This window comes from Salvelinus fontinalis, chromosome 24 (genome assembly GCF_029448725.1).
Source record: "Salvelinus fontinalis isolate EN_2023a chromosome 24, ASM2944872v1, whole genome shotgun sequence".
Taxonomy (NCBI): Eukaryota; Metazoa; Chordata; class Actinopteri; order Salmoniformes; family Salmonidae; genus Salvelinus; species Salvelinus fontinalis.
In genome coordinates this window covers 4329089-4400068 of record NC_074688.1, presented here as the reverse complement: position 1 = coordinate 4400068, position 70980 = coordinate 4329089, and the positions used below count along the sequence as shown (strand labels likewise).

The following is a 70980-nucleotide window of genomic DNA, read 5'->3' as shown; positions in this document are numbered from 1 at the left end:
CATTCGCAGAGTACGACCCTGCCTCACGCAGGAAGCGGCGCAGGTCCTAATCCAGGCACTTGTCATCTCCCGTCTGGATTACTGCAACTCGCTGTTGGCTGGGCTCCCTGCCTGTGCCATTAAACCCCTACAACTCATCCAGAACGCCGCAGCCCGTCTGGTGTTCAACTTTCCCAAGTTCTCTCACGTCACCCCGCTCCTCCGCTCTCTCCACTGGCTTCCAGTTGAAGCTCGCATCCGCTACAAGACCATGGTGCTTGCCTACGGAGCTGTGAGGGGAACGGCACCTCCGTACCTTCAGACTCTGATCAGGCCCTACACCCAAACAAGGGCACTGCGTTCATCCACCTCTGGCCTGCTCGCCTCCCTACCTCTGAGGAAGTACAGTTCCCGCTCAGCCCAGTCAAAACTGTTCGCTGCTCTGGCACCCCAATGGTGGAACAAACTCCCTCACAACGCCAGGTCAGCGGAGTCAATCACCACCTTCCGGAGACACCTGAAACCCCACCTCTTTAAGGAATACCTAGGATAGGATAAAGTAATTCTTCTAACCCCCCCCCCCCCCTTAAAAGAGTTAGATGCACTATTGTGAAGTGGTTGTTCCACTGGATATCATAAGGTGAATGCACCAATTTGTAAGTCGCTCTGGATAAGAGCATCTGCTAAATGACTTAAATGTAAAATGTAAATGTACTAAGTGCTATATAAATACATTTGATTTGATTTGATCTGTGTTCTGGAATGGGGCAATTAAAATCCTATATAATCAATGTTCTATAACGTTCAGAAAATATCATGTCAGTCCGATGTGATTTTCTGATGCTGACCAACTGATCTGTACCACTGTGTGTTGTTAGGTCGATTAGGCGGGTCCACAGTGGACGATTGCCAGCCTTGCCCCCCTGGTTATTACTGCGATCAGATAGGCTTGGTCGAGCCCAGCAGTCAGTGTGCTGCTGGCTACTACTGTCCTGGGGGACAGAGCACTGATAGACCGTCGCAACATGTGTGTGGAGTTGGTCATTTCTGCAAGGAGGTTAGTGCAAATGTCCTCGGGGCTTGTGCAGTGATAAGCATGGCTAATTTACTATATCCATACTGTACTAGCGCACCACCTAGAATGCATGTCAAATACATTGCTTCTTGGAAAATCTTATTCCACAGATAACAGTGGCAACTTAAATCGTACTAATATCATACTGTGTATTATGTGTCATATTACAAATATGTGTGTTGCTGGTCTTTCAGGGTAGCGTGAGAGAGAGAGCCTGTTCCCCAGGCAGCTACCAGCCTAGTGAGGGTCAGCACCGATGTGAGGTGTGTCCTTCTGGCTTCTACTGTCTTGAAGAAGGTAAGCAGGTATATCTATTCATTTTTTTTTTCAATACATTTTTTATTGATGTCTTGATAAAATAACAAGATAGACCCATCACATCATAGATAATCACACACACACACAAATAAGTGACAAAGAAACATTTATGAAATTATCAAATAAAATGAATGAGCAATTTACTGTTAAACCCATACAGCTAAAACCTCTTTATTCTCCCAAATCGCTGTTTTACATGAAGATAAACCTCCCATAAACAAAATACATATGTAAGCAATCAAAACTTTATATTCATAGCAGGTGATCCGTCAGCAGTTTGTATATTGAAAATATCTTTATTCAAAGGACTTTGTATTTATTTCTCTTTTTGCTAACAAATACATCAAAAAAATGATGTGCTTTGGTTACGATTGCCAATGGGATTAAGTTTCCTGGCCATGGAACCAAAATATCGATGTTTTGTTCCCCGATCCACTTAGTTTTCACTTTTGCCTTATGGCAAGGTGCTCCATCATGCTGGAAAAGGTATTGTTCATCACCAAACCAAACTGTTCCTGGATGGTTGGGAGAAGTTGCTCTCGGAGGATGTGTTGGTACCATTCTTTATTCGTGACTGTGTTCTAAGGCAAAATTGTGAGTGAGCCCACTCCCTTGGCTGAGAAGCAACACCACACATGAATGGTCTCAGGATGCTTTACTGTTGGCATGACACAGTACTGATGGTAGCGCTCACCTTGTCTTTTCCAGACAAGCTTTTTTCCGGATGCCCCAAACAATCGGAAAGGGGATTCATCAGAGAAAATTACTTTACCCCAGTCCTCAGCAGTCCAATACCTTTACCTTTTGCAGAATATCAGTCTGTCCCTGATGTTTTTCCTGGAGAGAAGTGGCTTCTTTGCTGCCCTTCTTGACACCAGGCCATCCTCCAAAAGTTTTTGCCTCACTGTGCGTGCAGATGCACTCACACCTGCAAGGTGCCATTCCTGAGCAAGCTCTGTACTGGTGGTGCCCCGATCCCGCAGCTGAATCAACTTTAGGAGACGGTCCTGGTGCTTGGTGGACTTTCTTGGGCGCCCTGAAGCCTTCTTCACAACAATTGAACCGCTCTCCTTGAAGTTCTTGATGATCCGATAAATGGTTGATTTAGGTGCAATCTTACTGGCAGCAATATCCTTGCCTGTGAAGCCCTTTTTGTGCAAAGCAATGATGACGGCACGTGTTTCCTTGCAGGTAACCATGGTTGACAGAGGAAGAACAATGATTCCAAGCACCACCCTCCTTTTGAAGCTTCCAGTCTGTTTTTCGAACTCAATCAGAATGACAGAGTGATCTCCAGCCTTGTCCTCGTCAACACTCACACCTGTGTTAACGAGATAATCACTGACATGATGTCAGCTGGTCCTTTTGTGGCAGGGTTGAAATGCAGTGGAAATGTTTTTTGGGATTCAGTGGCATGGCAAATAGGGACTTTGCAATTAATTGCAATTTTTCTGATCACTCTTCATAACATTCTGGAGTATATGCAAATTGCCATCATACAAACTGAGGCAGCAGACTTTGTGAAAATTAATATTTGTGTCATTCTCATTCTCCCAGCTATACATTTTATGACCCCAATGAGTTTCCCTCTGTCTCCCCTGTGGAATGTCCATTATCCTCTTTGTTAAGCCAGAATCCCACCTCGTCCATCTTCTGTTCTGGGCCTGACCATGCTGTCTGATACTAGGCAATTTCTTCTTCTCTGATTAGGTCATGGTTTCTAAATTAGCATACACACAGTTGCATGACCTAAACTCCATTAATACTCACAGTAATCATTCACTACACAGGATACAAAACAAACTACAGTTGAACATGATACATGTTACAATTAAATATCCATCAAGACTATAAATGTAGGTCCATCATCATTTCTATTTCTACACAGTTTCGATTTGGTTTTAGTCATTTTAATGACGATTGAGATACTTTTCCCTCCGGTTTTATTCCATTCACTTGTCATTTCCTGTTTGGACTCTCTGCAACTCTCTGCTGGCTGGGCTCATCGCTTGTGCCATCAAACCCCTGAAACTCTTCCAGAATGCCTCAGCCCGCCTCGTGTTTCACTTTCCCATGTTCTCCCACATCAGCCTGCAATCTGGCTCCTAGTTGAAACTCACATCTCTTTCAAGACCATGTCAGGACAGCTGAGTCCCAGCCCATTTTCCTGAAACATCTGAAAACCTTTTTTATTGCACTTGTCTGTTCTCACTAGCTTTGCTGACTTTGCTGATAGTTGCTTTATTGAGGATAAATGTTGACTTAATATGACTGTGATATGTGGTTGTCTCTAGCTACCTTAAGGTGAATGCACTAACTATAAGTCTCTCTGCACAAGAGAGTGCTAAATGACTGAAATGTAAAATAAGTCATTAATCATTTTTTTATATGGGTAATATACACTGCGTGTACAAAACATTATGAACACCTGCTCTTTCCATGACATGGACTGATCAGGTGAACCCAGGTGAAAGCTATGATCCCTTATTGATGTCACTTGTTAAATCAACTTCAGTCAGTGTAGATGAAGGGGAGGAGACAGGTTAAAAATATATTTTTAAGCCTTGAGACAATTGATACATAGATTGTGTACAGTGCCTTGCAAAAGTATTCATCCCCCTTGGCATTTTTCCTTTTTTGCATTACAACCTGTAATTTAAATAGATTTTTATTTGGATTTCTTGTAATGGACATACACAAAATAGTCCAAATTGGTGAAGTGAAATGAAAACAATTACTTGTTTCAAAAAACAATTTTTTTTACGGAAAAGTGGTGGGTGCATATGTATTCACCCCCTTTGCTATGAAGCCCCTAAATAAGATCTGGTGCAACCAATTACCTTCGGAAGTCACATAATTAGTTAAATAAAGTCCACCTGTGTGCAATCTAAGTGTCACATGATTTGTCACATGATCTCAGTATATATACACGTGTTCTGAAAGGCCCCAGAGTCTGCAACCCCCCCAAGCAAGGAGCACCACCAAGCAAGCAGCACCATTAAGACCAAGGAGCTCTCCAAACAGGTCAGGGACAAAGTTGTGGAGAAGTACAGATCAAGGTTGAGTTATAAAAAAATATCAGAAACTTTGAACATCCAACGGAGCACCATTAAATCCATTATTAAAAATGGAAATAATATGGCACCACAACAAACCTGCCAAGAGAGGACCACCCACCAAAACTCACGGACCAGGGAAGGAGGGCATTAATTAGAGAGGCAACAAAGAGACCAAAGATAACCCTGAAGGAGCTGCAAAGCTCCACGGTGGAGATTGGAGTATCTGTCCATAGGACCACTTTAAGCCGTACACTCCACAGAGCTTGGCTTTACGGAAGAGTGGCCAGAAAAAAGCCATTGCTTAAATAAAAAAAATTGCCAACACGTTTGGTATTTGCCAAAAGGCATGTGGGAGACTCCCAAAACATATGGAAGAAGCTACTCTAATCAGATGAGACTAAATGGAGACTTTTGGCCATCAAGGAAAACGCTATGTCTGGCGCAAACCCAACACCTCATCACCCCGAGAATACCATCGCCACAGTGAAGCATGGTGGTGGCAGCATCATGCTGTGGGGATGTTTTTCATCGGCAGGGAAACTGATCAGAATTGAAGGAATGATGGATGGCGCTAAATACAGGGAAATTCTTGAGGGAAACCTGTTTCAGTCTTCCAGAGATTTGAGACTGGGACGGAGGTTCACCTTCCAGCAGGACAATGACCCTAAGCATACTGCTAAAGCAACACTCGAGTGGTTTAAGGGAAACATTTAAATGTCTTGAAATGGCCTTGTGAATCAAATGAGAATCTGTGGTATGACTTAAAGATTGCTGTACACCAGCGGAATCCATCCAACTTGAAGGAGCTGGAGCAGTTTTGCCTTGAAGAATGGGCAAAAATCCCAGTGGCTAGATGTGCCAAGCTTATAGAGACATACCCCAAGAGACTTGCAGTGGCAATTGCTGCAAAAGGTGGCTCTACAAAGTATTGACTTTGAGCGGGGTGAATAGTTATGCACGCTCAACTTTTCAGTATTTTTGGTCTTATTTCTTGTTTGTTTCGCAATTAAACATATTTTGCATCTTCAAAGTGGTAGGCATGTTGTGTAAATCAAATGATACAATCCCCCCCAAATCCATTTTAATTCCAGGTTGTAAGGCAACAATATAGGAACAATGCCAAGGGGGTGAATACTTTCGCAAGCCACTGTATGTATGCCACTTTAAACGGTGAATAGGCAAGACAAAATATTTAAGTGCCTTTTTAATAGGGTGTGGTAGTAGGTGTCAGGTGATTATACCCTGATGAAGACAGCTTGTGTGTCGAAACGTTGAACATTACATTTTTGCATCTGAGCTCCTACAGTGTGCGGCTCTCCTTTATTTTTCAAGTGTTCCACTCCGCTAGCCAGCACCTCGCTTAAATAGGTGTACGTTTCTTTCGACTTTAGATTAGTAGGTGCCAGGTGCACTGGTTTGAGTCAAGAACTGCTGCTGGGTTTCCACTTAGCAGTTTCCGAGAATGGTCCACCACCCAAAGGACATCCAACCAACTTGATATAACTCTGTGAGGCATTGGAGTCAACATGGGCCAGAATCCCTGTGGAATACTTTCGACACTGTTTAGAGTCCATGTCCTGACGTGTTGAGGTTGTTCTGAGGGCAAAACAGCCTCAGGGGTGTTCTGGGGGGGGGGGGGGGGTTCAAAGTGTCAGGTCTAGTTTTCCATTTACTTTGAAAATCTACTTTCTAAGAAGAACATTTACTCTGTACGTGGTGAATAAACTTCGAATAAATGTTGAACTTGCTCTTTGAAAAAAGAGCTTTATGAAATCAATTTGATTAATTGATTGATTTCATCCACCCTGAATCCAGGAAGGACACACTTGGTTCCATGCGGAAGAGGATTCTATTGTCCACGTGGAACAGCCAATCAGCATCCTTGTCCATCCGGGACCTATGGAAACGTATCAGGATTGGCTGACGTATCGGAATGCTCTTTGTGTGAACCGGGGATGTACTGTGAAGGAACAGGTATATATTAGCCTCATCCCATATTGCGTCCCTAGCCTGCATCCCAAATGGCACCCTATTCCCAATGTAGTGCACTACTTTTGACCAGGGCCCATAGGGAATAGGGTTCCATTAGTGCAGGGTATAGCAGGCTATCATTTGGCACCCAAACTGTATGTGCTCCAGCCAACTCTTCTATCGTCCGTTGTCATGACATACAATATCATAGGAGTTAGGCTAGAGCACATGCAGGGATGATGCTAGATACAGTATATAACACTAACAGTTCGTTTGAGTTCATAACCATGTTATTTTACATTGTTTTTCTGAATATCTTTCTTTGAAGGGAGAATTTCCCCCAGTGGTCCGTGCATTGCAGGGTTTGTGTGTTTTGGGGCCGCCTCTCAACCCTCCCCCTCAGACAACATCACAGGAGCTCCATGTCCTCCTGGATTCTACTGTCCTGTTGGGAGCTCCGTACCATCGCCCTGCCCTAAAGGCACATTCAGGTACCCACTGTGGGTGATATCTATACAAAATAAAGGCAGCTATTAAGATATTGTCAGAGTATGTTATATATTTACATTTTGTGTTACATCTTGATAGATTTCATATTTTCAATATCCTTTCCAATATTATTGTCACCAAAACATGTTTTATAATATACATATAGTGTATAACAGTTCTAAATATTCCCGTAACAATGTGTACCCACCTGCCAATGTAGTTAGTTCCATGATGGTAGATCTGTAGCCTTGTTAGTTAATGTTCAGGGCGTATATTTTCTCGCAGTGAGCAAAGTGGATTAACGGAGCCCTCCCAGTGTCGTAGATGTGTTCCAGGGTTCTACTGTGCAGAGCCAGGCCTTAAAGCAGTCACTGGAGCCTGTCTGCCAGGTGAGAGATTAACACTTACTTAGCATTAAGTATTAGTATTGTAGCGAATTGGGAGGGAAGCCCCGCCTGGGACTCAAACCTTGTAATTGTGACGCCAAGAGGTCCGAACCTATTGATGAGTTCACTAGGTGTTGGATTAAGGTCGCTACATTACCCCCTTCAGAAGAGCGTGTTCCCACACTTCTCCATACCAAGTCACTCACGGGTACATGCCTCTCTGATGGCCTCATGGGCACCATCCCACTTCTGACACCAAAGTAGCGTTTTTGAAGGGTTGCACCGGCCGGGACACAAACCTGGGTCCAGCAACTGTCACGCCAACACCTTAACCATCACGCCAAGATGTCCGAACCCATTGACGAGATCGCTAGGTGATGGGTTATGGTCGCTACAGTATTGTTTTTCCATTTTCAATCTATTATTCCACTTGAAGGACTTTATTGTGTTGCTGACTGTATCCAATGCTTGATATTGCAACCGTTATTTTATTATGTTATTTTATTGTGTTACTTTTATTATTTTTTACTTTAGTCTACTTGGTAAATATTTTCTTAACTCTTCTTGAACTGCACTGTTGGTTAAGGGCTTGTAAGTAAGCATTTCACGGTAAGGTCTACACTTGTTGTATTTGGCGCCTGTGACAGATAAAGTTTGATATGACATGTTCAGTGTGAAAGGCACCTACATAAGGTCGGACCTCATAACACATTCAACTGCTTATGCAGTGCTTATGAATTGAATATGTATGTATGAATGCATTATGCATGTGAAATCAAATCAAAGTTTATTTGTCACGTGTGCCAAATACAACAGGTGTAGTAGACCTTACAGTGAAATGCTTACTTACAAGCCCTAACCAACAGTGCAATTTTTAAGGAAAATATAGGTATTAGGTAAACAATAGATGTGTAAAGAAATAAAATAAAAAAAGAGTAAAATGAGAGTGAAAATAACAGTAGCGAGGCTTTATTCAGATGGTACCGGTCAGAGTCAAAGTGCGGGGGCAACGGTTAGTCGGGCTAATTGAGGTAATATGCGCATGTAGGTATAGTTAAAGTGACTATGCATAGATGATAAACAGAGAGTAGCAGCAGTGTAAAAGTGGGGGTTGGCGGTGGGGGACACACATACACACAATGCAAATAGTCCGATTAGCCATTTGATTACCTCTTCAGGATTCTTATGGCTTGGGGGTAAAGGCTGTTGAGAAGCCTTTTGGCGCTCCAGTACGCTTGCCATGCCGTAGCAGAGTGAACAGTCTCTAACTGGGCTAGCTGGGGTCTTTGACAATTTTTAGGGCCTTCCTCTGATACCACCTGGTGTAGAGGTCCTGGATGGCAGGCAGCTTAGCCCCAGTATTGTACTGGACGATATGCACTACCCTCTGTAGGGCCTTGCGGTCGGAGGCCGAGCAGTTGCCATACCAGGCAGTGATTCAGCCAGTCAGGATGCTCTCAATGTTGCAGCTGTAGAACCTTTTGAGGATCTGAGGACCCAGGCCAAATCTTTTCAATCTCCTGAGGGGGAATAGGTTTTCTCATGCCCTCTTCACGACTGTCTTGGTGTGTTTGGACCATTCTAGTTTGTTGGTGATGTGGACACCAAGGAACTTGAAGCTCTCAACCTGCTCCTCTACAGCCCCATCGATGAGAATAGGGGCGTGCTCGGTCCTCCTTTGCCTGTAGTCCACAATCATCTCCTTTGTCTTGATTACGTTGAGGGATAGATTGTTTTTCTGGCACCACTCGGCCAGGTCTCTGACCTCCTCCCTATAGGCTGTCTCATCGTTGTTGGTGATCAAGCCTACCACTGTTGTGTCGTCTGCAAACTTAATGATGGTGTTGGAGTCGTGCCTGGCCATGCAGTAGTGGGTGAAAAAGGAGTACAGGAGGGGACTGAGCACGCACCCCTGAGGGCCTCCTGTGTTGAGGATCAGCGTGGCAGGTGTGTTGCTTCCTACCCTCACCATCTGGGGGGCGGCCTGTCAGGAAGTCCAGGATCCAGTGGAAGAGGGAGGTGTTGAGTCCCAGGATCCTTAGCTTAGTGATGAGCTTTGAGGGCACTATGGTGTTGAACGCTGAGCTGTTGTCAATGAGTAGCATTCTCACGTAGGTGTTTCTTTTGTCCAGCTGGGAAAGGGCAGTGTCGAGTGCAATAGAGATTGCATCATCTGTGGATCTGTTTGAGCGGTATGCAAATTGGAGTGCGTCTAGGGTTTCTGGGATAATGGTGTTAATGTGAGCCATTACCAGCCTTCAAAGCACTTCATGGCTACGGACGTGAGTGCTACGAGTCTGTAGTCATTTAGGCAGGTTACCGTAGTGCTCTTGGGAACAGGGACTATAGTGGTCTGCATGTGTTATGAAGTTTTCAATGGAAGTGTTACCGTATATTTGTAGGTTTCTACTGTTTGGAAGGGTCCCAGAGTGCTGCCCCGATGTCAGGTGTATTTGGAGGTGTTTGCAACCCAGGCCACTACTGTGAGAGTGGGACCAGTGTGCCTGCATCCTGCCCTGCTGGCACCCATCACAATAACACCGGAGGGAAGAAGAGAGATGACTGCAAGCCATGTCCTGATGGTAACGTAATGATCTTCAGAGAGATGTGAGCTGATGACATTTTTGAAATTGTACGGATGCCCCATCACTCTACTGCTACGATTAGTTTGTCGTGGCTGTTTAAGGAATCTGTGTCTCCTGGCTCATAGACTACTTTCAGGATAAGGAACCATCTGACATGCAGATGTAAAATACTGAACTTATCCTTTTCGATCGGCAAATAATGACAGTCGGATGTAAATGTATATAATGTAATGTATAATATAATGAAATGTCCATACATTGTATCTCATCTGTTCACAAAAACCAAACTGCACACAGTATTTGATGTTGTTGGTGACATTGTAGGTTGGTTCCAGGACTTGGAGGGCCAGAGGGAGTGTAAGCCCTGTCCCCCTGGCACTCACTGCCTGACCACCAACACAACTGGCAGCACCAGTGGCCCCGTCACCCCTCTGCCCTGCCCAGCTGGCTATGTCTGCCCCAGAGAGAGCTCCTTCAGCCAACCCTACCCCTGCCCCATAGGCACCTACAGCCCTACTCTGGGTCTCACATCCCCTGGTGAGAAATAATATACTATAGTTAGGGACAGGAGTTTTTCCAGACCAAACAAGGTAGATGTTTATGTATGGCCAGGAGTTTTACTTCACAGCCAACAACTTACCAGGAAAGACTCTTAGCCCTAGCTTTAGCCTATAACAAGCGCCCAAAGGGCCCAGAGGTTTTCTTGGTCAGGTAATGCAGCAGCCAGGACAAAACTCCTGGCCGTACATGTATTATCTACCTTATTTGAAATGGTAATCAGCCATAACCCTTTGTTTTAATGATGTCTTGAATGAATCCTTTTTTTTTTACAAATAAAATTGCATTTTGTTGTGTCAGAGCCAATGCACACATTTGTTCCACTGCGGTTACAGGGGAGTGCTTGGTTTGTCCGGCGGGCCAGTTCTGTGGATCAGAGGGTCTGGTTGAGCCCACTGGACCCTGTGCTCCTGGGTTCCTCTGTGTTACCAGGGCCACAGTGCCCAACCCCACCGACAACAGGACAGGGTCACCCTGCCCCCCCGGAGCATACTGCCAACTAGGATTCAGAGCAGGTACAGTACGGCGGAACTCTCTTATTGTCTCTACACTCTGAAGGCCCATACTCAGACTTGAGGTAAGTAGACTTAACATGGACTTACAGTAAGTCAACAAAAAAAGTCCATGGTAAGTCTACTTATCTCAAGTCTGAGTAGAACCCATAGGGCATTTGTCTGAAGATGTTTGTTGTTGTTGTTACGATGAGAACAAATGGTTACATTTACATTACATTTAAGTCATTTAGCAGACGCTCTTATCCAGAGCGACTTACAAGTACATACATTCATACTTTTTTGTACTGGCCCCCCGTGGGAATCGAACCCACAACCCTGGCGTTGCAAGCGCCATGCTCTACCAACTACCTGCTATGTGTAAATTTTTTATATGTACACTACCGTTCAAAAGTTTGGGGTCACTTAGAAATGTCCTTGTTTTTAAAATAACATCAAATTGATCAGAAATACAGTGTAGACATTGTTAATGTTGTAAATGACTGTTGTAGCTGGAAACGGCAGATTTCTTTAATGGAAAACGCAAAACACCAGTCTCAACGTCAACAGTGAAGAGGCGACTCCAGGATGCTGGCCTTCTAGGCAGAGTTGCAAAAAAAAAAGCCATATCTCAGACTGGCCAATAAAAGATTAAGATGGGCAAAGAACACAGACACTGGCCAGAGATATGGCTTTTTCTTTGCATCGCTGCCTAGAAGGCCAGCATCCCGGAGTCGCCTCTTCCCTGTTGACGTTGAGACTGGTGTTTTGCGGGTACTGTTTAATGAAGCTGCTAGTTGAGGACTTGTGAGGCGTCTGTTTCTCAAACTAGACACTCTAATGTACTTGTCCTCTTGCTCAGTTCTGCACCGGGGCCTCCCACTCCTCTTTCTATTCTGGTTAGAGCCAATTTGCGCTGTTCTGTGAATAGAGTAGTACACAGCATTGTACGATATCTTCAGTTTCTTGGAAATTCTCGCATTGAATAGCCTTCATTTCTCAGAACAAGAATAGACTGACGAGTTTCAGAAGAAGGTTCTTTGTTTCTTGCCATTTTGAGCCTGTAATCGAACCCACAAATGCTGATTCTCCAGATACTCAACTAGTCTAAAGAAGGCCAGTTTTATTGCTTCTTTAATCAGGACAACAGTTTTCAGCTGTGCTAACATAATTGCAAAAGGATTTTCTAAGAATCAATTAGCCTTTAATAAACTTGGATTAGCTAACATAACGTGCCATTGGAATACAGGAGTGATGGTTGCTGATAATGGGCCTCTGTACGCCTATGTAGATATTCCATTAGAACAACATGAACAATGTCTACACTGTATTTTTGATCAATTTGATGTTATTTTAATGGACAAAAAATGTGCTTTTCTTTCAAAAACAAGGACATTTCGAAGTGACCCCAAACTTTTGAACGGTAGTAAATTTATACATTAGTTGGCGAGCAGAGGTGGTTCAAATTTTCCCACGATTTAAAATTAAGTCCATTTGTTTGAATGAATACCAATGAATCAAATAAGTAACTCATAGGTGATCATTGTGTAATTACCATTCTACCAAGTAAAAAAACGAGTTATGTCTGTACTGCTTAAACAATGTTCGGACTCATGTTAATGGTGGGAAACCCTTGTAGGTGCTTGTTCCCCTGGGTTCTTCTGTGACTGGGGCTCCAGTAGTCCTGAGGAGGCCCTCTGTCCAGCAGGTTACTTCTGTCCAGGAGGAACTAGGACCCCCCTGGCCTGTCCTGTAGGGACACACAGCTCAGTGACAGGCAACAGTCACCAGAACAACTGTACAACATGTCCTGATGGCTACTACTGTCAGGGTGGGTGAGGTTGTTGGATTTTAACTTCAAACAGGATTGTCAGTGTAATTTTCAAACCTTACGATCAGTCATTAGTTTAACATTTCATTATATCTGATTTTTTTCATGTCAGCGAAATTATTTTGATAATAAATATATTCCATAATTCCTATAAATTGTGGTATTTCCACCAGGTTTGGGGTCATGTAATTCCAGTTGAATTCCTATATCTTGTTGGACATAGCATTTTGGTTCAAGTTGACCCCAACTCTGTGGTAGAGTTCACCAACCCTTCCACTTCATACATTAGCAGGATTGTGTGTCATGTTTCTCATGTCATGTGTGGAGCAGGAGAAGGGGTCGTCTATCCAGTGGTCTGTCCTCTTGGTCACTACTGTCCTCCTGGGTTGGCCGTGGGTGTGAAGTTCCCCTGTCCCCCTGGCACAGTGCAGAGCAAGCCTGGAGCCTCCAGCCCGGACCACTGTCTACCATGCCCTGCAGGTGAGACTTACACAGATATATACATTACCACCGACTAGGGTTTCAACATTCCGGTTTTCGCGTTTCAAATGACATCATCTTTTCCCTATCTAGTGCACTTCTTTTGACCAGAGCCAACGTAGTGCGCTATATGTGGGAATAGGGTGTCATTTGAGACGTACTCTCGTATGTCCACAGGGATGTTCTGTGCCCTCCCTGGGCTCTCCCAGGCGACGGGGCCTTGCCAGGCAGGATACCACTGTCCCCCGGGTGCCATCACACCCAATGCTACTGAATACGAGGTACCTTTGTAGTAATATTGAATGAGGAGGCACAAACAACAGTGGTCATGTTTTGATGTGTTTACTCTTTCTGTGCGTGCCATACCCAAGTACCCTACAAGGGACATTTTACCAACCTGTGATGGGGAGTTGATCAAAATCAAACGGTATACAAGGAATTCATGTTTTTCTTCGTTGTGTTGTTTTCCAGCAGAATTCTACCAGTAGTAATCTGTGCCCCCGTGGCCACTACTGTCCAGCTGGCACTGGCTACCCTCTTCCGTGCCCACCGGGCTCGCTCTCCAGCTCCCTGGGACTGAGGGGCGTAGAGGAGTGCCAGCCTTGCCCCCCTGGGCACTTCTGTGACAGGCCTGCGCTGACCGCGGACGCCGCCCTGTGTAGCGCTGGGTAATAGAAACACATGCTGCTCGTCTCCTAATGAGGAGCCCTCAGCTAATGCCTGAGCAGAATGCAACTTAAACTGATACAATTGATCTAGTTGATCTGGCAGTTTATCTCTCTCTCTCAACTGACCTGGAAACAGCGGAAAGGAAACAACTCAGAAAATGCAGTTGTTATGCTCACTGAATTTATGTTCCTCTTGTGCTCATTGCTGTTAGAGAGATGAACAAAACAGACTCCAAATCAGCCAATCGAGAGTTACAGATTGAGATACGCTTTTCCTGCCCATCTATTTTGTATATATCTACACTATACATTTTGTGGTTGACTCTTTCTCTCCTTATCTAGGTATGTGTGTCTAGGGGGTAGCTCCAGTGCCCGCCCCTCTGATGGTCTCCATGGTTACCTGTGCCCCACAGGGCATCGCTGTCCTGTTGGCACAGCTTCAGAGGTACCCTGTGAGCCTGGCACCTACAGTCCTGCCCCTGGTGCCGCCCACTGCCTCACCTGCCCTAATGGCACCATGTGTCCCTCCTCTGCCACCCAAGAACCTTCTCTCTGCCCTGCTGGTGATTATAAAAAAATCTAATCATAATATTAAAGAATGTAATATAACTATTACTTCTCAAAAGAAATGTAGAAATGGCATCTTAATGTGAAGTAATGCATTTCAATACATTTGAATAGAATTAAAATCATGTACAACACGCTTCAGTTATTCACTAGTATGCGGTAAGTGAATGCACTTATTCACAGCAGGCACTTTCCGCTTCTCTCCTTTTCCCACCCAGGTCATTTCTGTCCTGCTCGGTGTGTGTTACCCCTGCCTTGTCCTGTTGGGACCATCAGTGAACAGACAGGAGCCCCCTCCCCCTCTGCATGCAGGCCCTGCCCCTCTGGGTTCTACTGCAGCTTGCCCGGCTCCTCACTACCACAAGGTCTAGTAGTCAGAGAATAGAAAAGCAAAGAATAGATCTGTAGTAACAGTACTACACTCTTAGAAAAAATAGATGCTCTCTAGAACCTAAAGGTGTTCTTCGGCTTTCTCCATAGGAGAACCCTTTGAATAACTATTTTTGGTTCCAGGTAGAACCCTTTCCACATAGTGTTCTACATGGAACCCAAAAGGGTTCTGGCTGTAACCTAAAAGGATTCTACCTGGAACCAAAAAGGGTTCTCTATGGGGACAGCTGAACCCTTTTGGAACCCTTTTTTGTAAAATGTGTATATACTGCGCAGGGTTCAACTGTCCATTCACAAAAGGTGAACCATACAGATACAGTTGACAATTAATAATGTTGGTAATGTTTTTTTGTTGTTGAATAATTGGGGTCACTACATGACCAAAAGTATGTGGACACCTGCTCGTCAAACATCCAATATCACAAGCTTTAATATGGAGTTGGTCCCCCTTTGCTGCTATGTGACATGTTTACTGTTGCCTTGTTTTATATTAAATATGAATTTCTTGCACTGATGACCATTGACTAGATGTTATGCAAGGAACCAAGCAGGAGAAGCAGATTGGATAGAGTATAAAAGCAAACAGACAGGTGTGATTCTGTGTTTGGTTGTTGTTACCAGGCCAGTGCCAGGAGGGCTACTTCTGCCAGCGTGGAGCACCTAGTCCAGCTCCCCAGAGCTCAGCCATCTTTCCCAGGAACGGGCCCTGTCCTGTGGGCCACTATTGCCTTTCTGGGACCCTCTCCCCGCTGCCGTGTCCTGCAGGCAGCATCCGAAACCACACCGGTACTTAGAGATACATCAACGTGATAAGGATTCTTGCTGGGATTCAAGCCAACACAGATTAACCACCTGTGTACTGCGATTGACTTTTAAAGGGGATTTATGCGTGAGCTGACATCCATGGTGACGCAATCTCGGAGAACATCTGGGAATTCCCTTTAAAGGTCAATCACAGTGTGCATGGTGTTCATTTGCGTTGATTTGAATCCTGGCCTTACTTAGTGCTGTTTTTTTGTTTTTAATTTGTACAGTCGACTCCTGATAACTGCATATTGGTTTTGTGTAAACTACAAAGGCCCCTTACAAATCAGATACACACTTGTTTTTACTGATATCGGCATGTTGCGCTTTACTGCTAAATGGCATGCATTTGTCAGGAGTCAACAGTGATCTGAATCCTCGCTGGCTCCTGGCGGCACATTGGCTTGATTCAAAGATGTGATCCGAATAATGCTAAACTAATGTAAGAGTGTGAATGTCTTTCGTTACTGTTATCCAACAGGTGGGTTATCCATAGACAGCTGCTCCCCTTGTCCCCCTGGACACTACTGTTCCATTGAGGGCCTGGCCTCCCCAAGTGGCCTGTGTGCTGCTGGCTTCTACTGCCCATTTGACTTCTCCTCCACCACGCCCTATGCTTTCCTCTGCCCTAAGGTGAGCCCTGTCCTGCTTGCCTCACTCCTGTCCAATTGGACTACAGTAGAACCTCAAAGATTTGAACCTCAAAATGTACGGACCGACTGGTCAAAGGAATGGTCAATAACAAACCGGGACATGTATTAATGTTTTCTATTGTGGTTTGATGTGATTTTTGACATTGCAGTGTTCTGAATGACCAACATTCCCGACGTGTTCGTATCTCTGAAGTCCTGTAGTAACGAATAATAATGGTAATCGAGTAGTTATTTATTACTTTTCAAAGGGATCAAATCACTATTATTATTATTAGTATAATAATTTTGTACTTTTTTTTGACAGTTCTAGAAACAGGGGTAGATGGATGAGGAGGAGACAGTAAGAGTGATGTGTGCAGGGATCAAACCCCAGTCTCTGGGATCGATTGCGCTATCACTCAACCACATCCTCTGCACCAAATCACTTCGACAAACTCAGCTCATCCATGTACAACACCCAGCAGAGAGAGTGCCAAATCGCTCCCTAATTCTCCATTTGGCTTAACCTTTCGATGTTTATAAATCTGTAAGGAACAATATGATGATTCGCTGATTAAAACCCAATCAAAATACACTGAGTGGGAACTTCCCCCTTTTGCCCTTAGAACATGGACTCTACAAGGTGTCGAATGTTGACTCCAATGCTTCCCACAGTTGTGTCAAGTTGGCTGGATGCCTTTTGGGTGGTGGACCATTCTTGACACACACAGGAAACTGATGAGCGCGAAAAACCCAGCAGCATTGCAGTTCTTCACACACTCAAACCGGTGCGCCTGGCACCTACTACCATGCCCCGTTCAAAGGAATTTAAATCTTTTGTCTTGCCCATTCACCCTCTGAATGGCACACATTCACCATCCATGTCTCAATTATCACAAGACTTAAAAATCCTTCTTTAACCTGTCACCTCCCCTTCATCTACACTAATGTCACTGGATTGAACAAGTGTCATCAATAAGGAATCATAGCTTTCACCTGGTCAGTCTGTCATGGAAAGAGCAGGTGTCCCTAATGTTTTATACACTCAGTATATGTTGAATTATGCCGTTTTTGGGGTGACTTTCAATTTCAATAATTCACAAGAGGAGCAGCATGACAATGTGATTTGAAGGTATGACTACGCGAAACTATACCTTTCCAGACCCGTCAGATCTGCAAACACTAAAGGGTTAGGGCCAAGAGTCTGGCTCTGAGACTACTGAAATGTCTCCCTACCCAGGGTCACTACTGTCCAGAGGGCTCTCCCCTGGCCCTGCCCTGTCCCACAGGAGAGTACCAGCCCAACCCAGGCTCTGACTCCTGCATCCCCTGCCGCCCAGGCTTCTACTGTGAGGAGGCCATTGTTGGAGAGCCCTGGCCCTGCCCCCCCCACTCCTTCTGCCCTGCAGGTACACATACATTGGTTAAATGTTGGGCCAGGTGTTTTTCCTGACTATATGACCATACCAGGAAACACTATGGGACCTAGATATGAACCCAAGGACTCTTAATTGACTTTGTCAAGGGTTCATTATTACGAAGGTTCAGTTTTTCCTGGTCAGGTCACAGGATCAGGACAGATTCTAAGCATTAGTTATACACACTAATATTAAGTTAATATAGACTCACCTGGCCCATATCTACCAGAATCCAAATACGAAAACGTGATTATCATGCAACAAGCGTTACTAGGAATTGATCTAGGTGTGTAGGCCTACACAGAACCAAAACATCAACATCAGCTGCAAAAATGCAACCTTATCATACTGTCATACCGTTTTTACCTTTGTCTTTACCAGCCACCATGGTTCCCCAGCCGTGCCCCAACGGTACGTTCACCCCTTCTGACCTGGGGGGGTTACAGGAAGAGCGGGAGTGTCTGCCCTGTCTCCCAGGGAGGTTCTGCAGGTACGGTAACGGAACACTTTCTTCTCATTTAACACCTCACACTACAGTTACTCACGAAACTCTCAGCTACGTGCCAAATAAGAAAGGACCTCAAGCATGTGTGGTTCGGTGATTATGGTTCAAGAGAGGGCCAAGTGTTAACATATTTGAAATTGCTTATTTTGTGCACTGTGTGAATGTAGCCATTACAATGCAGTTATATTGCACTTCTGCCGCCCCCCCCCCCCCCCCCCCATCCTCTTCTGTAAGCTCATCCACAGAACTGTCTATGCTGACTGTAGCCTAATGTATGTTACCCCCTGTGTCCTTTTTATGTGTTGTGATGCATTTCGGACCAGTTACCCCAGACACAGATTGAGCCCAGTCCTGAACTAAAAAGCGTTCTCAATGGACATTTTCATAGCTAGGCATAACACTAGAACAGCTGGGCCTTTCAGCCTATGAGTATCCGCTAGAGAACGTTGTCAGGCTTCTCCATTAGCGTACACCTGGCCTCGGCGGACCCCCTTCGAGTCAGTATTCTAACAGTCTATTAAATACATTTCATAGATACGTACTATCGGCAGTGGTGGAAAAAGTACTCAATTGCCATACTTGAGTAGAAGTTAAGATACCTTAATAGAAAATGACTTAAGTAAAAGTGAAAGTCACCCAGTGAAATACTACTTGAGTAAAAGTCTAAAAGTAAATGTGATACATCAAATTCCTTATATTAAGTAAACCAGATGGAATTTTTTTTTTTTTTTACGGACAGCCAGGGCCACATTCAGACATCATTTACAAATGCAGTATTTTTGTTTTGTAATTCCGCCATATCAGAGGCAGTAGGTATGATAACACGTTATATTGATAGGTGCCTTGGACCGTATTGCTGTCCTGCCTGAACATTCAAAATATAACGAGTATTTTGGGTGTCAGGGAAAATTTATGCGAGTAAAACGTTGTCACGTTCCTGACCTGTTTTCTGTTAGTTTGTGTATGTGTTAGCTGGTCAGGACGTGAGTTTGGGTGGGCAGTCTATGTTTTCTGTTTCTATGTTGGTTTAAGGGTGACCTGATATGGCTCTCAATTAGAGGCAGGTGGTTTTCATTTCCTCTGATTGAGAGCCATATTAAGGTAGGTGTTTTCACACTGTTTGTTTGTGGGTGGTTGTCTCCTGTGTCTGTGTCTATGTTTGCACCATACGGGACTGTATACGGTTTGTTCATTTCATGTAGTCTGTTCCTGTTCATTTCGTTCTTCACGTTGTATGTAAGTTCGTAGTTCAGGTCTGTCTACTTTCGTTTTGTTATTTTGTATCATTTTCAAGTATAGTTCGTTTTGTCTTGTTAAATAAATTCATCATGTCATTTCAACGCGCTGCACCTTGGTTCAATCCCTGCTCCTCCTCTTCGGATGAAGAGGAGGAGGACCGTCATTACAAACGTACAGATTTTCTTTAGGTATGTAGTGGAGTAAAAGTTGTCAAAAATATAAAAAGCAAAGTACAGATACTGCAAAACACTACTTAAGTAGTACTTAAACGTATATTTTCTTTAATACTTTACACCACTGGTTATCAGTAGAATACTCATTTTGTGGTGTTTATGAAGGTCTTAGGTAACATTTGAATTTAAAAAATACTATTATTAAAAAAACATAGTATTTTCATTAGGTTATGGAGGCTATATGTAAAAAACAAAAAAATAAAACCCCACAGTTCAAGAGTTAAATCAATCACAAATAAATCCATTATAATTTTGTTTTGGAAAGTCTTAAGAAACATTATGGAAACAAGAAAATGTATTTGAAAAAGAACTGAATAGCATATTTTAAGTTGTATTATGTTACTAGTCTTTGCTTAGTAGCCTGAGCAATGTTGCCACGAATGCTTACGTGCTGAACGCATAGACTGCACGGTTATTCTTGGAAATATGTATATTTTGAAATAGAGCAGAATTTCAAGTTATTTGACTGTGTCTGGGAAAGCTTCATGTACAAGTAATGAACTGCATGTTTAACGGCAGACGCAAAGCAAATTTTCCCCAAAGGGATGTAATTGAGCTCCCAAGTGGCGCAGCGGCCTAAGGCACTGCGTCTCAGTGCTAGAGGTGTCACTACAGACACCCTCGTTCGAATCCAGGCTGTATCACAACAGGCTGTGATTGGGAGTCCCATAGGGCGGTGCACAATTGGCCCAGCGTCGCCCGGGTTTGGCTGGTGTAGGCTGTCATTGTAAATAAGAATTGGTTCTTAACTGACTTGCCTAGTTAAATATATGTATATTTTTAATTCACTTCATTCAAAGTCATAGGTAAGGTTGTGGTAAGATCCTCTGTGCCTGTATCCACAAAGCGTCTCAGAGTAGGAGTGCTGATCTAGGATCAGTTTTTCATTTTAGATCAAAGTTAATAAGATTATATGGACAGATCCTAGATCAGAATTCCTACTCTGAGATGTTTTGTGGATACGGGCCCTGGTCATTAATAATGTACTGGAACTATTCTAACTGTAGGGCTGGAAAGATCCAGGGCCGTTGTGCAGCAGGGTATCTGTGTATGTCTGGCAGCTATGAGTTCACGCCACAGGGGCCTCACTCCAACTGGAGCCAGTGTGAATGGGGGATGCAGTGTGCCGGCCCCTGTCCAGCAGGTGGGTCACTTATGAGTTGTTCAAAAACAGGGTAACATACAATGTTTTATTTCAAAGTCCAAGATTACAAGGGGGTCATTTATTGGCCGTTTATTGGATATGAGAGATTTTGGCTTACGTTTTTTGGAGTTCCTGTGTTTGATGTTTGTTGTTACAGTACTTGGTCATACAGGTCTGAGTATCGATTTTAACGTGTAATGATTGGGAGTCTCTGTTGTCTCAGGATTCTACTGCCCAGAAGGTTCAGAGAAGCCTGACGTCTGCCCCGATAAAACTATCAGAGTTTTACCTGGAGCAGCCAATATCCATGATTGTCTGCCTTGTCCACCACAGCACTGGTGCAAAAAAGGTCATTATAACACCTAATAATAATGATGCCTTATGATGCTAATTCTTTCTTCACATTTTAATCAAGACATTGGAGTTCAAAGACATGTTGTACTATGAGACACCAGACCTAGGTTCAAATAATATTTGAGATCTTTCTGTCACGATCGTCCATGGGAGAGAGATAGGACCAAGGCGCAGCGTGTAAATAATACATCTTCTCTTTATTTAGGAGAGGAACTAACGAAGCAAAACAACAAATCCAAGAACGTGAAACCAAAACCGACTAAATGCAAAACATGCAAACCTGAAACAGACCTAGACACAGACCTAGACACAGACCTAGACACAGACCTAGACACAGACCTAGACACAGACCTAGACACAGACCTAGACACAGACCTAGACACAGACCTAGACACAGACCTAGACACAGACCTAGACACAGACTAAGACAATGACTAAATCAATGACCCAACAAACACATGATGTCTATGGCCGCCTAAAATATGGCTCCCAATCAGAGACAAATGAAAGACACCTGTCTCTGATTGAGAAACCACTCAGGCAACCATAGACATACCTAGAAACCCTCACTAAACCATAGACATACCTAGACATACTCACTCAACACAAAACCACAAACACAAAACCCAACAACCCCTTAACCCTATAACCACCCAAACACAAACCTTCCCCATGTCACACTCTGACCTAACAAACATAATAAAGGAAACAAAGATAACTAAGGCCAGGGTGTGACACTTTCAACTACTTTTGGGTTCCATTGCAACGGGCAGCTCAATCTAGCACAGTGAAATAATTGTAAATGATTTCAAATAGTATTTGAACCCACGTCTGCGAGGCACCCGTAGTATTTTATCCATGAACCAGACGTTTTTAGAATTCCATTGAACTCTTCTACAGGTGACCCTGTCCTGCACCCGTGTCCTGCTGGTCACTACTGTGATGGGGTGGTTGGTAGTGACTACGAGGGAGGGACTGAACCCAGGGAATGTCCGTTATTTACCTACAGATCGACCCCCGGGGCAGCCAGCAAGGGGGACTGCCAGCCCTGTCCCCCTGGATTCTACTGTAACTCTACAGGTCAGACTGAAACACCTTAGACTTCAATATCTTACAATACTACTGCTGTGCCATTACTGTAGCATTGGGGCGACAGGAAGCCTAGAGGTTAGAAAAGGTGACTAGCAACCGAGGGTTGCCGGTTGGACAGGGAGAAAATGTCTGACAAGGAAAACATTTCTGTCAGGGGAAAAAATGTGTCAGGGAAAATGTCTGACAGGTGATCAAATCTGGTCCTACATGCCATCACCTACCGTTTTGCCCTTGAGCAAGCCACTGAAACCCTAAACTGCTCAACGGGCGCCCTGCTCCAACCTCTCCAACTTCTGCATGTGTATGTGTCTTTCGGAGGGGTTGGAGTAAAGCAGGAGGCAAGTTTCTGTTCGAAACAGTAAAACATTATTTTTTCATTGATTCTAAAGTTCCTTCGGGAAAGACAACATTCCTTCAAGTCTTGAAATAGGAGAGCAGAGGCGGGTAATGAGCTATAATCAGGGGAATTTAAAACACATTTTCCTGAGGCACCGCAAATGACTACCCTGTGGATTTACACATAACTAAAGTAATCCATTCCGCATACTATTAGAACTACAATTATCTTCCAACCCCATTGATTTACATTTGAATAAAGCTGTAATGTAATCATTAGGCTCAAATCACCAGCAGACTTTTACAGTGTTTGCTCTCCCTGGGTTGTTTATTCAGGTCTTACAGATTACTCTGGCTACCCCTGTCCCCCGGGCTACTGGTGCAGTGGCACTGGTCTACCTATCCTATGCCCTGCGGGTACCATGAGGCCCCTCCCAGGGGCGGCAGTTGGCAGTCAGTGTGAGCCGTGTGCTGGGGGCACCTACTGCCCAGACCCCATGTCCACAGGGCAACCCAACATTGCTGGAATCTCCTGTAGAGCCTCGTTCCAGTGTCCCCCTGGTAGGTGATGATTTATGAAGGAATGAAATGTCTTAGGGCCAGGAGTTTTTCCTGGCCATGTGTGACTTGACTTGGAAAAACTCCAGGCCCTAGTTAAGTCGTTTTTTCCCCTGACCAAACAACCGTACAAAGGAAAACCCCAGGCCCTAATAAGTACGAGGGCTCTGAGTTTTTCCTGATCTAGTAGTTGTGTGTGTGTGTGTGTGTGCGCGTGTGTGTGTACGCATGTATGTTGGTTAGGTGCGGTCTCAGAGAGGCTGTGTAAGGCTGGCTCCTACTGTGGGCCCCAGACTGCAGAGCCTGAAATCTGTCCTGAAGGCTATCTCTGTCCAGAGGGATCTCACACCTACACCACACCAAACCAAGTGTGAGTAGGCATAACTCAAAACACGATGTAATGCTTACTCCAGTTCCTAGGCACATTCATTATGGTCCTTAACATTTATGCCATGATTTACTTTGAAGATAACATTGAAAATCTGATCATTGGTCATTCCACAGTTGCACGTTTCCCTACTACTGTCCTGCCAACAGCTCTGCCATGCTGTCCTGTGAGGGGGGCTCTGTGCCCCTCAACACCAGTGGCCCCAGAGCCTCCCAGGACAGCAGCTGTGGGCTGTGTGAGGCAGGGACCTACCGACCTCGGCTGTCCCCCCACCCTCAGTGCCTCACCTGCCCACCAGGGTACCACTGCCCTCCAGGTGACCTGTTTGTGCTACTTTTGGTTGAGTGTGATTGCTTTATCAAGATTTAGCTATCCTTTCCACAATCTATCCATCTTTCCAACCGTCTTTTATCCATTCGTTCATTCTTCCAACCTTCATTTGTTCACCCTTCCAATGTTCACTGATCCACGCATCTTTCAAAGTTTTATCTATCCATCTACACATTCTTAGCCTCGTACGAACCATCCCCAGCTACCATGTAGCGAAACAGAAGCTTGCTTGTGAGATGAGGGTGGTTCGTACGAGACTAATACCTTCTTGCCTACTTAAATCAATCCAACTAACCATCCTTCATCCATCATACCGTCGTCTTCCTTCCTTCCATCCACACACCTATCCATTCTTCAAGCCTTCATTTTCCCAACATTTAGTTATCTGTCCATTCTTCTTTCTTCATCCATCCATCCATCCATCCATCCATCCATCCATCACACTTTCATCTTTCTTGATTTCAAATGTTTCCTTACCGTAAAGCTGTCCGATATTTTCTGTCCATCAGGGACAGAGCACTACCACAGCAACCCCTGTCCCCTGGGCTATGTGTGTCCGCTGGGCTCATCCAGTCCTGTCCCTTGCCCCCCTGGTTCTTTTGGTAATCTCTCCAACGCTGAGCACGTGGAGGACTGCCACCCATGTCCAACTGATACCTTCAACCATCTGGCTGCCCAGAGAGCCTGTTTCCCCTGCGGAAGTTCCTCTGCTGCACCCCAAGGTCTGATCAAACAGGTGTACTACACTATAAGGCCCGGGAGTTTTTCCTGATCACATGACCAGACCAGGAACAACTCCTGACCCTTTGTGTGTTTGTGTATACGTGTGCATTTTTATGTAACGTAATTAGGGCCATGTGTTTTGGACTATCATGTCACATTACCTTGATGTTTCATAATAATAATAATAATAATAATAATAATGGTACCACTTTATTTTAAGGTACACATGTGAACCAGTCATTTGTAGTTTATAAGTATGTATATAAGTAGCTTATAAGGTCTTTATTATGTCTTATTAGGCCTTAATTAAGTGATTTGTTATTCAAACATCATGTAATACTGGCCAATCCGTAATAACCTAATTATTAGCTGTAATAAAGGAATATTTGTAGTTATTAAAGAGCAACTTAAACAGGAAACAGATTCTTAGTAAGCTGTCTCAATGTGGGACTAATAAGGGCATAGTACCTCAAAATGTTTTCCCTATTTCCATATTTTTACATACAGAATAATGTAAACAACTAAAGTTCCATATATACATATGTACTTCCATATATATGAATGTGGGCTGTAAAATATTATATTGTGAATCGCAAAGGGACACACCTTCCCATACCCTTGGGCAAAAGCATATAACGTTTGCCTGAAACTGAGGATTTGTGTAGTTTTGTAACGCTCGTCTTCCTCCTCTTCTGAGGAGGAGTAGTAGGAAGGATCGGAGGACCAATGCGCAGCGTGGTAAGTTTCCATATTTTAATAAAGCAAATAGAACACTGAACAAAACAACAAAGTGAAACGAACGAAAACGAAACAGTTCCGTATGGTTAGACACAGACACAGGAACAATCACCCACAACCCACAACCCACAACGACAAAAAAGGCTACCTAAATATGGCTCCCAATCAGAGACAACGACTGACACCTGCCTCTGACTGAGAACCATATCAGGCCAAACACATAAAAACAGACAAACTAGACATACAACATAGAATGCCCACTCACATCACACCCTGACCAAACAAACATAGAAACATACAAAGCAAACTATGGTCAGGGCGTGACAAGTTTGATGACATAATAAATTGTTTCTTACTGTATATACAGTGCCAGTCAAAAGTTTGGACACACCTACTCATTCAAGGGTTTTTCTTTATTTTTACTATTTTCTACAATGTAGAATAATATGAAATAACCCATATGGAATCATGTAGTAACCAAAAAAGTGTTTAAAAATCCAAATATATTGTAACGGCTGTTTGAAGAAGAGGACCAAGGTTCAGCGTGGTACGTGTTCATGATTTTTAATAAACCTGAACACTAGAACAAAAAATAACAAAGTGGAACAAACTAAACAGTTCTGTCTGATGGAGAAACCCATGTGGGCAAGAGCTACCTAAGTATGGTTCTCAATCAGAGACAACGATAGACAGCTGCCTCTGATTGAGAACCACACCCGGCCAAACAACAAAGAAATACAAAACATAGAATGCCCACCCCAACTCACGCCCTGATCAAACCAAAATAGAGACATAAAAAGGATCTCTAAGGTCAGGGCGTGACATATATGTTATATTTGAGATTCTTCAAAGTAGCCTCCCTTTCCCTTGACAGCTTTGCACACTCTTGACATTCTCTCAACCAGCTACATGAGGAATGCTTTTCCAACATTTTTAATTTATTTATTTTTAAATTTTATCCCCTTTTCTTCCCAATTTTTTCGTGGTATCCAATCGCTAGTAATTACTATCTTGTCTCATCGCTACAACTCCCATACGGGCTCGGGAGAGACGAAGGTCGAAAGCCATGCGTCCTCCGAGGCACAACCCAACCAAGCCGCACTGCTTCTTTAACACAGCCCGCCTCCAACCCGGAAGCCAGCCGCACCAATGTGTCGGAGGAAACACCGTGCACCTGGCCCCCTTGGCTAGCGCGCACTGCGCCCAGCCCGCCACAGGAGTCGCTGGAGCGCGATAAGACAAGGAAATCCCTACCGGCCAAACCCTCCATAACCCGGACGATGCTAGCCCAATTGTGCGTCACCCCACGGACCTCCCGGTCGCGGCCGGCTGCGACAGAGCCTGGGGGCAAACCCAGAGACTGGTGGCGCAGTTAGCACTGCGATGCAGTGCCCTAGACCACTGCGCCACCCGGGAGGCCCTTTTCCAACAGTTTTGAAGGAGTTCCCAGATATGCTGAGCACTTGTTGGCGGCTTTTCCTTCACTCTACGGTCCAACTCATCCCAAACCATCTTAATTGGGTGATTGTGGAAGCCAGGTCATCTGATTCTGCACTCCATCGCTCTCCTTCTTGGTCAAATAGCTCTTACACAGCCTGGAGGTGTGTTGGGTCATTTTCCTGGTGAAAAGCAAATGATAGTCCCACTAAGCGCAAACCAGATGGGATGGCTGCAGAATCGCTGCAGAATGCAATGGTAGTCATGCTGGTTAAGTGTGCCTTGAATTCTAAATAAATCATTGACAGTGTCACCAGGAAAGCACCATCACACCTCCTCCTCCATGCTTCACTTTGAGAACCACACATGCGGAGATCATCTGTTCACCTACTCTGTGTCTCACAAAGACACGGCGGTTGGAACCAAAAATCGCAAATTTGGATTCATCAGACCAAAGGACAGATTTCCACCGGTCTAACATCCCTTGCTCGTGTTTCTTGGCCCAAGCAAGTCTCTTCTTCTTATTGGTGTCCTTTAGGTTTATTTGCAGCAATTCGACCATGAAGGCCTGATTCACGCAGTCTCCTCTGAACAGTTGATGTTGAGATGTGTCTGTTACTTGAACTTTGTGAAGCATTTATTTGGGCTGCAATTTCTGAGGCTAGTAACTCTAATGAACTCTGGGTCTTCCTTTCCTTTGGTGGTCCTCATGAGAGCCAGTTTCATCATAGCGCTTGATTGTTTTTGCGACTGCACCTGACAAAACTTTCAAAGTTCTTGAAATGTTATGAATTGACTGACATTCATGTCTTAAAGTCATGATGATCTGTCGTTTCTCTTTGCTTATTTGAGCTGTTCTTGCCATAATATGGACTTGGTCTTTTACCAAATAGGGCTATCTTCTGTAAACCAACCCAGCTTGTTACAACACAGCTGATTGGCTCAAACGCATTAAGAAGGAAAGAAATTCCATAAATTAACTTTTAACAAGGCACACCTGTTAGTTGAAATGCATTTCATGTGACTACCTCATGAAGCTGGTTGAGAGATTGCCAAAAGTGTGCAAAGCTGTTATCAAGCAACTGTGTTCTTCTGGACCTTCAATGCTGCAAAAATGTTTTGGTAATCTTCCATAGATCCTGCCTCGACATAATCCTGTCTCCGGGCTCTACAGACAATTACTTCGACCTCATGGCTTGGTTTTTGCTCTGACATGCACTTTCAACTGTGCGTCCTTATATAGACACGAGTCTTTTCCAAATCATGTCCAATCAATTGAATTGACAACAGGTGGACTCCAGTCAAGTTGTAGAAACATCTGAAGGATGATCAGCGGAAAAAGGATGCACCTGAGGTCAATTTTGAGTCTTATAGCAAAGGGTCTGAATACTTATGTAAATAAGGTATTTTTGTTTTTTATTTCGAATGAATTAGCAAAAATTTCTAAAAATCTGTTTTTGTTTTGTCGTTATGGCGTATTGTGTGTAGATTGATGCTGGAAAAAATGTATTTAATCCATTTCAGAATAAGGCTGTAATGTAACAAAATTTGGAAAAAGTCAAGGGGTCTGAATACTTTCCGAATGCACTGTAATATGAGGGAAGGTGAGCCCCTTTTCGTCCATTTTCATTGCGGGGACTTGCTTCCATTCAGCCACGAGCATTAGTGAGGTCGGGCACTGATGTTGGGCGATTAGGGCTGGCTCGGAGTCGGTGTTCCAATTCATCCCAAATGTGTACGATGTGGTTGATGTCAGGGCTCTGTGCAGGCCAGTCAACTTCTTTCACACCAATCTCGACAAACCATTTCTGTATTGACCTTGCTTTGTTCACAGGGGCATTGTCATGCTGAAACAGAAAAGGGCCTTCCCAAAACTGTTGCCACATAGTTGGAAGCACAGAATCTTCTAGAATGTCATTGTATGCTGTAGCGTTAAGATTTCCCTTCACTGGAACGAAGGGGCCTCGGCCGAACCTTGAAAAACAGCCCCAGACCATTATTCCTCCTCCACTAAACTTTACAGTTGGCACTATGCATTCGGGCAGGTAGCGCTCTCCTGGTATCCGCCAAACCCAGATTTGTCTGTCGGACTGCCAGATAGTGTAGTGTGATTCATCACTCAAGAGAAAGCCTTTCCACTACTCCAGAGTCCAATGGCGGTGAGCTTTACACCACTCTAGCCGACGCTTGGCATTGAGCATGGTGATCTTAGGCTTGTGTGCGGCTGCTCGGCCATAGAAACCCATTTCATTTGGCTCCCGACAAACAGTTCTTATGCTGACGTTGCTTCCAGAGGCAGTTTGTAACTCTGTAGTGAGTGTTGCAACCGAAGAAAGACGTTTTTTACAGGCTACGCACTTTGGCACTCGGCGTTCCCGTTCTGTGAACGTATGTGGCCTACCACTTCGAGGCTGAGCCGTTGTTGCTCCTAGACATTTCCACTTCTCAATAACAGCACTTACAGTTGACCATGGCAGGTCTAGCAGGGCAGAAATTTGATGAACTGACTTGTTGGAAAATGTTGCATCCTATGACGGTGCCACGTTGAAAGTCACTGAGCTCTTCGGTAAGGCCATTCTACTATCAGTGTTTGTCCATGGCGATTGCCTGGCCGTGTATTCGATTTTATACACCTGTCATCAACTGGTGTGGCTGAAATAGCTGAATCCACTTATTTGAAGGCGTGTCCACATACTTTTGTATATACTGTATAGTGTAATTATGCTTTTCATATCCTCTGTTACTAATTATGAAAGGGAGGACTGGAACACCACCAGACCCAGGCCATCAGTCTCTAAAACAGTTTGCAATGTTGCTGGAAATAATCCGGGAACCCCTGCGTTAAAGGTGAATCCCGTCTCTTTTAAAAAGTGCTGTTTGCTCCCCACACCAAATCAACATTTTCACCAAAGGAGATATGTCGTAACCTTTTTTTCAAGCCTTTTCCAGGAATACAAAATTACACCCAAAAAATGTAAACAATTGTCTGAGGATATTGCTGGACCATCTGACATAAAAAGAAAAGGGGACAGTTTGATGAGGCTTTAACGAAAGATTTATGTAAAGGTCACGTGACATGATTGTCCAAAACACAGGGCCCTAAATATAAAATATGACTTACATTTGATGTTGCCTCATATCAGTTTGAAAGTGTGCTTCAATGAGGCTGCATTTACCCAGACAGACCAATTCTGGTCTTTCTTACCACTAACTGGCCTTTTCACCAACCAATTACCAATAATTGGGCAAAATAACAGACTTGGGCTGCCTGTATAAATGCAGCCTAAGTATCACATCTTGACTTAAATATACCACAGGGGCCCCTTCCTGCACCTGCCTTGGGAAGAACCGTGCTTTCCAGCACTCGGACGGCTCCTGTCTGTGTCGAACCGGCTTCATTTTCTACAACAATCTGGATTTCAAGAGCTCCAGCTCCGACAGTGAACTGGACTGCCAGCCTGAGGTTAGTTTCAGCAATCAGTGTAGTCGGATGCATCTGTGTTTGGCTGCTCGGATACAGATGTAACCGCACATGACACGTTTTAAAACGTGTTCCTTGTGAGTCCATGTTTGTGTCCTGCTGCACTAACGGAGGCAATAAGAATAGGAATCCTCTCTGGACTAGGTGAACAAGCGCTGCAGTGCGGGACAGGTGCGTCTGGCTGCGTCCAGAGAGTGTGTCTCACCCTCTCACCACTCCTGTAACATCACCTGTGGACCTCAGGGAGGGAGTCTGGATGTGGAAATGGGCATGTGAGTACTCTGTCAACACAACAGTCCATGAAATGTTTGCTTGGTAGAGACTTTTATCCAAAGTAACTTACAGTCATGCATGCATACATGTTTATGTATGGGTGGTCCTGGGAGTCAAACCCACCATCCTGGCATTGCAAGCACCAAGCTCTACCAACTGAGCTACTAGGGACCACGTGTCTAATTTGTACCATGTCCAATATTTGTATTTTACTGTTTGCTTATTTAAAACTATCTCTGGTCTATTGAATTAACTGTAATATTTTTTAATGTTACTGTTGTCCAGTGTCCTTTTATCAACCGTCTTGTGTGGCTCAGTTGGTAAGATTGTGTCGCTCACAACTCAAGGTTGTTGGTTCAATCCCCGCAAGGATCACAAATACTTACGATGTACACTACGGTTCAAAAGTTTGGGGTCACTTAGAAATGTCCTTGTTTTTGAAAGAAAAGCACATTTTTTGTACATTAAAATTACATCAAATTGATCAGAAATACATTGTAGATATTGTTAATGTTGTAAATGACTATTGTATCTGGAAAGGGCTGATTTTTTTAAAATGGAATATCTACATGGGCGTACAGAGGCCCAATATCAGCAACCATCACTCCTGTTACTAAGTGACCCCAAACTTTAGAACGGTACTGTAAGTCGCTTTGGATAAAAGTGTCTGTTCAGTCGTATTTGTTTATAAGCAGATCTATTTTATATGAATCTATTCCATGATGTATAGTAGCCTATATACTGTAAATCCCTCCTCCTTCCAACTCAGTAGCTTCAAGTCTCTCTCACCCCATCAGCTGCCACTGTGAGCGCTACGTATCAGCAGAGGAGCTGTGCAACACCTCGTGCCTATCCAGACTGCCCCACATCTCTGCCAGGCTCTCCCCAGATGGACAGCTGCTGCTGGGGATCAAAGAGCCAGATGAAAGCCGAGTGTGGAGCAGAGTGAGCACCACCACCAGCAGCCACCACCGCATGCTTGCTGTACAGCCTTATGGCCCGTTCCATCTGGAACGTTCTGAGAAGTCACACACTCTGGGGACCTGACCTCCATCACATGACTGTGCCCAAAATTGCTTCAGTCGCCTCGAAACCATACTGTATGTGCCAACTCTGGTGTCGTTGTGATGGCATGACATGTATGACACATGGTAATGTTTGAAATCTAGAGTTAGCTTCAGCACGTACAGTATGGACACAGAGATAGCTGTAGTGTGATCAGGGTTGGGGAGTAACGGATTACATGTAATCTGTTACATGTAAGGGATGACAAAAAAAAAACGGTAACTGTCATCCTTTACATCGACAAACATATTGTAATCAGATTACAGATACTTTAGGAAAACGACATGATTACTTCGAGGATTACTTTTTACACTTCTCTGTTTTCTCAATGACATTCAAATCAGCATTGAAAAAAGGCGCAAGTTTAAGTTTGTCAGAGACCACAATGATGACACACCAAATGTGTTTGATGGATCACAGGAAAGGAGCAGGAATAGGCTTTTGTAGGTTACAGTCCAAGCTGTGTCTTCTAATGGTGCGACTGCTGTCGGCATCCAAAGATTATCCAACTTGAATAAACGCTTGGTGGTAAGGATGACAGCAGTGGTGTAGTCTACGGCGATACGGATATGACTTATTATTGATATCTACATAGCGCATTGATGTGAATCACACTGCTGCTCTCTCATTTAGCTGTTTGCGCCTTACGGACTGTGGTTGTTGTGAATGGCTGTTCACAAATCTAAATGTGTATATCAACCCAATATTGGTTGAATTCAAGACGTTTAAGCTGCCTATCTATCATTGTTTTTGAAACCAATCGATAGCCAGGGAAAAATGTGCTCTCACAATAGCTGCGTAGTGCGGATCCCGGGCTATGGAATAAAAGTGGGGCTTTAATTGCTCAATCTAATTCATGCTGATAAAAATATAAATCCATAGGCCTAATGGATACATGCTCAAACTTGCACGCTTTTGATAGACTTAAAGGGGAAATCTGTAGTTGCTACATCCATTGTTGGACTTGTGAATTATATATATACAGCACCAGTCAAAAGTTTGGACACACCTACTCATTCAAGGGTTTTTCTTGATTTGTACTATTTTCTACGTTGTAGAATAATAGTGAAGACATCAAAACTATGAAATAACACATATGGAATCACGACAGCTTAGCACACACTTGACATTCTCTCAACCAGCTTCATGAGGAATGCATTACTGATTACATTTTTGGACAGGTAACTAGTAACTGTAACTGATTACATTTAGAAAGTAACCTACCCAACCCTGTGTTTCACGACTTGACTCTTAAAGCTGTTGTATCCTTGGGATAGCCTTGTGGTGAAGAAAAATAGTATGGATCAGAGTTGGGGTCAATTCCTTTTCAATTCAGTCAATTCAGGAAGTAGACTGAAATTCCAATTCCTAATGTTTCCTCATAGAAGAGCATTTGGGGAAAATTGGAATGGGAAATTGAATTTCAGTTTACTTCCTAAAGTGACATGGAATTGACCCCAATGCTGGTATGGATTAATTTGTATTATTTACACGGGAATATAGCAGACAAATTCAATCATTATTATTATCCATTTACTCCAATTATCATTAGATCCTTAATGACATGTATCATTTCTTTCCTGTAGAAAATGCTGGATGTTTTGGGACCAGACGTCCATGTGAAGAACATTGGAAACATCCACTTTGTTCAATTTGATTCTGAAGGTGTATTTGGTTGGATTCTGATGGACCGAAATGTTATTGAAATGACCCTGACAGGTAATTGGGTTTGATTGAATTACGTCAGTTTCTGTTATATGTATCTCAGCCATTTCTTAAAGCAAAGCTGTATAGTTTCAATAGTTCATTATTTGCCTGCAGCGGAGCCAATCGAATTTATTGACAGGCGATCAAGGAAGAGGAGGGATCTAGAATCCAAGGCAGAACTTCTACACTCCGATGTCCTCCCTCGTATCCCCAACCCCATAGCATGCCTCTCCTCCAATGACATGCTCATCTTCCAGCTTACCATCAACTACAATGGTATGTCATTCTTTCAACCTCTACTTCAAACATTCCCCTGGGCTCTAACTTAAAGGGGTAGTTCACTTGTTTGAAGTTTTTGCTTATTTCTTTAGTAGTCCAATCTGCTTTTCGAGTGTTTACTGGGTATTTAGCGAAGTCCGTAATCTCCTGGCTAGCATTTTTGTAGCATGTAAGAACGCTAGTGGAAACGGATTGTATCATCATGAGGTAAACTTCATAAAGTTAACTACCCCTTTAACTATTCTGTTTTGGGACATTCCTGTTTTATTACAATTCATTTTGAAACCAGACCGTCACCTCAGCCACTTCCCAGTGTATCAGAAAGACCATCTCTTCAATAGCAACCCTAGCTGGGACTTTGGGGCCTTCCGGCGGCTAGAGCGACTCATGAAGCAGACTCAGTTCAACTCGACCAGGTATGAAGGTACCTTATGGCCTTTAGTGTTCCGTTAGGTCATATTTGATTCACATTAGCAATGTAAAGCATCTGTTCTCTAATTGTGTCTGTGCCCAAAATGGCACCCTATTCCCTATATAGCCCAAAGTAGTGCACTATATAGGGAATAGATAGGGAATCAGATTTTCTTAGTGACTCTTCTTTTACCATATGTATGCCCACATGTTCCCTGAGACAGGGAACTATGTGAATGGGCTCTGGGAAAAAGTAGTGCACTATATACAATCTTAGGAAAAAAAGTGCTATCTAGAACCTTGAAATGTTCTTTGGCATTCCTCATAGGAGAACCATTTGAAGAACCCATTTTGGTTCCAGGTAGAACCCCTTTGGTTCCATGTAGAACCATTTTGGGTTCAATGTAGAACCCTTTCCACAGAGGGTTCTACCTGGAACCAAAATGGGTTCTTCAATGGCGTGCTTTTCAGATTCGTCTCCTCTTTTCCCATTAGATTTGCACACGTGTTCTCGGAGACGGGGAAGTATGTGTTCCTGGACAACGCCATTCCAGAGTGGAGTCTAGTGGTGGTGGTCAGTGAGAGAGGGACAGAGTGTGACCCCACTGCAGCCGTTTTCCAGCCCATGACCCCCGCCCAACTGGTCAAGCACGGGGTCATCAAACAACACCGGCTCAACCTGCTGCCTGACTGGGGCGCCATCGTAGGTGAGGTACACTCTGCGTGCATTTCAAATGGCACTCTATTCTCTATTTATGGTGCATTTCCTCCATGTTAAACATCTTCACACAAAGCACCTGTTTTGATTATTCAGAGGTTGTAGACACGTCTCTTTGCAAGTCCCAATAATCACCCTGGGTGATGAAAACACAATTCCCAAAATATCACTAGTGCTTAAAACCCAAAAGGGCTGGAGTGACATCTATGGAAAACCCCCGTTAGTGCACTGCTTTTGACCAGGGCCCACAGAAAGTAGTGCTCTCTATAGGGTATAGGGTGCCATTTGGGATTCAGCCACTGACCGTTCACATCTGAAATTATATGTAATCAATAACAACACATAAAGAGAGAAGAGAAATCAAGGCACAGGCCCGTAGTAGAGAATCATAGACTGATTCTTTGGTGGGAATCGATTTTTAATGGGCATTATCACCCTCCTGTTTTTCTTTGCATTGATTGGTGAACAATTTGTTTTCCCCTCTGGGTTTAAATTCTGTGTTCCACTTCTCCATGTCACTGATAACCAATTCATAAGCAGTTTGTCATGCAGCAAGAGAGAACTACTGTAGGTACTGCTGAGCAGAAAAAAGAGAGGGAGTACAGGCTGCTTTGATTCTGTGAAAAATACAAAAGGTATCAAAAAGATGCTCAATGGTTCAAAGGGTTTGAATAGACTTAAGAACAGGTTAAGTGGAGCCTCATCTCTTGAAACCAGTAAACCTGAACGGCAGTAACAAAAAAGGTACTATAGAACAGGGTTTCCCAAACCCGGTCCTGGGGCCCCTCTTGGGAGCACGTTTTGGTTTTTGAATCAGCTGTGTAGTGGTGGCACAAAACGTGCACCCGGGGGGGGGGGGGGAGGACCGAGTTTGGGACACGCTTCTATAGAGCACAACTGGTTACCAATCTCTGTGCACTTCTGTCATATGGCATGACACACTATACACTACATCTTGTAGCCATGTGTATATGTCAGTTCCTCCACAGGAAAATACAGTTATTTGAATTTTAATTTAGGGTCATTTTGCTTCAAACAAATTTGGGTGCAATCAAGTAGCTTAATTTCTCAGAGATCAAATTATATGTCAACAAAAAAGTGTTGCAGGAATGTTTATCCTGTCTAGGATCAGCGTGGCGCTAGCGGCACACCCCCCCCCCCCACTGAAAAACCAGTGCCGCGAAATTCAAAAAATATATTTTTTTAAAATATTTAACTTTCACACATTAAAGTCCAATACAGCTAATGAAAGACACAGATCTTGTGAATCCAGTCAACATGTCCGATTTTTAAAATGTTTTACAGGGAAGACACAATATGTAAAGATGTACATCTATTACCTAAAAATACATTAGCATAATCCACCATCTTTTATTTGTCCACCAACACCAGTAGCCATCACCAATTCGGCTAAACTAAGATATTTATAGCCCCTAACCAACAAAAAAACTCATTAGATGACAGTCTGATAACATATTTATGGTATGGGATAGGTTTTGTTAGAAAAAAGTGCATATTTCAGGTAGATGGCATAGGTTACAATTGCACCCACCGTCACAAATGGAATAGAAAAACTACTTAGAGCAACGTGTTTACCTACTTACTAATCATCAAACATTTCGTAAAAATACACAGCATACACGAATCGAAAGACACAGATCCTGTGAATACAGACAATATTTCAGATTTTCTAAGTGTCTTACAGCGAAAACACAATAAATCGTTATATTAGCATAGCACATACCACATAGCAGCCCAGCATTGATTCTAGCCAAAGTGAGCGATAAAAGTCAACATCGCCAAAAGATATTAATTTTTTCACTAACCTTCTCAGAATTCTTCAGATGACACTCCTGTAACATCATATTACACAATGCATATAGAGTTTGATCGAAAACGTTTATATTTAGCCACCAAAATCATGGTTAGACAATGTGAAATGTAACTCAGCTGGTCATAATATGTCCTTGCGCCACTTAGACAGTGATCTACTCTTATACATAAATACTCATAAACGTGACTAAAAAATATAGGGTGGACAGGGATTGATAGACAATTTAATTCTTAATACAATTTCGGAATTACATTTTTTAATTTATCCTTACTTTTCAATACAGTTTGCGCCAAGCGAAGCTACGTCAAAAAAACATGGCGTCCTAAGCCACTAAAATGTTTCGACAGAAACACGATTTATCATAATAAAAATGTCCTACCTTGAGCTGTTCTTCCATCAGTATCTTGGGCAAAGGATCCTTTCTTGGGAGAAATCGTCTTTTGGTGGAAAGCTGTCCTCTTGCCATGTCGAAATGCCAACTGCATTCGGGATGAACTGAAAAGCGTGCCCAACTATTCACATCGTTTCAAAAAGAAATGTCCCAAAATCGCACTAAACGGATATAAATTGCTATAAAACGCTTTAAATTAACTACCTTATGATGTTTTTAACTCCTATAACGAGTGAAAAGATGACCGGAGAAATATAACAGGCTAAACTAACGCTTGGAACAGGTGTGCGCCGGTGTCCTCTAGGCGCATGACGCAGCTCCAAAAGAATGACTAGCCTCAGGGTTTTTTCATTTGTAGGGCCTGTGAACGCGCAATCGACCCCATTGGAATCGTCATCACGTAAAGGCATCCAGGGGAAGACGTAAGAAGTGTCCGTATAGTCATAGCAAAATCAGTGCCCTTTTAACTGACTTCAGAACAGTGGCCAACATTTCTGAAATCTGAATCCATGTCAGGGAAATTGCTGTAGAATGGGCTCTGTTCCACTTAGAGACAAAATTTCAACTCCTATAGAAACTATAGACTGTTTTCTATCCAATAATAATAATAATATGCATATTGTACGATCAAGGATTTTGTGGGAAGCCGTTTCAAAAATTACCAAATTAGCATAAATAGTCTAAACAGCGCCCCCATCCCCAATTAAAGGATCTTTTTTTTGTAACTACAGAAACCTTTAGAACAACCTGAAATAGTGGGTGTCGTGGCTTGCTGAATTGACGTGGAATGAATGACTCATGAATCTCCTCACTCTAGGTGTCCTGAGTCTCCTGCTTGTGCTGATCCTGGTGCTCACCACCACAGCTCTGGTTCTGAAGCCCAGTCGGGCCAAGCTGGTGTGCCAGGGCAAACTGAGGCCTAAGTGGCGGAGCCTGGGAGAGCCCATCCCTCCAGTGGAATACGTCTACAGTGGAGAAAGGTCAGCCAGACGTAACCAAACGATCAATACTGGTTTATTCTATTAGCTTTTATTAGCTTGGCTAATAGCTTTCAGGGAGTGGGCCAACCATTTATCTGATATATGATCTTACCACAGTTATGATTGAGAGTTGGTAGATAGCAGGGAGTGGCTCTACTAACAGCTCTCTGGTCAGAATTCAATCATGGCAGATAATAGGTTCTCTGAATTGTATTTTCAGAGGTGTATTTGGTTTGCACTGCAGCATGTCCCTTACAAATCAGCAGTCCTGTGGCATGACCCATTCAGTTCTGATGGTGAGCACGGCTGAGAAGTCTTCAGGTGCGTCATGCAACAGGACTGTTGTTTTTACAAATCAAGTCAACTCCATCCGTCTGACCAGGGACGCCTTGCCGTGCAAAGTGAAACTCTGCTCCGAAAACCTCCTTCTGAAAAAACAAACATCTACAATGATTGACTTTTCTCTTTTGTTTGCGTCTCAGCCTGAATGGCCAGGGGGTGCTGGGCTGCAGGGGAGTCGGAGAGGGGGCTGAGGCTGAGGAGCCTGCAGTCTGCCGTGGAGGAGGTGACTAACTCGGATTACTCACTGCATTAATGATGACAGGTTCATAGTCTCAAAACCACCCATGGTACATATACGGTCACGTACAAGGTTATTTACCCCTCTAGATGAATAGTTGACGTTTCTGATTGTACCCAAATATCATAGACACTGAAATACCATGGATAAAGGGGTGGCAGATAGCCTAGTGGTTAGAGCGTCAAATCCCTGAGCTGACGTGGATGTCGATTAAGGCAGCCCCCCCACCCCCCCCGCACCTCTCTGATTCAGAGGTGTTGGGTTAAATGCGGAAGACACGTTTGAGTTGTACAACTGACTAGGTATGCCCCTTTCCTAATGGTTCCAGGAGTATTTTGCTCTGCCATTTCCATTTTGGATCGATTATCCATTTTATACCAAAATCCAACTCAAGGATGACGACAGTGCTAAACCGTGATAATGTACTAGTGAGGCTATTTCCCTCTCGATCAATTAAATGTTCAGTAGTCTTGCGTTGGAATTTCAAGTGATTATTATTATCCACAAATGCTACCCCAAGGATACATGACTGGGAAGTTTGAGCTGGAGGAATTCAACGTGAAAACTCTCTACGACAAGCTGGAGGATCAGAACCTGCATTTGGCGTCCCAGCTGGCCAGGCACCGCAAGGACACCCAAGAGTTCTACCAAAATATCTGTCAACAAACAGATGCGCTGAGGGTATGAAAAATATGGCATAATAGGACAGGAGAAACGTAGCAGACCTGCGTTCAACTACTATTTGAAACCTTTCACATACTTTAGCCGGCCTGAAGGGCCAGGTGGGCAAGGTTAGCACTTTTGGGACTTCTCTATTGGTTGCATTGCAACAGCCATGGTCAAGTGTTTTAAATCATTTCAAGTAGTTTTTCAACCCAGGCCTAGAAATAGTCCCCCTAGAATCTGTAAAGTGACAGAACATAAACATACATTAGACCCGTCGCTCCTTTGAACGGCGTAACTAGTGGTTCTATGTCGTACTAGGATGTTCTGGAGAACATGGAACCCAAAAAGTTGGGTCTGTTGAAAGAGCTACTGGAACGCGATGCCTTGCAGAATGATCCATACACCAATACGGATGCAGACGGGGATGGGCGTATCCAATCAACAAAAGGTACGACTTAATGATGCCAATCAGTGGCCAATAAGACGTTTATTAACTGCTATACTGTAAAAATCATCTGCCTACAGAGGTAACGTCTCAGTGATAACGCAACGTATTGCTTTGCTATACTATGACCAGCATTTGATCCAACACAGATTTAAGACCAGCGCACAGCGATAGACCTTTAAAGGCAATTTCCCTGACGTTTGCAGAAATCACTTTCTACTGTAAACTTTGTGGATGTCGGCTCAAGGCAACTGCAGTGCACACGCCTTTTTTTTCTGCGTCGATCTGAATCCCAACCTTTGACCTGTCATCAGAGCCGTCAGTGGTGCTGATGGGAGCTGTAGTCAGAGCTTTGGAGGCAGTCCTGTACAGACTTAGCGGAGAGAGCTGGCAGCAGCATGACATGACCGCAGCACACTGCCACGCAGACACCAGGGAGTGTGAGCTGCACACAGGCTACACACAGGTAAATGGCTATCACTTCCAAAGGTTATATATATATATATATATACACTCGGTCGCCAGTTTATTAGGTACACCGCCCAGTTCACGTGGCCATGGCTTCTTATATAAAGTAGGTATGCAGGCATTCAGACATTCAGTTACTGTTCAATTGATCGTTAGAATGGTCAAAACGAATGACCTAAGCGACTTTGAGTGTGGTATGATCGTCGGTGCCAGGCGCGCCGCTCCCAGTATCTCAGAAACGGACCGGCCTCCTGGGCTTTTCACTCACGAGTGTCTAGGGTTTACAGAGAATGGTGCGACGAACAACAAACATTCAGTCATCGTCAGTTCTGTGGGAAAAAATGATGAGAGAGGTCGAAGGAGAATGGCAGGAATCGTGCAAGCTATCAGGGGGGCAACAAACAGGCAAATAACGGTGCAGTACAACAGTGGTGTGCAGAATGGCATCTCGGAAACGCACAACTCGTCGGTCCTTGTCACGGATGGGCTATTGCAGCAGACGACCACACCGGGTTCCACTCCTATCAGCGAAAAACAAGAAGAAGCGGCTCCAGTGGGCACACGATCACCAACACTGGACAATTGAGGAGTGGAAAAACATTGCCTGGCCTGACGAATCCCGGTTCCTGTTGCGTAATGCTGATGGCAGAGTCAGGATTTGGCATAAGCAGCATGAGTCCATGTCCCCATCCTGCCTGGTGTCAACGGCGGTGGTGTAATGTTGTGGGGAACACCCAAATAATTCAGGGTGTTCTGGAGGCAAAGGGGGGTCCGACCCAGTACTAATTGGGTGTACCTAATAAACTGGCCACTGAGTATAGCTAAAAATGCTTAGGATCAGACAACCACCCCATTGTAATGTAATAATAATATATGCCATTTAGTAGACGCTTTTATCCAAAGCGTGGATACGTCTTTAACGTATGGGTGGTTTAGGAAATCGAACCAACTATCCTGTCAATGCAGGCGCTATGCTTGCCAACTGAGCTACAGAGGACCACCATCATTCACTAGCATTCCTGTATTTACATCCAAAGGTTGTCAATCTAAAGGAATATGGGATGTGGATATTGTGAATACTAGACCTAGATGATATCTAACTCATCGACTAATAACTAATCATATTATTTTCGGTTTTTAGTTTTCCTCAGCCAACATGACCAAACCTGCATCAGGCCATGAGACAGGACCACCACCTCATGATCTAGGTAGGATATAGACACTGTTCAAATCGTTCCCCTCATGTACACCTGCAGTCTTATTCACCAGCTGTGAGGATATTTCTACACAACTTCTTATAGGAATGATTAGAAGGGCCAGGCATATTGCGAGGATATGTTAGCTCAGCCCACTGTAAATTCAGTAGGTAGTGTTAAGTTATGAAGTGAGGAGACACGGACACCGCAGTCGGGCCACATCTAGGAACAGTGGTTTTGTTTATTTAACCTGAATGACTTTAATGCTTTTCAACACAGTATTTTTTTTAACTCGGTCAACTTGCGTCGCTCTATGAAGTGGGACATGTAACTACTCCCACACATATAGGACTTTGCAGTGTTGTGCATTAACTTCCAACTTATCTTCTGCTCTTCTGTACTAGTACACCTACAGAGCACAGCCCCCTGTCTGAGTGAGCAGGACCTGTCCAAACTAGTGGCAATGACCCCTCTGTCCAGGACCCTGCAGGAGATACAGGAGTCCCTCCAGAACCTATCTGGTGTAGACAGAGGTTAGGGACAGCTTGAACCTCTCTAATGCTCCATGCTTCTCTTCTCCCGAGAGAAGAGATAATCCTCTGTAACTGTTGATTGAAATGTTGGAGATAACAACTGGGACTCGAGACGGGACTCGAGTCCAAAGCAATATTGACTAGAGTGCCCATCATGGGCTATGGTCAATTGTACTGTCAATCAATAAATGCTGCATGTTACTTTTATTCACAGTATACGGTACAAGTCAAAGGTTTGGACACACCTACTCATTCAAGAGTTTTTCTGTAGTTTTTTCTATTTTCTATATTGTAGAACATCAGTGAAGACATCAAAACTATGAAGTAACACGTATAGAATCATGTAGTAACCAAAAAAGTGTTAAACAAATATAGATTCTTCAAAGTAGCCACCCTTTACATTGATGACAGCTTTGCACACTCTTGACATTCTCTCAACCAGCTTCATGAGGTAGTCACCTGGAATGCATTTCAATTAACAGGTGTATGCCTTGTTACAAGTTAATTTGTGAATGTCTTTGGTCCAATTTGGTCCAATCAGTTGTGTTGTGACAAGGTAGGGTTGGTATACAGAACATAGCCCTATTTGGTAAAAGACCAAGTCCATATTATGACATGAACAGCTCAAATAAACAAAGAGAAACGACAGTCCATCACTTTAAGACATGAAGGTCAGTCAATTTGGAAAACTTAAAGAACTTTGAAAGTTTCTTCAAGTGCAGTTGCAAAAGCCATCAAGCGCTATGATGAAACTGACTCTCATGAGGACCGCCACAGGAAAGGAAGACCCAGAGTTACCTCTACTGCTGAGGATAAGTTCATTAGTTACCAGCCTCGGAAATTGCAGCCCAAATAAATGCTTCACAGAGTTCAAGTAACAGACACATCTCAACATGAACTGTTCAGAGGAGACTGTGTGAATCAGGCCTTCGTGGTTGAATTGATGCAAAGAAACCACTACTAAAGGACACCAATAAGAAGAAGAGACTTGCTTGGGCCAAGAAACACGAGCAATGGACATTAGAGAGGTGGAAATCTATCCTTTGGTCTGATGAGTCAAAATTGAGATATATGGTTTCAACCGCCATGTCTTTGAGAGACACAGAGTAGGTGAACAGATGATCTCCATGTAACAGTATAACTCTAGTACGTCCCCTCGCCCCGACCTCGGGCGCGAACCAGGGACCCTCTGCACACATCAACAACTGACACCCACAAAGCGTCGTTACCCATCGCTCCACAAAAGCCACGGCCCTTGCAGAGCAAGGGGAAACCCTACTTCAGGTCTCAGAGCAAGTGACGTAACCGATTGAAATCCTATTAGCACGTACCCGCTAACTAGCTAGCCATTTCACATCCGTTACACTCACCCCCCTTTCAACCTCCTCCTTTTCCGCAGCAACCAGTGATCCGGGTCAACAGCATCAATGTAACAGTATAACTTTAGTACGTCCCTTCGCCCCGACCCGGGCGCGAACCAGGGACCTTCTGCACACATCAACAACGGTCGCCCACGAAGCATCGTTACCCATCGCTCCACAAAGGCCGCGGCCCTTGCAGAGCAAGGAGAAACCCTACTTCAGGTCTCAGAGCAAGTGACGTAACCGATTGAAATGCTATTAGCGCGTACCCACTAACTAGCTAGCCATTTCACATCCGTTACATCCACATGTGTGGTTCCCACCGTGAAGCATGGAGGAAGAGGTGTGATGGTGTGGGGGTGCTTTGCTGGTGACACTGTCAGTGATTTATTTAGAATTTAAGGCACACTTAACCAGCATGGCTACCACAGCATTCTGCAGCGATACGCCATCCCATCTGGTTTGCGCTTAGTGGGACTATAATTTGTTTTTCACCAGGACAATGACCCAACACACCTCCAGACTGTAAGGGCTATTTGACCAAGAAGGAGAGCGATGGAGTACTGCATCAGATAACCTGGCCTACAATCACCCGACCTCAACCCAATTGAGATGGTTTGGGATGAGTTGGACCGCAGAGTGAAGGAAAGCAGCCAACAAGTGCTCAGCATATGTGGGATCTCCTTCAAGACTGTTAGAAAAGCATTCCAGGTGAAGCTGGTTGAGAGAATGCCAAGAGTGTGCAAAGCTGTCATCAAGGCAAAGGGTTGCTATTTTGAAGAATCTCAAATATAAAATATATTTTGATTTGTATAACACTTTTTTGGTTACTACATGATTCTATATGTGTTATTTCATATTATTCTACATTGTAGAAAATAGTAAAAATAAAGAAAAACCCTTGAATGAGTAGGTGTATCAACTTTTGACTGGTACTGTATATCTGCTTAGCTGACTAGTACAGTACACTAATGATGTCCTCTGACACTACAGTTTGTATTCCAGCCAGTACTGACAAGACCACAGAGGACCCAGCAGTGCACCTGATTCCCGTTGCCCTGGACAACCTCTCCCCACAGCACTTTGCCATCTTCCTGTTCGGCTGTCATGTTGTGAAACTGCTTTGCAACACCCAAATCTTTCCCCCTGTCATGCTGCTTCTGTCCAAAACGGTTCCTGTATCAGCCTACGAGGGCCTGGTGTCACACTGCAGTGGGGACTTTTATTTTGACACCACCAACCAGATTCTGTATCTCCGTGAGGCAAAGCTTGAGAGTGTGGGACAGTTTATTGCCACTCTCCTACAGTCTATGGCCTATATTGCTTCAGGTAAATAGATAATAATGCTGTGAAGCATGGTCACATCTTAAGCGGTATGAATTTTTATGTTACTTCGGATTTTTGTTGTACTATTTTGTTGTTGATGTTCTCCCACAGTAGGTTTATCATGTCAGATGAATGTCCTGTATTAGGTTCCAAGCCTGAACGCTTCATGCAAGTCCTCCATCATGCCATCTCTGCTTTGAGCCTTCAGCTGTTTAACGCCTCTTTCAGATATGATGCAAACAAGGTAAGAAGCCTTGACGTTTCTGGAACCCATTGATTCACAGGTAAATATACTGTACTGTTGACTGCAGCGGGCAGACTTGTGCCTTACTTTTACAGGCGGAGAGGGACACCTCACTGACCTCAGACCAGTCTCCTGGGAAGTTAGTAGAGGACTTTCTCAATGTCCGTGTCCCCACTGAAAGCCAGTTCACAGAGCACCTCTTGTCAGACAGGTTTGTGTTTGCACTTTTGACAATGACCTCATAAAAACATTTACAAAATGTTTACAATCCTTTACCATTTTATTTTAGACTCCAACGATATAAGTATTTCAATGTGGAGCAAATCGTGTGGGATCTTAAGCAATTTCCAGCAGAGGACACTGAAAAGGGTAACCTGTTTTGATAATATTAGGTCTATATCATATGCACGTACTGTGAAAACAGTAATAATGTGTTGTTCTGTATTGAACTATATAGAAATATGTATTACACAAATATATTTAGGTACGTATTGTATATTGCGAAGCCCATGTATGTCCTCAATCTATTTTTCAGGACCTTCTCAACAACGTTTAAGAACACCAGTCCAAGTAAGTTTTGCTGACAGTTCCACCATGTTTTCCTGCAGTGGATTTCCACATTGAGCCATTGTACAGTACATGTTGTTTATAACTTAATTCACAATCCCCTCGGGAGGATTAATGAGTTGATGGTTGCTTGACCCTTCTCTCTGTCGAAGGCTCACTGTTTGGAGAAGGAGATGGACCATCTGAATGAGGTTTTCCTGCAGCTCAGCGTTCAACTCCAGAAGAGGACCCAGGTGAAGACGTGGCTGAGGCAGAGACAGCAAAGCTTTGACCAAACCTCAAATGTTTCTGGTTTGCATCATAAGCCTCTATTTAATTGAACATTTGAAATTCTGATGCTGTGGTGACTCTCTCTCTCGTTCTCTCCCTCCGTCCCTTCCAGGGTGCAACACCCGAGAAGGCCCTGAGTCGTAATGGAACAATGATGTTAGAGCTGAAGAGACAGTATGTATCCCGGAGGCTCGACGAGCTGCAAATCATATTAAATGGGATGAGCCGGCGCCAGCTAGACGGCCAGAGTCCAGAGGAAGAGGAGCAGACCCGAGATCACCCACAACCAGAGCCAGACAACTATAGATCAGACGGTCAGGAGGAACAAGATCATTCTCCAGACCAGGAGGACCTAGACAGCAGGGTACCAAAGAACCATAAACTAGAAAATAACCAGAGCCCGTACAATCAGGAAGTAGAAAGCCAGGGACCAAGCAGTCAGATGACAAATATGGGTAAAACAGGCTTCATAGGACTAGATGTATGGGAATAAGCCAGCATGTGACAATGGGATACTGGTTGTGTGGTTTTGGTGTGATTTGTCTCGTGATTTTGTGGATCACATGTACAGTTTAGTGTGAATAATAGATGTATAATAGGTTCGTCACATCTGATTTAATCAAACTTATCATTTCATTGGAGTGATATTTATTAAAGATATGAATTATGCTTTTACCACAATGTCACCAAGTAGAAATGCTTTCCAGGTCCATCACCCTCCATGTCTTTCAGGCTTCAGCCACCGCTGTCAAATCAAAACATCACCGTCTCATTGGATAACCAGTCTGCTCTGGCGCCTGCTTCTCTTTGTTTCAAACCCAAACATCTTTGTACAAAGTGACCCAGATCCTTTCAGGAGTATTTATGAATATTTTATCACACAATATTCTTTTGTACGTTTATGGTCCTTTCCGTCTCTCTCTCCGAGCAGGGGTAAATGTATCAGCATCACTCCAACCCCTGGACCCGTTCCAAGCTGAGTAATCAAGACAATATAAGTGCTGCATGATAGTTCATCCACAGGGCACTCTGCTAATAGAAAAGGAGTATTCCTACAGGGGGTGGGCTTAGACTGTGAGCAGATTGAGGAGGTCAGCTGGACCAATCTTCAACGGCTGTTAGTATCAGTTCCCACGACTTGGTGACAAGTCCCGGGTTAAAGTGGGGTGATTCCCCATAGACGGTTCCATTGCCTGACAGCCCCTATCGTGGAGATTAGAAACAATGTCTCACTGAATATCATATCTCACACCACCCACTATCTGACTACTTGTCATACCTCTCTCAGCTGGCACTGGCACTGTACTCTTAGAAAAAGGGTTGCCAAAGGGTTCTTTGTGGAGGGGTAAGCCGAAGAAGCCTTTATGGTTGTAGGTAGCACCTTTTCTTCTGAGAGTGTAAACCAGCATACGTCTTTCTCGTGTAAGGATTTGCAATGTGTCAGTATTATTTCTGCTCTAGTTGCTTAAACAACGACTACAATATGTTATTTATAGAAAGGAAAGCCCTGTGTATGTTTTTGTCCTCAGATTGGCATGACGTTACCTTTTGCCAGCTGCTAGTGGAGCCCACAACTGTTCCTGTCCCATCACTGTCTGTCGATAACAAATGGATAGCTGCAATACAGAGTGCATGATACAACCACAAAATGCTTGTTACAAATGTTATTTGAACTTGTTTGGTCATTAGTGTTTTGTTTGGAGCAGCACACATTTTTGGAGGAAACGCATTTGATATGGAAGATTTTATCAGGATCCCATGGTTACAGACTCGCTAAGTGTTGCTATCTGATTTATTTGGGGGGCGGGGGATACTGCTGTGTTACATACAATTAAAGAGTTATATTTGTTGCAGTTATAAAATCTCATATTGTGGTACATCAATATCAGTAATGCCACCCAAAAAATGCTCCATAACATAGATCAAACCCCTTCAAAATCTAGCCTCCTCTTCAAATAGGATTGTGTAACCCCCATATGCATGTTTGTATTGAACATCTGTACTACACTACTGGGGATAAATATATTGTCTACTTTTCATTAATTCAGCACTGAGTTTCATTCATTAAAACGTTTCTATCGTTTCTGGACAGATTTCACGGTTAAGTTCCAACATTTTCCATCAGTGTCCACATGCTGTAATCATGTTGTAATCTTGAAATCCCTCCAAATCCCTGGGAATCTGTTGCCCCGGACGCTATGCAGTAGTAAACACAGGCCAATAGTTTAAAAAAATGTAAACGTTTGAACAAAGCGTTTTAATGTTTGACTAAATGTTTGACTAAATCTTTAAACATTTTACATTTGAGGCAAAACATTTGTATTTTTAAACATTTGAAACTGATTTTTTTTTACAGTGTTTCTTATTGGACAATTTCCTACAGTACAGTACTTTCCTATCTCACTCTGTTTAAAAAAAACATTTTCTCCTTACCGAACACCACTCACTCGTTTTCCATTTTCGGTCATCCCAATTCAGGTTCACAATCTCATATTTCTGCTGAGCCTCAGTGTCATTTTACCGGTGCATCCATTTACCGGTTGGGTGTCTATGTCTAATCAGTCTACTTTACTGTAAATAGGCCACCAGTGATTTGCTTGGAGTGCATTACCACCACCCTCAAAGCTTAGTGGTGTGTGTACCTTCATTAGGAAATGGATTACTTGACTTTCACCCTACACAGTACCCACTGGGCACAGACGTCAGTTCACTGTCCATTCCACGTTAGTTTAATGTCATTTCATTGAAATGACGTGGAATCAACATTGATTCAACCAGTTTGTGCACAGTGGGTAGGAACACATCTATTTGTTTTGTTCTTGGAGATGAGCATGATAAAAAAAAACAGTTTGGTTTCTCTTTCTCAGAGCTGAGATCCTCCTGTGTTAGTCTACGGGTTTTTCCTTTTCTCTGCCTTGTTCCCATCATCCGGTCCTTCTGCATCACCGTTACCATGGTTCCCTTATCTGTGGGATGTGGCGGTGGCAGCCACCAGGCCTGCCGTATTTAGTCTGTGTCTGAGACTCACCCAGCTTGCTGGCAACATCACTTCTGTTCCACTGACATTTATGTGTTTTCATTATAAATAATATGCTGTGGAATTAGTCACTCAAATGATGATTGCTGCCTACTTGCTGCCTACTTGCTTGATGGCATGTATATAATGATTTGGGTTAATCAGCCATGCGCTCCGATATATATACATAGAAAAAATGTGTCACATACAACATCCATATATATAGAATGACAACATACATACATTTGCAATCCATGGTAGGAAGCCTATACTTTGAGATAACCCTTTCTTATTCCTCCATACACATACTGTACATTGGCCACTAGATTTAAACACAGTGATCACCTTGTTAGATTACACTGAATCTTCAGATCTGAGCACCACATATACACTGTATCTGCTTTATGAAGCTGAATGGAGCTTTACGAGGCCTTCACCGGATAAACCTTTTGATTATTTCCAGATTAGGAACATTGAAGAACATTCGAGAGTTTAAGAGGTTGAAGTACCACAGAGAAATACAAGTAAGAATATTTTGGAATGCGTATCAGTGTCACAATATCTTTGCTTTAGATGCTGGTTTAGAATGTACTGTATTTCTGCAATGTATGGAACACACACAGGACCATCCATTACAGTACAAATGTGATTGATCATATTCCATATGTCAATGCCTCACAATTCATTAAACAGCTTAGTCTTTCCTGAATAAATGTACTAGGAAAGCTAACATAATTCATACTAAATGTGACTCATAATGGGTATATTTGATATCATGCCAATCCTTGATCAGTACTTTAAGGCTGCGTCTCAAAAGGTACGCTATTGCCTATATAGGGTGACATTTGAGATGCAGCCCAGGTTTCCTTCGCACTGGTGAGTGGTTGATGGGGTGACTGCTCTCAGAGGTCATATCAGAGAGAAGCAGTGAAACACAATGGACTAAAATGGCATCGAACACTTTATGGCTTTGTGTCAAATGCAGATTATGTTTTATGTAGATGAAAGATCATTGCATCATCTTGCAATAAGCACCAAATATTAGAGAGAGTCCTGGGGATTTGAAGGTTGCATTAGAAGCTCTGTGGGCTTATGGCTTTTCTTGGTGTGCTCAGAATGACGTGTTTTTCAATGCCCTGCACATGCCCCAGTTTAATGCCCTAAACATACCCTCAACACATACTGTACACAACGAGGTCAGAGTATGCAGTGCATTCGGAAAGTATTCAGACTCCATGACTTTTTCCACATTTTGCTACATTGACAGCCTTACTCTAAAATGGATCAAATCGCCCCCCCCCATCAATCTACACACAATACCCAACCCTGAGGGGTTGAAGAAACAAATGTGCTTCACTGATCTGTATTAAATGAGTGGCTATGAGTAAGCCCTCTCCTTGCAGATGCTAAACAACCTTATATAACATTTGTGTGGTTGTGGTGGTACATGGGATGTCTGTTGTCAATGACCCCGTACATTTTTGTTCATAAATGTCTTACATTCTTTGTAAGAGAGGATCTCATATCATTGACGTTGAATCGCTCTTTATAGAAATTCCATAATGTAAATTTGTTGGTGGTAAAAAAAAGTCATAATTGGATGTGTTTATAAGCCACGATATACACGATATTGACATTGGTAGTTTTAATGATGTCATTGCATCAAGCTTGGATTTGATTCAAAATTAAGATAAAATGTATTTTCTGTTGGGTGACTACAACATGAATTTATTTAAAAGTGAGAACCACTTACTGACATCTGACTTTTTGAATACTTTATACTCAAGCTATCTACTGTATATCCCCTCGTCTACAAGCCCACAAAAGTGACCAGTTCATCAATCATCCTTATTGATCATATTTTCACTGATTCATTGAATAATGTGTCAAAAACAGGTATACTTTATACTGGCATTTATGAACACTCAAATATTCCACTTTTCTTTGTCAGCTGGAAAAGAACAGGTGGGAATTGAAAGTAGCATTAAATGTAGAATATTTAACAACAGTAATACCGAGCGCAAATATTTATAACCATGCCGATGTGAAGTCTGCTTACCAGACTTTTCTCACATCCTTCAATTCTGTATTTCACCACTGTGTTCCCTTGTTAAGACCTCTTAAGAGAGCAGGAAATGGTTATGGAAACCATGGTTTACAGCTGGTCTCTCAAAAATCACTCCCCCCCCTTGAATTCTGCCAATTACAAATATACTGAACAAAAACATGTAAAGTGTTGGTCCCATGTTTAATGAGCTGGGAAAAAAAACTCACAGGAATGTTCATACCCGCAAAAAACAAAACATCCCTGTTAGTGAGCATATCTCCTTTGCTAAGATAATCCATACATCTGACAGGTGTGGCATGTCAAGAAGCTTAATAAACAGGATGATCATTACACAGGTACACCTTGTCCTGGGGACAACAAAAGGCCACTCTAAAATGTGCAGTTTTGTTACACAACACAATGCCACAGATGTCTCAAGTTTTGAGGGAGCGTGCAATTGGCATGCTGACTGCAGGAATGTCCACCAGAGCTGTTGCCAGATAATTGAATGTAAATGTTTCTACCATAAGCCGCCTCCAATGCTGTTTTAGATAATTTGGCAGTACGTCCAAGCGGTCTGATAACCGCAGACCAGGTGTAGCCATGACAGCCCAGGACCTCCACATCCGGCTTCTTCACCTGCGGGATCGTCTAAGACCAGCCACACGGACAGCTGATGAAACTGAGGAGTATTTCTGTCTGTCATAAAGCCCTTTTTAGGGAAAAACTCATTCTGATTGGCTGTGCCTGGCTCCCCAGTGGGTGGGCCTGGCTCCCAAGTGGTAAAGCCTATGCCCTCCCTAGCCCACCCAATGCGCAACCCCAGCCCAGTCATGTGAAATCCATAGATTAGGGCCTAATGAATTGATTTCAACTGACTGATTTCTTTATATGAACTGTAACTCAGTTAATTAAATCGTTGAAATTGGTGCATATTGCTTTATATTTTTGTTCCGTATAGTATAAGAACACATTTACCCATCTACTTCGGATATCCCAAAAAATATACTTTACTAGCATTACAAGAATCTTCAAACAATATAAAGTCAACTTGGAAAATTATCAATCAAGAAAAAGGCTTCTACAGCTCTCCCATCTCAATTCAATGTTGGAAGTAAGACCTATAGTGAACCTTTTTTTTCAAGGGAATTGAATAACTTTTTTGTGAAGCTGCACTGTAGTCTCCTCCATGTAGCCCAACTCTCACACTTTCACGCACACACATGCACACACACACAAACAAACACGTTTTTTTGTACACTGAATCTATCATGTTCAATTGTTATTACTATACTTTGTATAATTGATTGAACAAACTGTATTGTACATCCACACACACACACAAACACACATGTATTGTTTTTCTGTTAATGTAGTTTTCATATAAGCCCTCTTGGGTTTAAAAACTCATCTGCACACTTTTTTTGACCTTGTTTTTATCTGCACTCTAGCTGTTCAGTTGTCTTCCTTTGTGCGAATAAATATAACTAAAACAAACTGTAAGAAGATTGAGGAACAATCTGCACTGACAATCTCTTTGTATTACATGAAAAACAGTCCTCCGTCTTTGTTAGATGGCTTGTCTTTTTTGTAGCCCCGTTCTGTGTGAACTAAAGAGCAGTGATATTAGTAAATCAAATCAAATTTTATTAGTCACATACACATGGTTAGCAGATGTTAATGCGAGTGTAGCGAAATGCTTGTGCTTCTAGTTCCGACAATGCAGTAATAACAACAAGTAATCTAACCTAACAATTCCACAACTACTACCTTATACACGCAAGTGTAAAGGGATAAAGAATATGTACATAAAGATATATGAATGAGTGATGGTACAGAACGGCATAGGCAAGTATTGTATTCATTCAAATTCCATTACTTAGGCTAACAAGGTATTGGATTACTTGTTGGAATACTTTAAAATATAAAAACATTACAGTACCAGTCAAAAGTTTGGACACAACTACTCATTCCAGAGTTTTTCTTTGTTTTTACTATTTACTACATTGTAGAAATAACACATATGGAATCATATAGTAACCAAAAAAGTGTTAAAGAAATCAAAATATATTTTAGATTTTTCAAAGTAGCCACCCTTTGCCTTGATGACAGCTTTGCGTACTTGTGGTATTCTCTCAACCAGTTTTATGAGGTAGTCACCTGGAATGCATTTCAATTAACAGGTGTGCCTTGTTAAAAGTTAATTTGTGGAATTTCTTTCCTTCTTGATACGTTTGAGCCAATCCATTGTGTTGTGACAAGGTAGGGGTTGTATACAGAAGATAGTCCTATTTGGTAAAAGACCAAGTCCATATTATGGCAAGAACAGCTCAAATAAGCAAAGAGAAACGAAAGTCCATCATTACTTTAAGACATTAAGTTCAGTCCATGCGGAAAGAACTTTGAAAGTTTCTTCACGTGCAGTCACAAAAACCATGAAGCGCTATGATGAAACTGGCTCTCATGAGGACCGCCACAGGAAAGGAAGAACCAGAGTTACCTCTACTGCAGAGGATAAGTTTATTAGAGTTACCAGCCTCAGATTGCAGCTCAAATACATGCTTCACAGAGTTCAAGTAACAGACACATTTCAACATGAACTGTTCAGAAGAGACTGTGTGAATCAGGCCTTCATAGTCGAATTGCTGCAAAGAAACCACTACTAAAGGACACCAATAAAAAGAAGAGACTTGCTTGGGCCAAGAAACACGAGCAATGGACATTAGACCGGTGGAAATCTGTCCTTGGTTTTATGAGTCAAAATTTGAGATGTTTGGTTCCAACTGCCATGTCTTTATGAGACACAGAGTAGGTGAACGGATGATCTCTGCATGTGTGGTTCCCACCGTGAAGCATGGAGGAGGAGGTGTGATGGTGTGGGGGTGCTTTGCTGGTGACACTGTCAGTGATTTATTTAGAATTGAAGGCGCACTTAACAATCATGGCTACCACAGCTTTCTGCAGCGATACGCCATCCCATCTGGTTTGCGCTTAGTGGGACTATCATCTGTTATTCAGCGGGACAATGACCCAAAACATACCTCCAGGCTGTATAAGGGCTATTTGACCAAGGAGAGTGATGGAGTGCTGCATTAGATGACTTGGCCTCCACAATCACCCAACCTCAACCCAATTGAGATGGTTTGGGATGAGTTGAACCACATAGTGAAGAAAAATCAGGCAACAAGTGCTCAGCATATGTGGGAACTCCTTCAAGAGTGTTGGAAGCTGGTTGAGAGAATGCCAAGAATGTGCAAAGCTGTCATCAAGGCAAAGGGTGGCTACTTTGAAGAATCTAAAACCTAAAGCATATTTTTATTTGTTTAACACTTTTTTGATTACTAAATGATTTCATATGTGTTATTTCATAGTTTTATTCTACAATGTAGAGCAAACTCAAAATAAAGAAAAACCCTTCAATGAGTAGGTGTCCAAACCCCGACTGTTACTGTATATACATTTGTGTAACGGAATTCCTCCTCCTCTTCATACGAAAAGGAGGAGTGGTGATTCGACCAAGACACAGCGTTGTAACTTGACATTATATTTATTAAACAAGACGAAAAAAAACACGAAACGAAATACACTTGAATAATTAACAAAATAACAAAACGGAGTAGACAGACCTGGACATGGAACTTACATAAAACACGAAGAACTCACGAACAGGAACAGACTACATAAATCGAGACAGTCCCGTGTGGCGCGACAAACTCTGACACAGGAGACAACCACCCACAACAAACAATGTGAAACAACCTACCTTAATATGACTCTCAATTAGAGGAAACGCCAAACACCTGCCTCTAATTGAGAGCCATACCAGGCAACCCATTAACCCAACATAGAAAACACATAACATAGACTACCCACCCAAAACTCACGCCCTGACCAATAAACACATAACAAACAGAAAACAGGTCAGGAACGTGACAATTTGAAGATAATTGTAATAGCCTGCAAGTATAATTGATTAGAGTGCACAATTTAAGGGTACTAATGTTTCATGGAAATAGCCATTTTGAAATATGTTATTTATTTAGAGTGAAAGGTAAAATGGTTAAAAATAGGAAAACAAATAGTTTAATGGTAGGAGTTCAGGCAGGCCTTTGCACTTCAGCAAACAAAGGAAAAGGAGGGGTGCTCAACAAGGCATAAAATCACGAGAATGGCTTACCATGAAAAACTTCCAAACGGACTAATTTGCGGTAAAAAGGAATTGGAGCACTAGTCCTTTCGGAATTAGTCCTTTTGGAAGTTTTTCATGGTAAACCATTCTCATAGTTTAATGGTCGATTCTACTTGTTGTTGCCTATGTGCGTGTGAACAAGAAGAGCCTACTGTAAACGGGGAGTGACATTTTTCCGCATGCGCATCAAGGACAATATTATCGGAGCGCTAAGTGGTCGCTTATTGTGAAAAACAAAGGCAGTGGACAGCGGAAGAAGAAACGTCATTTTCCGTTTGCTCCTCCTTTTATGAAGATTCTGACAAAGGAGCCTTTTTTCATCAAACCAATTTATTATTCGCTTTTCAAATTCAACTTTTTACAATCAATTGTCATTGTATGATTGAGGATTTCTAGACGCTCACCCAGATCTAGAAAGTGGCCTAACCGGAGTATAGAATCTACAGGTCTCTTCTGTGTTTTAATTCATGCCGGAACTGCGAGGAATATCGAGTGAATGACTGAGTGTGTGAGTTATTTTATTTTCTCACCACAAAGTTACTACTTCTGGAAAATGTGGGAGTAGTTTACAAAAAGATAAATTATGAATCTTAGGCAGCATGCCAGTCAATTATACTATTTAATTCATGTTATCTTCAGACACTCGCAAATAACCAATCGTTGCCTTTTGTGTAACCTGTTCGACTTTAAAACTTTACGCAAAATTGATAGGCCAGCATATAGCCTAAAGCGATATTTTTCTCACACTTTGTGAAATCTCTACAGAGAATATGTTATAATTATCGACGACTGATCTCCTGGGTGCGCTGTCCATTGTCCTGAAATGACGCTCCTCAAATAGCTTAATCAAACTAGGGCAATCTGCCACCACGCCATAGAAATACTGTAGATGAAATATGAGATTATTCGAAGTTTAAAGTGTGTTTTCTTTCTTTGATTGTGAACAGGGTGAGAGTGCCCAAGACAGATATCCCAGAGAACACCGAATATGAGAACTCGAATCAGGGTTATATTGCATTCTCTATTACTTTTGGTTTTAGTAGGTAAGTGTTTGCACATACATTATGTATTTGTGTCTAATGATTGAAAATCACACTTATCTTATACTTGCGATGCGACGGTTATTGACATAAGTTGGCACAATTTGGCACAATCTAAGCATTTATTTTCCATCATCATTTCCGTGACTTTTTTTGGGGGCGGGGGGAATTCAACTGACCACTTTGAGAGGTCTGACAAAAGCTAGCGTGGCATGATTTGACAGGGTCAAGTGACATACAAAGCCTATAGTAACATTCACTTGTCTTTTGTATAAAGTAAAATGAAGATGTAAACATATTATTGTCACATGTAGAAGCCTACAGACAGGACATGATTTTGGTAATCACTCTCTAAAGTAAAATAAAATGCAATTTGGCAACATTTTTATAGAACATATTCTAAATACATTACAAGACCAAAGTATGTGGACACCTGCTTGTCGAACATCTCATTCCAAAATTATGGGCATTAATATGGAGTTGGTCCCCCTTTTGCTGCAATAATAGCCTCCACTCTTCTGGGAAGGCTTTCCACTATGTTGGTGTGGGGACTTGCTTCCATTCAGCCACAAGAGCATTAGTGAGGTTGGGCACTGATGTTGGGTGATTAGGCCTGGCTCGCAGTCGGCGTTCCAATTCATTCCATAGGTGTTTGATGAGGTTGAGGTCAAGTCTCTGTGCAGGCCAGTCAAGTTTTTCCACACCAATCTCTACAAAATATTTCTGTATGGACTTCCCTTTGTGGACGGGAGCATTGTCATGCTGAAACAGGAAAGTGTCATCCCCAAACTGTTACCACAAAGTATGCTGTAGGTTTAAGATTTTCCTTCGGTGGCACTAAGATGCCTAGCCCAAACCATGAAAAACACCCCCAGACCATTATTCCTCATCCACCAAACTTTGCATTTGGCACTATGCATTGGGGCAGGTAGTGTTCTCCTGGCATCTGCTAAACCCAGAAACCCATTTCATGAAGCTTCCGATGAACAGTTCTTGTGCTGACGTTGCTTTCAGAGGCAGTTTGAAACTAGGTAGTGAGTGTTGCAACTGAGGAAAGACAAGTTTTACGTGCTTCAGCACTCTGCGGTCCCGTTCTGTGAGCTTGTGTTGTCTACCGCTTTGCGGCTGAGCCGTTGTTGCTCCTAGATGTTTCCATTTCACATTAACGGCACTTACAGTTGCCCGGGGCAGCTCTAGCAGGGCAGAAATATGACGAACTGCCTTGTTGGAAAGGTGGCATTCTATGTAAACAAGGCCATTATAGTGCCAATGTTTGTCTATGGAGATTGCATGGCGGTGTGCTCGATTTTATACACCTGTCAGCAACGGGTATGGCTGAATAGCCAAATCCACTAAGGGTTCCACTTTTGTATATATACAGTAGTGTATTATTCCAGCATTTAAAAACATGAACAAACTAATAGAGGGACTTAAATAGAGATCATACAGTAGATCCTCTTCTCACTTCTCAGTGAGTTAAAGCCTCAGATGAGGTCTGTCTGTGCTTCCCTTCAGAAATAAGAAATACATGAATTCATATGTAACATTAGGCTACTGACACTTTTTGTATCATTTAGAGTAGGTTTCTACTTGGTCCTCTTTCCCAGTACTTTTCTGTGTCACTTTCACTACTGTGACTGTCCCGGTTTCCATGTGCCTGCATGTATGACCCTTCAGAATGAGCTGGAGTTGTGACCGATGTTGACAGACAGCCTGGAGCTCTGGGTTACATAATACTAACCCTGTGTTTCATCAGTCAGTCACACAAAGACTCCATGCAGAAAACCACATAATTTCATCCCTCAATCAATATAGCAGCCTGGCTGGGTTTGACTGGGTTTACCTGTGTCCCAAATGGCACCCTATTCCCTATATAGTGCACTACTTTTGACCCGGGTCCTTTAAGGTTAGGGTTAAGCATGAAGTTTAGCAGTGTTGTTAAGGTCAGGGTTAAGGTTAGGGTTGGGTTTAAAATCTGATTGTATGACTTTGTGGCTGTGCCAACTAGTGACCACTCTGCAGAGATGTCCCCAGAACAATATTCATGCCAAAAAACACTAACCTGCTTCTCTCACACAAAAACACACACACACACGATTATGTATCTCTGGGTGATGTGTACTGTACATGCTACAGTGTGGTGCTCGTGTGATCCCGCTCTGTTTGTTACGATCTCCAGTGCAGGTGAGCAGGCCAGTATGTGTGAACGTGCCCTCGGAAACAGAGGCAGTCGTTGGGAACCCAATGAAACTGACCTGCATCTCCTGTATGAAGAGAGAGGAGGTCAGCGCGGAGACACGCGTTGACTGGTACTACATCCCACCTGACGAAGAACCCATCCCTGTAGGTCTCCTCCATCTAACATCCATTCGCACAAACACCAACTTCTTCAATTTCATGACAATTGTTTCACTTGATGATAGGACCAGCCATTTTTCCTGACCATGTGACCTGACCGGGAATGATTGCCCATAACTAGGGCATGGAGGTTTTTCCTGGTCAGGCTATATGGTCTACAAGTACTTTGAACTGTGAGGCAAAGTTAGCTATCAACAATTACTGTGTGTATGTATGTGTGTGTGCCTGCTATGTCGCCCTCAGATCTACCTGTTTGATGGGCACCCCAGGGAGCTGGAGGGGCCTTGGCGTGGTCGCCTGGTGTGGAATGGAAGTAAAGACCTGCAGGAACTCTCCATCAGTATCCTCAACGTCACAATGAACGACACAGGCACCTACAATTGTAAGGTGTTCCGACAGTTTGAGTTTGACTCCTACTCGCACTCGGTTACCAAAACCCTGGTGATCAACCTGGTGGTCAGAGAGGAAGGTAAGAGCACTTCCTGTTACTTCCTATTTTGTAATTGTACTTCCCGTGCTTTCAAGCTCCTCGCTGGAGACTTAACCATCTGTGGTTTGCGATGTGTGATTTGCATATTTGCACGTGCTTCTCCTTGGTTGTTGCCATGTGTTTTGACAAAACTTAAAAGTAAAATGTATTATTTTTCTTCGGCGCTATTGGGTATGTTAATCGTATTTACAATTTGCATAAAACAACATTCATAATTTTATTGTATGAGTAATTGTGTGTTTTTGTTCTGTTATTATTATCAAAGCTCAATTGAAGCCCTCGTATAGTAAGGGAGTTTTTTTTCTACTTTACTGTCTATTATAAAGGGTAATGTACATCATTTGGTTTCTATTTACTGGACGGTTCCTGGATGTTCACCGTACTCAAACATACTATTTAATAGATATAGTTGTATATAATTATTCCTACAATTCACTTTACAATACCTCTCCTCTCGCTGTCTACTTATTGTGAACTGCTGGGGTTCATATAGACCGACTTAGTTGTGTCTTAAGTGGCTGGCTCATATCTGCATACATCTACATTTGATAATAGTCATTACCAACTCTATTTTAGTTTGCCCTTGTGTACTTTACATCAAACATACAACTTTTCTTTTGCATCTCATACCATAACCGTGTCCAATTGGAAAAAAAGCCGTGGACCAGCGAGCAATGTTTCATTCCAATATAAGAAGGGATTACGATAAGTATATCTTTCTGCAGCGATTTGGAAGTTTCACACAGGAAGTGCCGTGCCTCAAGCTTCTTGGGAGTTTGGCCACCAATTCATTGACACGGTGGTTCTCAACAGATCCAACTCTCACATGTAAGAGGAAGAATGACTTATTTAAATATAAAGAACATCTTTCCGCTTATAAACTGTTTAAAAAAAATAACAACGTATAAATATAACCTGCTCTATTAATGTGATAATAGTGTACCAATATCTCGTAGTGTAGTAGACTTCCTTATTGGCACAGTCGTTTTTTATCTTCAGTCACAACATCTGAAACGGACAAAGACTCAACAAGGACATTTAGAGGACTGCGATTATCATTCATGTTTTTGATGATTTATTCCTCTATGTGTTGGAGCAAGACATTTTGATGGTTTACACTTTTATGTTACAAATATGAAGCCTAAACGCACCAGTTTAATGCTGGCAGTAGTACTGGGAGGACAACGGGGCCAATTAAATGCATCGATCATTTCGGACCGTGTGTATGTAAGAAAACTAGGGGAAGAGATAGCATGATCGTTGGGTTTGTGGTGGGTTTGCAGTGTTGCAAGAAAGTATGGACATTTTTTTAACTTGGGGGAACTTGATCAATAAGGGCTACATACAATGTCTAACGGGTTTTTGCATAGAGCTACAACTAACTATATCGTTAGTTGGCAATAAATTACCTGGGCAATGGTGGTAGAGAATGTACGATGCATGCAGGAAAACACTAAAGCATCACGAGAAGACTTGTTGGTTATTCTCAATAAGGTTACCTGAAACACTATACTGTATACTTTACACATTTGGTAATAATAGCAATAATTGGATCTTACCATTTTTATCAATGGACCATTATCTAATCAAATTTGTATTCTCAATATGTACCAAACAAACTCGTATGTACAGACAAAGCATGCTTAACTGCCTCCTATACGGGATGAGATTGACTTCATCTGGCTCACAGAACAAGCTGTACTGCCCACCTATAGGACTGTTTTGTAGGTTTGATTATGAGTGAATGGATGAATCTGAAATAGATTGCTACATACTGAAGTCGTTTCAATTAGAATTGTCATTTCATTGCTAGCGGCGACAGGGCAGTTCTTTATTACGGCTGATCTGCTGGGTCTGTTCACTGGCCCATTCAAACAAATTGGCCTACCCAGTTATCTTATTAACAAATAGCTATCTTTACTACTCTATGCCTTCATTCACAAATGACATACTTGTAGAACAGTCTGTGCAAGATTTACAGTAAGACCCTATCCAACCACTGCAGTTTAAATACATTGTCTATTTTTGTTGTCTTGCAGTGTTCTATCCAATCAGATGCGGTGTGGGTTGTGTCATAGAGATGGAAAGAGAGCACACCTATCTTTGCGAATCATCACTTCTGTGACAGCATGGGCAGAACCATTGAGGGCTATATCAATTTCAAAGTAGTCAGTGTCTCCTTCTATGAGTTTATTGGTGGTTTGTAATCAAACTTAAAAGGCGTATACCTCCAGCTACTGTGTTAGAGTGTGTATAGTCTGAACGGGCATCAAGCTAAAGTTAATGATTTAACTGCCACCTGTGGTGCTTGAATCTTTGCTCAGGAGTATTTGGCTGATCCCTTCTGCTGACTTGGATGGAATGCCGTAATTCCTTCCTTAACCCATAGGTAGTCCCGCCCAGTTGACTACTTTAAAATGGTGAAAGCCTTTGATGGCGCTGCCAATGCTAATACTGACTTTGTAGCAAGTGTGCCCTATATCCATCTCTATGGGTTGTGTGTGTCTGTCTGGCAGCCAGTGACGACACCACTGCCCTGTACTCGGAGATCATGATGTACGTCCTGCTGGTCTTCCTCACCTGCTGGCTCCTGGTGGAGATGGTATATTGCTACAGGAAGATCTCCAAGTCAGACGAGCAGGCCCAGGACACCGCGTGAGTAGCTCTTAACCATGTGTCTTCTAGCTTTTTATCTCATAGGCTTGTCTTGTACCTTGTAGCTTTGTATCTCTTAGCGTTAGATCTCATAGCCTCGTATCTTGTAATCGGGTCTTGTAACTCGTAGCGTTGTAACTCGTAGCCTCGTATCTTGTAATCGGGTCTTGTAACGCGTAGCGTTGTAACTCGTAGCCTCGTATCTTGTAATCGGGTCTTGTAACTCGTAGCGTTGTAACTCGTAGCCTCGTATCTTGTAATCGGGTCTTGTAACTCGTAGCGTTGTAACTCGTAGCCTCGTATCTTGTAATCGGGTCTTGTAACTCGTAGCGTTGTAACTCGTAGCCTCGTATCTTGTAATCGGGTCTTGTAACTCGTAGCGTTGTAACTCGTAGCCTCGTATCTTGTAATCGGGTCTTGTAACTCGTAGCGTTGTAACTCGTAGCCTCGTATCTTGTAATCGGGTCTTGTAACTCGTAGCGTTGTAACTCGTAGCCTCGTATCTTGTAATCGGGTCTTGTAACTCGTAGCGTTGTAACTCGTAGCCTCGTATCTTGTAATCGGGTCTTGTAACTCGTAGCGTTGTAACTCGTAGCCTCGTATCTTGTAATCGGGTCTTGTAACTCATAGCGTTGTAACTCCTAGCCTCGTATCTTGTAGCTTTATGTCTCGTAGCCTCGTATATCATAGCCTGGTGTCCATACTGTATGTACTAAGGCCGACTCTAGTCTTCTATTGTTGCTTTGCACCATGTATCTAGATGTATGCTGTAGGGCAATGATAGACGACTAGAGTTGGCATCAGCACATACAGTATGGATACGATGCTAAGTATCTCGTACTATATGTGGAGTTTGAGCCTTACCCACTGTAAGCATTACTGACAATGTGGCGTAACATTAGCCCTGCTGATTTTATGAGCCCTTCAATAAATTGGGGTTAGTGAATAGTTTACATTTACTCTTAGGCCATGCAGTATTCAATGTATAGGTTGTGCGGTCTGTGAAAGAGTGTAATGGAGGTGTAATGGTCTGAGGGCTCCTGCGGTCAGTAGTCAGTCAATAGTAGTCGGTCAGCTGTTTCAGTACTGTAAGTCGTCTTTCTGCTGAGGTCCCTGGATTGTTTGGAGCTCTCTGCTGACTCCTGTTCCGCCATTTTCAAACAGACAATTTAGTGCTCTGTGGATTTGCAGCCAGATCCGAAATTGACTTGTTCTGTGGCCAAGGCTTAAATATATTCCTGTGGTGTCAGCTCCCAGTGATTGGTGATGGTGCTGGGCGGTAGATGGAAGTCGATACAGTGGATTGTGGCCATCAGATTTCGACCGTACAATACGTTATTGGGTAATATACAGTGCATGTTTGAATCCAATTACACTATTTCCTGTACCTTACACTAAAAGTACCAATAGTGCAAGATAGATGTACACAGAACTTACTTGGGAAATTGAGAGAATGCCTGAAGGAATCGATTGAGAAATGGGTTAAAATAATGCAATTCTGTAAAGATGAAGAGAGTATACTGTACGCTGCTATATTACATGGGTTGTGTCAGTTGTTTCACAAATAGACAACACTTTGCACTTTGCACTCAGTCTAGAGGCAACGCCTAAGGACCCCAATGCCCAGGAATATCACGTTAAGTTTAACCACCGGCGGCGGTGTGTTGCGAGGTGTGACCTCCATCCGTTCTAGTGCCAACAGGACTTAGGGCTGATAGGGCTCTGGTCAAAAATAGTGCACTATATAGGGAGTAGGGTGCCATTTGGGACGCAGCCAGTGGTATTGAGCTGTTTGAGCAGATAAGCTGCATTAGAGGCACACTGATGGCAGCCGGCCATAATATGTGACTGGCTGTTCAACAGTACAGGATAAAGCAGCCATTTAAAATGATCTGTAGTATACATTTAGTGATCCTAAATCACATCAATCATGGCCTGTTGGCTAGGAGGCAGGATATCCTACTGTTTTCCCACTTTCATTTGACACGGTCCTCTTACTTGGATACATTTTTCGCATAGTATAAGGGCTAAGAAATAGGCTAACTCATGGGTTGTGGGAATCGTGACGTTGAAAGAAATCGCCGTCACAATTTCTAAGTCGGTATCCAGGCTTATGTTCGATTTTGCTGTTGGCGCGTTGTCATGAATCAACTGGAACTTTCCCAGCGCTAATGTATCCCAATTGTCTCAATTGTTTTTGCATTGACAGAGTTCAATAAGAAAGGCCCAATGAAATGTACACAGTATTGTGCTCCATGGATGCACCACAGGGTCTCAGATTTGCCTCTCTTTCCACCCATCTACAGGACAAACTACCTAGCCATTCCGTCAGAAAATAAAGACAACCTGAGTGTTCCAGTTACAGAATAAAAGTGATTACTTTTATGTCTCACACCAATACGGTATTTTGAATGTGGCTCTCAATCTGATCTCGATCAGAAAATCACTCTCCCCTTCAAACTCGTTGTATGTAACTAATCCGAGTCTCTTTCTGCTGCACCTGCGTCTGCCATTTTCTTCCACATGACATGACTCCCTCACATCATAGTAATGATGTTCCCTTCGTCAACCACTCATCTCTCTGCTTCATCCTAATTTACCATCACCTCTTTCTCACTCATAGTACTAGTACTAATGTTAAAAGTCTACCTAATAGTGAAATGAATGAGGTGAAAGCAATAGGTTTATATAAGAAATCTACACTCCACATGGGATTCTGTGGTACTTGATTTAAGTGTCGTTTTCAAAGGGAGAGTAGCCCGATCGCAACAGCGAAAGAAATGAGGCCTTTGAACACTGAACATACCACCTGCTGTGTTCTCAGAAAAGTGGACAAAGACACTTTTTCTTAGTATTGCTATGGGGCTGTGTGAGGCTCAGTACATGTTTTCAGAGTGCTACTTTCTGTTTTTTGAAATGGAAGAAAGTTTGTCGCAAGTTATTGTGTTACATTTCTGAATCTGCGTTAGAATTTGTTTTGTTGTTGTACCTAACCGGTATAGCTTGGAAATGTGTGCATTTTTTCAACACAATCAAGCAACTTGGTCTGTCCTCTGTTTCAGGTACTGACCAACTGTGCACCAAGCAGTGCGCCAAGCAATTCACGGTCACCTGACGATACAGACTGACGTCCTCGAAGGGAACATTCAGTGAAGATGTCACAACACCTCTCAGCAACTTTGTCTTGGTCTTGTGGTGTGAGCAAATGCTCAAGTATAGTCTCTTTTCTTATTTCACTCTGTACCACTCTGTGCCAGACAGCAGTGATTTGATGAGTAATAAGTTGTTTATGCTATTTGAATGTCACCCACAGAAAGAAAACAGAACCTACTGTTGCGGAGGACCAAAGTAAATTACTCACACTTTTAAATGCGTGAAATGCTGTTCAATTGCTAATAATAGTGCTGCACTGCACATAATTGGGTGCCCATAAAAACTTCTGGTATATAATTTTTACTTCATTTTAACTCTTTTAATCGAATATGACGAGATTATGGGTCAAGGTTTTTCTCTTATACGACCGGTGTGTCGTTATCTTTTTACAGAAATTGGAGTGCATAGCTTTTCAAGTTTACCTCACTTAAGTTGTTTGGTGAAAGAAAATATTCCATGCACAGTATGACTGTGGTTTATGGTGTGAACACAGAGTCCTCTCGCTGGTTCTTATTGTGACTCACTATGTCCGAAGATACTCTTTCAGTTCAATTCTCTTCCACAGAAAGAGCCTGGTATGAGGCGGGTGTTGTGTATTCGGATCTTAGAGAGTGACTCGGCTCTTTTACAAAAGACGAAGACAAAAGTTGCCACATAGTAATTGGTCCCGGAGTTTCCTCCATCTTTTTCTCACACCATCAATATGGCATATTTTTTTTTTTAAACTCAGCTTTTTGTAAGCTATAAAGTTTATTCAATGGCATCTTAAGACGTTCAAAACAATGATGCTGCAGAATACAACTACTGTACGCCCCAATAGCCAAACACTTGATCATGCTAAACCATATGGTGGTTGATGAGGCTGTTTTTTCAACTACAGTAGCACTGTTATTGAGACTCAAACGTGTGCCTACTTCTATAGCTACAATTAGTGTATACACTGTATTGTGTACTATCATACTATATATGTCACTGTATATCTTATACACTGTATCTCTGTATTGAGCTATTAAAGGACAATGCATTCCAAGTGTATCCTAACCCTTCTCTATACTTATCTAACGTGTAAAGTCTTTCTACATCGATCTTGAAAATCAATAGAATTACACAGTCGACACAGAGACGAGACAAGCAGATCGCGTTTCGTTGAAATGCTAAGAAGGAAATCGACACTTCGATAAGATTCGTGCAAAGCTGCCTGTCAGCCTCCTCACTGATTGTCCGACGAATAACAGAGGAAGGCACATATCTAAAAAAGATAACAGATTTGTTATTGCCTGTATAGCGAATACCACAGGGAAAAGGAGCATCATCCCATTTGCAATAAATGCATTGTGACTAGTCCACCCACAAGGTTTTGATGACATGTCTTGCCTGGGGACTGGGGGTGGTGACGGACTGGGGGTGGTGGCACCAAGCTGATTGAGACTGAGGAGGTAGAGTGTGAATGAATTAGGCCAAGTCTAGGTAGGTTTAGCCATCCATCCATACCATCCATCCGTCTGTACCATCCATCCATCTGTACCATCCATCCATCCACCTCCACAGTGCACAGCTGGTCTAAAGCACCTTCAGATGTGGGGCAGTCCTCGGAGAGCAATCTCACCGCCTCCATGTTCTTGTTCTGTGGCTGCCGGGTGACAGATATAGCATCTGTCGTTATAGCAACCCCTGCAAGCCCTGAGCAGGGAGCAGATCAACGTAACCATGCCACGATGCAACATTTGTGTGGGTCATGCACTAGCGAGATATGAAGATAATGACTATGCAGTACAGGGCATAAGGGTTATCACAACCCTAGCTGGTAATGCACCCTAAAGCATAGGCCTACAACGTTGATATGAAAGTTGAACATTTCATTATCTGTGTGCTGCTACTGATTCAGTCAGTAATGCATTTTCCTGCTCTTCTGTATTACCAGCGTATCTATGGAGTACGGCACAGTGTCCTATCTCCCAAAGGGTACAACCCACTATTGTGACCCACATTCAGTACTTTATAATTATACCAGGCTGTTCCTGCTCTGAAATAAGTTCATTTATCACAGAAATTAATTCAACAATGCTTGATGTTCTATTGGAGCTGGAATTTTGCCAATCCCTCACAGCAATTCATTAACATTTTACACAACAACAACAACATATTCAATCTCTCCCTATCCCAGTATGTTGTCCCCATGTCACGATCGTGTACTGGAGAGACGGACCAAGATGCAGCGGAATAATGATACATCTTCTCTTTTTATTTAAAGAAGATGAACGAACACGACACACTTTAACAAACTATACAAAACAACAAACGACCGTGAAGCTAAATAACGTTGTGCACATACACACACAGGCTACAAACGTTCTACATAGACAATTACCCACATCACATGAAAGCCTATGGCTACCCTAAATATGGCTCCCAATCAGAGACAACAGAAATCAGCTGTCTCTAATTGGGAACTCATTCAGGCAACCATAGACTCTCCTAAACAACTAAACCAACATAGACAACGCTAGACACATGCACTACACACAAACCCATACAATACACCCAACACCCCCTTTACCATATAATCACCCAAAACCGACAAAACACAAACATTCCCCATGTCACACCCTGACCTAACTAAAATAATAAAGAAAACAAAGAATACTAAGGTCAGGGCATGACATAACCCCCCCCTTAAGGTGCGAACTCCGGGCGCACCATTAACCAGTCTAGGGGAGGGTCTGGGTGGGCTTCCATCCACGGTGGCGGCTCCGGCTCTGGTCGTGGTCCCCACGTCACCACAGTCCCTAACCGCCTCCTTAGCTTCCTCCAAATAACCCCCCTCCACATTAACCCCATAGCATTAAGGGGCAGTTCCGGACTAAGGGGCAGCTCCGGACTAAGGGGCAGCTCCGGACTAAGGGGCAGTACCAGGGTAAGGGGCAGTACCAGGGTAAGGGGCAGTACCAGGGTCAGGGGCAGTACCAGGGTAAGGGGCAGTACCAGGGTAAGGGGCAGTACCAGGGTAAGGGGCAGCACCAGGATAAGGGGCAGCACCAGGATAAGGGGCAGCTCCGGACTGAGGAATGGCAGCTCCGGACTGAGGAATGGCAGCTCCGGACTGAGGAATGGCAGCTCCGGACTGAGGAATGGCAGCTCCGGACTGAGGGACGGCCCATGGCTGGCTGACAGATCTGGCTGCTCATGGCTGGCTGACGGATCTGGCTGCTCATGGCTGGCTGACGGATCTGGCTGCTCATGGCTGGCTGACGGATCTGGCTGCTCATGGCTGGCTGACGGATCTGGCTGCTCATGGCTGGCTGACAGATCTGGCTGCTCATGGCTGACTGACGGATCTGGCTGCTCATGGCTAGCTGACGGATCTGGCTGCTCATGGCTAGCTGACGGATCTGGCTGCTCATGGCTAGCTGACGGATCTGGCTGCTCATGGCTGGCTGACAGATCTGGCTGCTCATGGCTGACTGACGGATCTGGCTGCTCATGGCTAGCTGACGGATCTGGCTGCTCATGGCTAGCTGACGGATCTGGCTGCTCATGGCTAGCTGACGGATCTGGCTGCTCATGGCTAGCTGACGGATCTGGCTGCTCATGGCTGGCTGACGGATCTGGCTGCTCATGGCTGGCTGACGGATCTGGCTGCTCATGGCTACCTGACGGATCTGGCTGCTCATGGCTACCTGACGGATCTGGCTGCTCATGGCTACCTGACGGATCTGGCTGCTCATGGCTGGCTGACGGATCTGGCTGCTCATGGCTGGCTGACGGATCTGGCTGCTCATGGCTAGCTGACGGATCTGGCTGCTCATGGCTAGCTGACGGATCTGGCTGCTCATGGCTAGCTGACGGATCTGGCTGCTCATGGCTAGCTGACGGATCTGGCTGCTCATGGCTAGCTGACGGATCTGGCTGCTCAAGGCTAGCTGACGGATCTGGCTGCTCATGGCTAGCTGACGGATCTGGCTGCTCATGGCTGGCTGACGGATCTGGCTGCTCATGGCTGGCTGACTGATCTGGCAGATCCTGTCTGGTTGGCGGCTCTGGCAGATCCTGTCTGGTTGGCGGCTCTGGCAGATCCTGTCTGGTTGGCGGCTCTGGCAGATCCTGTCTGGTTGGCGGCTCTGGCAGATCCTGTCTGGTTGGCGGCTCTGGCAGATCCTGTCTGGTTGGCGGCTCTGGCAGATCCTGTCTGGTTGGCGGCTCTGGCAGATCCTGTCTGACGGACGGCTCTAGCGGCTCCTGTCTGGCTGGCGGCTCTAGCGGCTCCTGTCTGGCGGACGGCTCAGTAGGCTCTTGGCAGACGGGCGGCTTTGCAGGCTCATGGCAGACGGGCGGCTTTGCAGGCTCATGGCAGACGGATGGCTCAGATGGCGCTGGGGAGACGGATGGCTCAGATGGCGCTGGGGAGACGGATGGCTCAGATGGCGCTGGGGAGACGGATGGCTCAGATGGCGCTTGGCAGACGGGCAGTTCAGGCATCGCTGTGCAGACGGCAGACTCCTGCCGGCTGAGGCGCACTGTAGGCCTGGTGCGTGGTGCCGGCACTGGTGGTATCGGGCTGGGAACACGCTTCTCAGGGCTAGTGCGGGGAGAAGGAACAGGGCATACTGGACTCTCAAGGCGTACTATAGGCCTTGTGCGTGGTACCGGTACTGGTGGTACCGGGCTGAGGACCCGCACATCAGGGCGAGTACGGGGAGAAGGAACAGTGCGTACAGGACTCTGGAGACACACAGAAGGCTTGGTGCGTGGTGTAGGCACTGGTGGTAATGTGCTGGAGACACGCACCACAGGGCTAGTACGTGGAGGAACAGTAACAGGACGCACAGGACTCTGGAGACACACAGGAGGCTTTGTGCGTGCTGTAGGCACTGTCTTAACCAGACGGCTAGCACGCACCTCAGGACGAGTATGGAGAGCTGTTCCCGGTGACATTAACTCACCAACACGCTCATTCGGACGGATGCCGTGCCTCATGCACCAAACCAGTACATCCCTCATAACTCTCTCCTCCAATTTCTCCATTAATTCCTTTACTGTCTCTGCGTCGCTCACCTCCAAATCCGCCCTCACCGGCTCCTTACGGTAAGCAGGAGGAGTTGGCTCACGTCTCCCGACTGACCCAACTAAACTACCCGAGAGCCCTCCCCCAAGAAATTTTTGGGTTTGACTTACGGGGTTCCAGCCTTGTTTCCGTGCTGCCTCCTCATATCGCCGCCTCTCTGCTTTCGCTGCCTACAGCTCAGCTTTGGGACGGCGATATTCTCCCGGCTGTGCCCATGGATCTTCTCCATCCAATATTTCCTCCCAACTCCAATAATCCTGTGTAGCAGGCCACTGCTCCAATTCACGCTGCTTGATCCTTTGGTGGGTAATTCTGTCACGATCGTGTACTGGAGAGACGGACCAAGATGCAGCGGAATAATGATACATCTTCTCTTTTTATTTAAAGAAGATGAACGAACACGACACACTTTAACAAACTATACAAAACAACAAACGACCGTGAAGCTAAATAACGTTGTGCACATACACACACAGGCTACAAACGTTCTACATAGACAATTACCCACATCACATGAAAGCCTATGGCTACCCTAAATATGGCTCCCAATCAGAGACAACAGAAATCAGCTGTCTCTAATTGGGAACTCATTCAGGCAACCATAGACTCTCCTAAACAACTAAACCAACATAGACAACGCTAGACACATGCACTACACACAAACCCATACAATACACCCAACACCCCCTTTACCATATAATCACCCAAAACCGACAAAACACAAACATTCCCCATGTCACACCCTGACCTAACTAAAATAATAAAGAAAACAAAGAATACTAAGGTCAGGGCATGACATAACCCCCCCCTTAAGGTGCGAACTCCGGGCGCACCATTAACCAGTCTAGGGGAGGGTCTGGGTGGGCTTCCATCCACGGTGGCGGCTCCGGCTCTGGTCGTGGTCCCCACGTCACCACAGTCCCTAATCTCCTCCTTAGCTTCCTCCAAATGACCCCCCTCCACATTAACCCCATAGCATTAAGGGGCAGTTCCGGACTAAGGGGCAGCTCCGGACTAAGGGGCAGCTCCGGACTAAGGGGCAGTACCAGGGTAAGGGGCAGTACCAGGGTAAGGGGCAGTACCAGGGTCAGGGGCAGTACCAGGGTAAGGGGCAGTACCAGGGTAAGGGGCAGTACCAGGGTAAGGGGCAGCACCAGGATAAGGGGCAGCACCAGGATAAGGGGCAGCTCCGGACTGAGGAATGGCAGCTCCGGACTGAGGAATGGCAGCTCCGGACTGAGGAATGGCAGCTCCGGACTGAGGAATGGCAGCTCCGGACTGAGGAATGGCAGCTCCGGACTGAGGGACGGCCCATGGCTGGCTGACAGATCTGGCTGCTCATGGCTGGCTGACGGATCTGGCTGCTCATGGCTGGCTGACGGATCTGGCTGCTCATG

The 70980-nt window shown here is 43.7% G+C and overlaps 5 protein-coding genes across 8 annotated transcripts; all 5 read left to right on the top strand.

Annotated features, from left to right (window-relative positions):
- The first annotated feature begins 6255 nt into the window (after nucleotides 1-6255).
- LOC129821659 (signal peptide, CUB and EGF-like domain-containing protein 1) lies at nucleotides 6256-10410 on the top strand. The gene is made up of 5 exons (XM_055879258.1): nucleotides 6256-6405; nucleotides 6731-6893; nucleotides 7177-7280; nucleotides 9680-9859; nucleotides 10187-10410. Exons 1-5 carry the CDS (start codon nucleotides 6387-6389, stop codon nucleotides 10408-10410), a joined length of 690 nt encoding a protein of 229 aa, XP_055735233.1. The 5' UTR covers nucleotides 6256-6386.
- Nucleotides 10411-14241: 3831 nt separating this feature from the next.
- LOC129821657 (keratinocyte proline-rich protein-like) lies at nucleotides 14242-21188 on the top strand. The gene is made up of 9 exons (XM_055879257.1): nucleotides 14242-14453; nucleotides 14676-14822; nucleotides 15469-15633; nucleotides 15882-15912; nucleotides 16133-16284; nucleotides 17524-17692; nucleotides 18083-18191; nucleotides 20686-20822; nucleotides 21046-21188. Exons 1-9 carry the CDS (start codon nucleotides 14274-14276, stop codon nucleotides 21186-21188), a joined length of 1233 nt encoding a protein of 410 aa, XP_055735232.1. The 5' UTR covers nucleotides 14242-14273.
- A 1759-nt stretch (nucleotides 21189-22947) lies between these two features.
- si:ch211-286b4.4 (uncharacterized) lies at nucleotides 22948-38497 on the top strand. Its single transcript, XM_055879439.1, has 13 exons — nucleotides 22948-23165; nucleotides 23406-23532; nucleotides 23667-23866; nucleotides 24390-24602; nucleotides 30096-30241; nucleotides 30404-30531; nucleotides 31330-31477; nucleotides 33184-33316; nucleotides 33419-33580; nucleotides 33873-33999; nucleotides 34490-34701; nucleotides 37755-37917; nucleotides 38400-38497. The coding sequence occupies exons 1-13, from the start codon at nucleotides 23027-23029 to the stop codon at nucleotides 38488-38490; spliced, it is 1989 nt and encodes a 662-aa protein (XP_055735414.1). The 5' UTR covers nucleotides 22948-23026; the 3' UTR covers nucleotides 38491-38497.
- Nucleotides 38498-39493: 996 nt separating this feature from the next.
- Nucleotides 39494-46248, top strand: LOC129821791 (uncharacterized). Its single transcript, XM_055879440.1, has 11 exons — nucleotides 39494-39611; nucleotides 39923-40074; nucleotides 41218-41284; nucleotides 41677-41805; nucleotides 44172-44495; nucleotides 44639-44736; nucleotides 44832-44947; nucleotides 45026-45105; nucleotides 45272-45306; nucleotides 45456-45536; nucleotides 45686-46248. The coding sequence occupies exons 1-11, from the start codon at nucleotides 39497-39499 to the stop codon at nucleotides 46064-46066; spliced, it is 1578 nt and encodes a 525-aa protein (XP_055735415.1). The 5' UTR covers nucleotides 39494-39496; the 3' UTR covers nucleotides 46067-46248.
- An 8758-nt stretch (nucleotides 46249-55006) lies between these two features.
- On the top strand, nucleotides 55007-65551 carry scn3b (sodium channel, voltage-gated, type III, beta). Of its 4 annotated transcripts, none has more exons than XM_055879442.1 (7): nucleotides 55008-55333; nucleotides 55773-55868; nucleotides 58045-58208; nucleotides 58467-58692; nucleotides 61230-61368; nucleotides 63675-63740; nucleotides 64431-65551. In XM_055879442.1, the coding sequence occupies exons 2-6, from the start codon at nucleotides 55814-55816 to the stop codon at nucleotides 63736-63738; spliced, it is 648 nt and encodes a 215-aa protein (XP_055735417.1). In that variant the 5' UTR covers nucleotides 55008-55333; nucleotides 55773-55813; the 3' UTR covers nucleotides 63739-63740; nucleotides 64431-65551. The 4 variants fall into 4 exon arrangements, with proteins under 4 accessions (XP_055735420.1, XP_055735417.1, XP_055735418.1 ...); XM_055879443.1 differs by having other exon boundaries at nucleotides 63675-63770; XM_055879445.1 differs by lacking the exon at nucleotides 55773-55868 and having other exon boundaries at nucleotides 55007-55333.
- Nucleotides 65552-70980: the final 5429 nt, after the last annotated feature.

Excerpts from the sequence above, each read along its gene's own strand:
- LOC129821657 (XM_055879257.1), top strand. The coding sequence starts at position 14,274 with ATGGTCTCCATGGTTACCTGTGCCCCACAGGGCATCGCTGTCCTGTTG. Across the intron at positions 16,285-17,523 it reads ATGCTTTCCTCTGCCCTAAG|GGTCACTACTGTCCAGAGGG; the intron begins GTGAGCCCTGTC and ends CTCCCTACCCAG. Across the intron at positions 18,192-20,685 it reads CTCCCAGGGAGGTTCTGCAG|GGCTGGAAAGATCCAGGGCC; the intron begins GTACGGTAACGG and ends TTCTAACTGTAG.
- LOC129821659 (XM_055879258.1), top strand. Across the intron at positions 6,894-7,176 it reads TGCCCTAAAGGCACATTCAG|TGAGCAAAGTGGATTAACGG; the intron begins GTACCCACTGTG and ends ATTTTCTCGCAG. Across the intron at positions 9,860-10,186 it reads CTGCAAGCCATGTCCTGATG|GTTGGTTCCAGGACTTGGAG; the intron begins GTAACGTAATGA and ends GTGACATTGTAG.
- si:ch211-286b4.4 (XM_055879439.1), top strand. The coding sequence starts at position 23,027 with ATGAGGCCCCTCCCAGGGGCGGCAGTTGGCAGTCAGTGTGAGCCGTGT. Across the intron at positions 24,603-30,095 it reads TTCCTCTGCTGCACCCCAAG|GGGCCCCTTCCTGCACCTGC; the intron begins GTCTGATCAAAC and ends AATATACCACAG. Across the intron at positions 30,242-30,403 it reads AACTGGACTGCCAGCCTGAG|GTGAACAAGCGCTGCAGTGC; the intron begins GTTAGTTTCAGC and ends TCTCTGGACTAG.
- LOC129821791 (XM_055879440.1), top strand. The coding sequence starts at position 39,497 with ATGGAACCCAAAAAGTTGGGTCTGTTGAAAGAGCTACTGGAACGCGAT. Across the intron at positions 41,285-41,676 it reads ACCACCACCTCATGATCTAG|TACACCTACAGAGCACAGCC; the intron begins GTAGGATATAGA and ends CTTCTGTACTAG. Across the intron at positions 44,737-44,831 it reads TCAGATATGATGCAAACAAG|GCGGAGAGGGACACCTCACT; the intron begins GTAAGAAGCCTT and ends TTACTTTTACAG.
- scn3b (XM_055879442.1), top strand. The coding sequence starts at position 55,814 with ATGAGAACTCGAATCAGGGTTATATTGCATTCTCTATTACTTTTGGTT. Across the intron at positions 58,209-58,466 it reads CTGACGAAGAACCCATCCCT|ATCTACCTGTTTGATGGGCA; the intron begins GTAGGTCTCCTC and ends TGTCGCCCTCAG. Across the intron at positions 58,693-61,229 it reads CCTGGTGGTCAGAGAGGAAG|CCAGTGACGACACCACTGCC; the intron begins GTAAGAGCACTT and ends TCTGTCTGGCAG.